Source organism: Arachis duranensis, chromosome 1 (genome assembly GCF_000817695.3).
Source record: "Arachis duranensis cultivar V14167 chromosome 1, aradu.V14167.gnm2.J7QH, whole genome shotgun sequence".
In the NCBI taxonomy this organism is placed as follows: domain Eukaryota; kingdom Viridiplantae; phylum Streptophyta; class Magnoliopsida; order Fabales; family Fabaceae; genus Arachis; species Arachis duranensis.
This window is the reverse complement of record NC_029772.3, coordinates 83,530,327-83,602,058: the sequence shown is the minus strand read 5'-3', so window position 1 is coordinate 83,602,058 and position 71,732 is coordinate 83,530,327. Positions and strand designations below refer to the sequence as shown.

The 71,732-nt window shown below is 38.7% G+C and overlaps 7 protein-coding genes across 7 annotated transcripts; 5 read left to right on the top strand and 2 right to left on the bottom strand.

Annotated features, from left to right (window-relative positions):
* The first annotated feature begins 24,631 nt into the window (after positions 1-24,631).
* On the top strand, positions 24,632-25,980 carry LOC107492876 (protein FAR1-RELATED SEQUENCE 5-like). The gene is made up of 2 exons (XM_016113934.1): positions 24,632-24,663; positions 24,726-25,980. Exons 1-2 carry the CDS (start codon positions 24,632-24,634, stop codon positions 25,978-25,980), a joined length of 1,287 nt encoding a protein of 428 aa, XP_015969420.1.
* Positions 25,981-26,004: 24 nt separating this feature from the next.
* On the top strand, positions 26,005-28,431 carry LOC107492868 (protein FAR1-RELATED SEQUENCE 5-like). The gene is made up of 4 exons (XM_016113920.1): positions 26,005-27,243; positions 27,330-27,455; positions 27,674-27,805; positions 28,369-28,431. The coding sequence occupies exons 1-4, from the start codon at positions 26,005-26,007 to the stop codon at positions 28,429-28,431; spliced, it is 1,560 nt and encodes a 519-aa protein (XP_015969406.1).
* A 13-nt stretch (positions 28,432-28,444) lies between these two features.
* Positions 28,445-29,857, bottom strand: LOC107492861 (uncharacterized). The gene is made up of 5 exons (XM_016113914.1): positions 29,795-29,857; positions 29,443-29,708; positions 29,268-29,364; positions 28,769-28,963; positions 28,445-28,666 (listed from the first exon to the last, which is right to left on the bottom strand). The coding sequence occupies exons 1-5, from the start codon at positions 29,855-29,857 to the stop codon at positions 28,445-28,447; spliced, it is 843 nt and encodes a 280-aa protein (XP_015969400.1).
* Positions 29,858-42,531: 12,674 nt separating this feature from the next.
* LOC107492851 (uncharacterized) lies at positions 42,532-43,254 on the top strand. Its single transcript, XM_016113903.1, has one exon. It carries the CDS (start codon positions 42,532-42,534, stop codon positions 43,252-43,254), a length of 723 nt encoding a protein of 240 aa, XP_015969389.1.
* A 353-nt stretch (positions 43,255-43,607) lies between these two features.
* LOC107492840 (uncharacterized) lies at positions 43,608-44,498 on the top strand. The gene is made up of 2 exons (XM_016113892.1): positions 43,608-43,669; positions 43,757-44,498. Exons 1-2 carry the CDS (start codon positions 43,608-43,610, stop codon positions 44,496-44,498), a joined length of 804 nt encoding a protein of 267 aa, XP_015969378.1.
* A 4,211-nt stretch (positions 44,499-48,709) lies between these two features.
* Positions 48,710-49,243, bottom strand: LOC107492830 (putative F-box protein At1g67623). Its single transcript, XM_016113882.1, has one exon. It carries the CDS (start codon positions 49,241-49,243, stop codon positions 48,710-48,712), a length of 534 nt encoding a protein of 177 aa, XP_015969368.1.
* Positions 49,244-62,783: 13,540 nt separating this feature from the next.
* Positions 62,784-67,576, top strand: LOC107492772 (calmodulin-binding protein 60 A). Its single transcript, XM_016113832.3, has 7 exons — positions 62,784-63,515; positions 63,876-63,954; positions 64,702-64,754; positions 64,877-65,364; positions 65,658-65,818; positions 66,305-66,511; positions 66,608-67,576. The coding sequence occupies exons 1-7, from the start codon at positions 63,424-63,426 to the stop codon at positions 67,193-67,195; spliced, it is 1,668 nt and encodes a 555-aa protein (XP_015969318.1). The 5' UTR covers positions 62,784-63,423; the 3' UTR covers positions 67,196-67,576.
* Positions 67,577-71,732: the final 4,156 nt, after the last annotated feature.

The following is a 71,732-nucleotide window of genomic DNA, read 5'->3' as shown; positions in this document are numbered from 1 at the left end:
GGTCAAATTTGAAAAATCAAGGCGCAGTAATCTCAAAGTTGGAGGCAAAAGTGGGGATTTTGTCCAAGAAAATCCCACTTTTCACACACACATTTTCCAGTGATACCATGGCTAACCCAAGAGGGGAATGCAAAGCCATAACTTTGAGAAGTGGGAAGGTTGTAGAGGAAGGAGCCCCAAGCAAAGATAATCATGAAGAGGTTACACTAAAACATGGGAGCGAGGATGAAGGGGAGATCCCAGCTTTACCTCCACCAAAACCAGTTTTGAAGCCCTGTGTGCCAAAGGCACCATACCCACAAAGACTGAGAAAAGATGGGAAGGATGGCCAGTTCTCTAAGTTCCTAGAGATCTTCAAGAGCCTCCAAATCAGCAAATATGCTGAGGCATTGGAACAAATGCCACTCTATGCCAAGTTCTTAAAGGAGCTTATAACCAAAAAGAGAAACTGGGAGGCAAAAGAAACCATAGTGTTGACTGAGGAATGCAGCGCCATCATACAGAAGAAGTTGCCTCAAAAGCTGAAAGACATAAGGAGTTTTCAAATCCCCTACATCATAGGGGACATCACTATTGAGAATGATTTATGTGATTTGGGAGCTAGCATAAATCTTATGTCCCTAACCATGATGAGAAGGATGAAGATTGAGGAAGCCAAGCCAACAAGAATGACACTCCAATTGGCTGACAGAACATTTAAGTTTCCACATGGGGTGGTGGAAGATTTGCTAGTGAAAGTAGGAGAATTCATCTTCCTTGTTGATTTCGTTGTGCTGGACATAGAAGAATAGGCCAACACGTCAATTATCCTAAAAAGACCATTTCTAGCTACTCTGGAGCCATCATTGATGTGCAGAAAGGGGAACTAGTCTTGAGATTGCATGAAGAGAAAATGGTCTTCAACGTCTTTAAAGCAATGAGTTACCCCAAGGAACCCATAGGAGAATGTATGCTGGTAGACACCATGGAATAGATAGTTCAAGAAGTCATGGGAGAAGAACAATGTGGAGAAAGCATTGAGCTGGAGCAAGCACCAGATAGAAACTACCACAAACAACCATAGAACTCAATCATGCCAACTACCACAGACAACAAAGATGCAGAGTCACCAAAACTAGAGCTGAAAGCCTTACCACCCAGCTTGAAGTATGCATATCTGGGTGCCAACAACACTCACCCAGTGATCATAAATTCAAGTCTAGGTAAGGAACAAGAAGAGGAACTTATCCAAGAGCTGAGACAACACAAGGACGCCATAGGCTGGACACTTGCAGATTTAAAGGGGATCAGTCCTTCAATGTGCATACATAAAATCTTACTTGAAGAGGATGCCAAACCCTCAAGACAGCAACAAAGGAGGCTGAACCCAACTATGAATGAAGTGGTTCAGAAAGAAGTGTTGAAATTGTGGCAAGCAGGGGTGATCTACCCCATCTCAGACAGCCTTTGGGTAAGCCCGGTACAAGTAGTTCCTAAGAAGGGAGGGATCACTGTTGTGGCAAATGAGAAGAATGAATTGATACCCACAAGGACGGTAACGGATGGCATATGAGCATTAACTATTGGAAACTTAATGAAGCCACCCGGAAATATCACTTTCCCCTGCCCTTCATGGACCAGATGCTTGAAAGATTGGCAGGACATGAGTATTATTGTTTCCTGGATGGATACTTGGGCTACAACCAAATTGTTGTAGACCCCAAGGATCAGGAAAAAACTTCATTTACTTGTCCATATGGTGTATTTGCTTATAGGAGAATGCCCTTTGGATTGTACAATGCACCTGCAACATTCCAAAGGTGCATGCTCTCCATTTTTTCAGATATGATTGAAAAGTTCATAGAAGTATTTATGGACAACTTCTCTGTGTTTGGGGACTCATATTCTGATTGCCTATACCATCTTTCTCTTGTGCTAAAAAGGTGTCAAGAAACCAACCTTGTTTAAACTGGGAGAAGTGTTATTTTATGGTGACTGAAAGGGTGCTTCTTGGTCATAAGATTTCAAAAGATGGCATAGAGTAGACAGAACAAAAGTGAAAGTAATTGAAAAATTACCGCCACCTTGCAATGTCAAAGCAATCAGAAGCTTTTGGGACACACTGGGTTCTATAGGAGGTTTATTAAAGATTTTTCAAAAATTGCAAAACCCCTTAGCAATCTACTTGTCTCAAATACTCCTTTTTGTTTTTGATAGAGAATGCATGGTAGCCTTTGATGAACTCAAAAAGAAACTCTCCTCTGCACCTATCATAGCACCACCAAGCTGGGATCTTCCCTTTGAACTAATGTGTGATGCATCTGACCTTGCTGTTGGTGCTGTCCTAGGACAGAGGAAAGACAAGCTAGTACATGTTATTTACTATGCTAGTAAGGTCCTTAATGAGAATCAAAGGAACTATACCACCACAGAGAAAGAACTTTTAACCATAGTTTTTGCTTTTGATAAGTTTAGATCATATCTCATTGGCTCAAAAGTAATTATGTTCACTGATCATGCAGCACTCAAATACTTGCTTACCAAACAAGAATCTAAGCCCATACTAATAAGGTGGATCTTGCTGCTCCAAGATTTTGATATTGAGATTAAGGATATGAGTGGAGCAGAGAACAAGGTAGCTGACCGCCTCTCAAGGATCCCACAAGAAGAAGAAATATAGCAAGTAACAGTAAATGAAAGCTTTCCTGATGAACAATTGATGATGATTCAAGTAGCCCCTTGGTTCGCAGACATAGCCAACTTCAAGGCTATTAGGGAGCTACCAACTAACATCAATAAGCACATGAAGAGGAAACTAATCAAGGATGCCAAATACTACATTTAGGATGACCCCTATTTGTTCAAAAAGTATACTGATGGTGTCCTAAGAAGGTGTATATCGCATGAAGAAGGGTAGGAAGTATTATGGCAGTGCCATGGATCAGCATATGGAGGTCACTTCAGTGGAGAAAGGACAGCAGCAATAGTGCTCCAATCTGAATTTTACTGGCTAACAGTGTTTAAGGATGCCAAGAAAATGGTGTCAAGGTGTGATGAATGTCAAAGAGCTAGTAATCTAACCAAGAGGAATGAGATGCCACAGCAATACATACTAGAGCTGGAACTATTTGACGTATGGGGGATAGATTTCATGGGACCCTTCCCAACCTCCTACTCAAATAGCTACATATTAGTGGCTGTTGATTATGTTTCAAGGTGGGTAGAGGCCATAGCTACCACAAAAAATGACAACAAGGTTGTGATAAGCTTCTTGAGAAGGAACATCTTCAGCAGATTTGGAGTTTCCAGAGCTCTCATTAGTGATGGAGGATCACACTTCTGCAACAAACAACTGGAAGCACTCCTTCTCAGATACGGAGTAAAGCACAAAGTGGCAACTCCATACCACCCACAGACCAACGGGCAAGCTGAGATCTCCAACAAAGAGCTAAAATGAATCCTTGAAAAAACTGTTGGAAGCTCAGTAAAAGACTGGTCTAAGAAGCTAGACGATACTCTATGCGCCTACAAAACAGCCTTCAAAACCCCCCATTGGGATGTCACCATACCAACTAGTATTTGGCAAGGCTTGCCACTTGCCAGTTGAACTGGAGCACAGAGCCTTCTAGGCTCTAAAACTACTGAATTTTGATGAGCAAGCTGCTGGAGAAAAGAGACTGATGCAACTCAATAAACTGGAAGAGTTTAGAAATCAAGCATATGAGAATGCAAAAATCTACAAAGAGAACACAAAAAGGTGGCATGACCAAAAGATAACAAGAAGAGAGTTCACTGAAGGATAGAAGGTGTTACTCTACAACTCAAGACTCAAGTTCTTCCCTGGAAAACTTAAGTCTCGATGGTCAGGACCTTTCACCATACTCAAAGTGTTTCCCTATGGTCATGTGGAGCTCATGGAAGACAAGACCCAGAGAACTTTTTCTGTCAATAGCCATAGACTCAAACACTACTTGGGAGGCTCCTTAGAGGAGCAGAGAGTGAGCTACAAGCTCAGCTAAAAATGAAAGAATGTCAAGCTAATGACAATAAAGAAGCACTAGTTGGGAGACACCCCAACACTTTATCCTTTTGATTTAATTGCTTTTCTTAGAAGTAGTTTAAATTCTATGATTTAGATAGTTTAATTTTCAGTAATTAGGATTAGTTTACAATTGTAGATTAGGAAGTTTGTTAGCTTTGATAACTAGATTTTCTTTACACTCTCTCATTTCTTTCTATTTGGGAGTTGCAACTTGATGAATGCATAACTAATGATGAATGAAAGGGCTAAGAACTAGCTAAAGTGCTAAGTTTGGTGTGGTCTCTCACCCACTTAATCTAGGCTTACAAACAATTAACAGTTGATTCTGAAGAGTAAGCCCAGAGATTAAGTTTGGTGTGGTCACCACCAATGATGACATAGCAGCCTAAGTCACCCAATTTGAAAGCACTTAATTCTTTAGGTAAGAACATGAACGTGATTTAATGAGTTCAAAGGAGTTGGAATAAAAAAATGAAAAGATTGATGTTATTCCACTCTTATGAACACATTAAATACAGAATGACGAAACCAATTTATTAAGATGCCAAAGAATTAAGTTTGGTGTCCCAAGGGACACCCATCAGTTGCAATCCAATTTATTCTTGATGAGAAGGAATGTGAAGGGGTTCTTTTGTCATTACTAATGGGTTCAGTTTCAATTTCAGGAGAGAAGATGAGGCCCACATGGTAAACAACTCACAAAACAAGGAAGTCAAAGTGTACTTGCACTTTGGAACTCAACACACGCAGAAGACACTGTGAGAAAAGAGTTGGCGCCTCTTCCCATGCTAGGCGCCACTTCCCAAAGTGGGAAAACATTTAATCCCTTTTATTTTCCACCTTCGAACCACATCATTCACCCATTATAAAAGCCTCACTCCCCATCTCCTCTCCCACTTCAACAATCCCTACACCACTCACCTTCGCTTCTCTTTTCATCTTCTACTATCCCCTACTTTCTTCTTTTTTTTCTTAATTGGGACAATCAAGTCCTAAGTTTGGTGTTGGAGCAAAACCTTGTTTTGCCTTCTCTTTCTTTCAACCCCCATTTTTTTTACACTTTCCCAACCTAATGGCACCACCAAAAAGCTCAGCCTCAAAGAAAAGAAAAACCAAGGAACCAACCTCTGGATCCTCAAGCTCTTTTAATGACTACAAGTTCCTCTCCGCATTCAACCAAAATCAATTTTATGGTTGGGAGAGTGAGAGGGAAATCATTACAGAAGTTGGGTTTCAACTAGGGAGGAATGAGCACATTGAAATCAACATTGAGATCGAACAGAAGAGTTGGTCACTTCTATGCAACCCACCAAGGAAAGTGGTGGAGAGCTTGGTGAGGGAGTTCTATGCCAACGCAGTACCTCAACCAGGGCAACAATATGGCTACATTAGCTATGTAAGGGGGAAATCCATTAACTACAGCCCCTCTAGCATAAAAAGAATGCTAATGGTGAAGAGGACAAGCTCCACTCGGAGCTATAAAGAGAGAATGAAGCAGCAAGACCCTGGGTTTGAGGAGATTCTGATTGAAATCTGTGTGATGAATGTGCATTGGATAAATGACAAGGATGGGATACCCAACCAATTGAGAAGAAGAGATTTAATCCCCCAAGCTAGAGGGTGGCTAGAATTTGTGAGGATGTCCCTAATCCCTACATCCAACACTTCAAAGGTGACCAAGGAGAGAGCTGTGCTTATCTACAGCATCATGAGAGGAGAAAACATCAACGTAGGGGAGATGATCGCCAACAATATCAACAAAGTGCTGAAAAGCACCAATGACAACACAAGGTTGGCATTCCCGAGCATTATATAGAGGCTATGCAATGAGGCTGGAGTTGAAAAGATCATTGATGAGGTGCTTGTGAAGGAAGACAAGTTCATAACTACCAGAAAGATGGCTAAAGTGGTGGCTGTCCACCCACTCAAGAGGGCTAGAGAACAAAGAGCTCATGCTCATGAACCACAACAACAACAACAAGAGGGAGAGGCAGAAGAGCAACCTCACTTTCTGGAACTTCAACCACCACCACACTACCAATATCAGCAATTTCCAGAGAGATTCAATTGGGAGTAATTGCAAGGAGATGTACACCAAATGAAGGGAGATCAACACCACTTGAGGGAAGATGTCAATCAATTCAAGGAGGCTCAGCAACAACAATGGAGCCAAGACAACCAAAACATTCAACAACTCCAAGAGGGCTTTGAGAACCTCAAGGAGCAACAAGATCAGATTAACTGGAGAGAGATGCAAGGCAGCCTAGGAATGATTCTAGAGCGATAATTACAACAAATGGAGAGTCTTGCTGAATTCAGACATCTTTATGAAGCAAGGACTGTAGCCAGAATGGAAATGCAGAAACAAAGTTGAGCTACCTGTGCAAATGCAATGGCTAACATGAACCCCAATTACCCCACCTATATGCAGAAATTGGAGGAACTCAGCTCAAGGCAAGAAGAAATAGCATATCAACATAAGGAGAATGTGAAATCCTACATGAGGAGGTTAAAATTTTGGAAGCCCAAGTCCAAGGATACCAAAGCTCAAGAAGGTTCCTCCAAGCCAGATGAAGGTGGCTCATCCCCTCCCAAGAAGAAGGACAAAGGGAAGGGGCCAATGAACTAAAGATGAAGCTATACAAGGTTGTTGAGTCCCATGGTTGACACTTTCCAATTTCTGAATTCTGTTTAAGCTTTTGCTGTATTTACTTCTTGAATAATCATGCTAGGATAGTTTATGTTTGATGCTTAGTTTCAATTCCTGTTTGAAGTATTTATGAGTTTTTTTTTACAAGATAGAAAATGCCATGTATTTCAAGTCTTCATTACAACTTAAATAAAAGTAAAGCTTATCTCCATAAGAGTTACTGTGAGTTGTGCAAAAACAATAAGAGAGATCAAAGCCAAGAGGGATCATCAAACAAATTAAGAAACAAGAAACTAAGTGTAGAACCTTGGATGAACTAGAAAGAAATTGAGTCATGGGGAGCAACTAGTCCTAGAAGGTATAACAAGGGAAGACTAAGGGGTGTTCCTTGAATATCCATAGAACCAAGAGGTAGTAACCAATAAAGACCCAAGGCTCTGAGCATCAACTACTGAGATAAAAAAAAAGAAGCTCAAAAAAGAATTAAGGATCTTAGTAGATGCTTGTGGTGAAGATGTGTCAAGAAGAGACCTGGGCAAGTAAATTCTTAGGGGTGTCTCAACACCCAGTACCCTAAAACCAACTGGTTTGGGAGTGCTAATTGAAAGCCTAATTAAAGGATTGTCTTGAGACAAAACACTTAGAGTCGTGGTCAAGAAAGCAAAACAACCTTTACTACTTCAAGGTGACAATCAATAGAAAGGACCCCTAAAGCCTATACCTGAGGGAACCCTCAAGGATCCAAGAGCTTTCCATGACAATTAAAACATTCATACATGTGTTAAGCATTTAGTTTTACTCTTAGTTGTATTGCAATCATTCGAAGCCAAGGCCTCAAGATATAAAGGTTTACTCACATTGATTTGCTTGGGACAAGCAAAGCTTAAGTTTGGTGTTGTGATTACTTGCATCATCTACCCTTCTTTCTTGCATAAAGAAGGCCATAAAAGAGCACAAATCTCATTTGATCAATACAATTCATGCATTATTTGATGAATATTATGGTATACTACTTTGAAATGAGTTGTGCTGAATTTCAGGTGAAAAAGGCATAAAAAATGGGAAGAAGACAAACAAGAAGCTGGGCGTGTGAAACTGGCGTGCCACTTGGGAGCAAATGCCACAAAAATGCACTGGTGTGGCACGCCAGAAGCTAAGCGTGGCACGCTAGTACTAAATTCTAGAAGGGAGATCCAAGCATGCATATGGGCGTGGCACGCTAGTACAAAATTCCATAAAGCAAAATGGAGGACACAAAAGGGGCGTGGCACGCCAGGTTGGGCATGGCATGCCTGACTCATCAGCTACTATGGGCGTGCCACTTGAGCAAATGGGTGTGGCACGCCAACTCACCATCTTAAGAAGAACTTCCACTATGGCGTGCCACTTGGTGTCGAGGGCGTGGCACGCTAGCTCCAAAAAGTCACTTTGGCGTGCCACTTGAAGACCCAGGCGTGGCACGCCAAGCTTGAAGAGTGCACAAATACATGGGCGTGCCACTTGAGCAGCATGGCGCGGCACGCTGGCACAATGATCCAAAGAAGGGGCTGAAGGCAATTGAAGACTAGGCGTGCCACTTGAAGTCGAAGGCGTGGCACGCCAACCTCTCAACCTCACTTAGGTGTGCCACTTGAGTAACCAGGCGTGGCACGCCAATGCACAAGATAACATGAGCAAGGACTGGGCGTGCCACTTGGTGTCGAAGGTGTGGCATGCCAATCCGAGCATGTCACTATGCCGTGCCACTTGAAGGCCAAGGCATGGCACGCCAACTATTGGAACAAGACAAGATCATGGGCGTGGCAAGCCAACCTTTAGGTGTGGCACGCTGGTATAAGTTTTCAGAGAGGATGGAAGAGGCCAATTACATGGGGCGTGCCACTTGGTATCGAATGCGTGGCACGCCATTCACTATTCTTCACTTAGGCGTGCCACTTGAGCAACCAGGCATGGCACGCCAGTGTCATTCAGAGGGCAAAGAAGCATTGGGGCGTGCCACTTGAGTTCGTGGCGTGGCACGCCAAATAGAGGAACCATTCACTCACAAAGGGGCGTGGCACGCCAGACCCTGGATGTGCCATGCTAGTGCAACTTTCCAGAGGAGCTTAGCCAAGCACACAACAAGGGTGTGGCATGCCAGACCCTGGGCGTGCCACGCTAGTTCAAGTATCCAGAGGCAAAAGAAAGTGGAAAAAGAAAAGGGTGTGCCACTTGAGCTTGAAGGCGTGGCACGCCAACACAAGATTTCCACCATGGCGTGCCACTTGAGCTCAAAGACGTGGCACGCCAAGGTTGATAGAGAGATGAGCGTGCCACTTGAAGGATTGAGCGTGGCACGCCAAGCTAGTTTGAAGGGCACATGACACGCCGGTAGAGCGCCAGCCACACGCCAGCTAAAAAGTCACGCTTGTTGAGTGTTTTTTTTCCCTCAAAAATGTAGTTTTCCCTTTTTCACTTTTGTAATTCTTTTATTTTTACTAGGAGTAGTATAAATACCCCCAAGGAGTACTGAAGGGGGGTTAAGCAGTTAGTTCTAGATCCACTTTTACACTCCACTTTTGAGTACTTTTCAAGCTATGAGTAGCTAACTTCCCTCTCATTGAGAGAGGGAGCTCTGTTGTACTTGATGGATTGATAATAATGAAATTCTTCTTTTCTTCATCTTCTCTTGATATGCTAGAAGGAATTTCTTTCTTAATGCTTAGTGTTCAATTATCTTGGGAAAGAGATTGAATGCAATTGGGTTTCATGGGAACCTTGGGAAAAGAAACATGAAACCATGCTTGAAATCCCTTCTCACACTTGAGTAGAATCTGGGTTTTGGTGATGGGATACGTGACATATAATCCCCCATCTACCTGGACCTATGAGGGTGTGTGGTATAATCAGGGACCAAGCATATCTCTCTTCATGAGCAATTAGACCAAGGAATTGGCTATTGTTCAAGATCTGAGAGATTGAGTCACCAAGGGATTGGGGCTCAATCAATCATGATTGCTAAGAGGTCAATGAGTTGCATGATTGAAGAAGATATAAGCTATATTTGATCCAAAGAGACAACATCTCCCAATCCTAATGAATTTTCCCATTCTTATCTATCCATTTCTTTACAACTTAATTTTACATTCAGCAATCCCCCACTCCCATTTACATTCAAGTCATTTATGATTCAGCACTTTACATTCTGCAATTTCTATTTCTGCACTTTATTGCTTTTCTTTATATTCTAGTCACATTTATGTCATCACTTACAATTATGTACTTCACAATCTTATTGATCTGCTTGACTAATTTATCAATCAATTAAAACTGCTTGGATTTGTCAATCTCTGTGGATACAATCCCATTCCACTGTTGGTTATTACTTGGCGATAATTTTGGTGCGCTTGCCAAAAGAACTAATTCACTAATTTTTGAAAGGGGTAGTGAATTCAGGTCATTAGAGAACACGTGAGGGTGCTGAAGTCTATTTTGAGGAGAGGTTCTGCCAAGTTTTTGTAAAATATACAAAAAGTGATTTTATTTTGGAAACCTGATTTACAAGCTTATTTTGAAAAAATGACTTCATGTTAGAAAAAGATTTTGTTTACATATTTACTTATAAATGAGAAAAGGGTTTTGTATTAAAAATTTGACTTATTGGAAGTGATCTTTGAGAATTGAAAATGGATTTATAATATTTAATTTGATTTGTTTGAATAATTAAGAAGGGATTTTTGAGAATTGAAGATGGTTTGGCAGGAACCCTTGAAGGTGGCAAAGCCCAAAATTTAGAAAAAAATGCTGTAAATTTTTTTATAAAACTCTGAGGCTTGTTTAAAGTGTTATTTAAAAGAAAATTTGACTTAAGAATCGTATTAATTGATTTTGATTTATTAAGAAAAGTATAATATTTTGAGTTCAATCTATTAAGAAAAGATTTTGTTTTAAGTTAGGAATTGAGTTCGGTTTATGTATTAAAGTGACTTTTATCTTGAATAAAAGTTAAAGAAGTTTGGGTATTTAAAAATTAAAGGTTTTGATGCTAAGACTGAAAGTATGCCCATGAAGTGATGTGGAGGTAAGAGTAATTGATTATTTGGTGATACGGAGGTATGTGTCATTAAGTAATGATGCGGAGGTACGTTTAATAATAGGTGATGCGAAGGTACGTGTATGTAATTGGTGATGTGAAGGCATAATAAAGAAGAAGAAAATGAGGAGCCATGTATGAAAGAGATTACTGAAACGAATAATGAATCATGAACAGTGTATGTCGAATGGGCCTTACGCCAAAGTGCTAATGCAGAAGTGCCCGCCGAACTGATAGCCTAAGATTGCTAATGTAGGAATGTCTGCCTTACTGATAGCATATTGTATGTTGAACGGGCCTTTGTGCCAAATTGTTAATGCGAAAGTGCCCGCCTAACTGATAGCCTGAGGTTGCTAATGCGGGAATGTTCGCCTAACTGATAACCTATTTCTACCGTGATTCCAAGATATCCTAACTGACATGGGTTCGCCCATGATGATAATTGTGCCTGACTGACACGGTAAAGAAACCATATTCAGAGTTCGCCCCGAGTAACGTTGGGTTGCGGGTAGACAACCGATGCGTGAGCTCATGCCCTGCTTAGGACAGACATGCATCATATTGTTTGCGCATTTGCGTTTTGGTTGTGTTTTGCTTGTTGTATTTTCTCTGTAACTATGCTGGTTGTCTTATTCTGCCTTGCTCATGTTTTAATTGAATCTCTGGTACTATTAGTTTATGTATTGAAGTAACTAAGAATTAATGTTGTAAAGGAGTTTTATTTTAAGTTCAAAAATTTTAAAGAAAGCAATTAATTGTCTAAAGTAAAATTTAAAAATATTTTCAAAGGCTTGATAAAAAAGACTAGTTTTACCGAGTAATGTCAATTATTCGCATTTTGTTCATTACTTATGGCATTCACTGTCCCTACTGAGAACATGCGAGGACAACGTTCTTATCCCCTACAGATTTTCCTTTCAGCAATAGGTTCAAGAATCCTTGGCACTGAGCCACGACTGAACATCAGAGATTTATGTAAATTATCCGTATTTTCTGTAATTAGTCTAGTCTTAGTCTTTTCCCTCACCATTTATTGTCTTTGATTTTTAAAGGAGTAGGACTTGTATTTGAGAATCCTGAGATAAGTTTATGTGTATAATGTTATGTGAATATGTATGTATCTTTGTGATTAAGTGATTAAGAGTAAACTTCTTGTTTTCTTAATTAAAATTCCAATTCGTATTTGCGAAGGCTCAATATTAAATAAAGATAGTATCAAATAGAAAGGGTTAGAGGTAAGTAACACCTAAGCCTTTAGTACGATCATGAGGTGCTAAAAGTTAGGGTGTTACATTATGGTATCAGAGCAGTTCGTTCCTGTTAGAGTCTTGGGAATGGACTGATTGTGCGTCACTGTATACTCTGAGTGTCTGTCATGCATTAGGACTTGTCATAATGACAAGAGTTTGAGTTTCAGATGCATAATTGTCTATTGATTAACGCTGTTAGTTGACCGTTGTATTTCTCATGGTATTAAGTCTGGCTAACTTAATATTAATGATTCACGTATATGGAATCATGGACAAAATAGAAGTAACAGTAATGCAAATCGTGAGTTTTGGAAGCGTTAGAAGTTGTGTTTCAGAGTTGCTCGATTACGTATGTTGTTCCTCTATACTTTGTCTTGAAGCTTTGTCTGAGGTTTCTTTCTTAGAAAAGTGAACTAATTATTCTCCAATCTTATTCCTTATTCATATGCATTTTTCCTTTGATCTTAACTGCATATGTTTACTTGAATTCTCCGAGATATCCACTTTTTCTGAGATATTAAGCCTATCTTGTAACTTCTGCTTTGTAATCACACTTCTACTCTATCATCTCTATGTCATATGAAAACCCAAGTATTTAAATTGTATATGTATGAATATAAGTTGAGACTTTTTTCTTTTTTCATAAGGTATTTCAAAAAAAATAAAGTATTGAAACTATGTAATGTTTTTTATAAATATCCTAATTTTCGAAGACGAAAATTTTTATAAGTAGAGTAGGATGTAAGACTTCGAATTTTTAAAAAAATTAAATAATTAGCTATATATAAGTTATTATATTATATTATTTTTTTTCTTGAAGCCATTAAGGAAACATGAATAAAGAAAAGCCAAACGTGGCTCATGTACAAGTATAATATATATATATTATAATGTCATTAAGGGAACTAAGAAAGAAATGAACGTGGCTTACATGTTATTATACTTAATATATACTCATGACACTTAATAATACTTTCACATCACAAACCATCATTCACATTAGCATCATTCTCTTTTATCACTTTCATTCATTATAGCCGAACTCTTTAGAAAGAAAAAAAAATAAAGGACGTGGCTTATATGTATATATATCTATGCAACCATGACACATACTTCATTCATTTGATAACCAATGACACCTAATAAGCCTTACTACCATAAATCCTTATTAATCACCATCATCACTAATCATACTTTCTTTCCTTCATGCATCACCGAACCAACCATGAAAGAAAAAGAGAGAGTAAGTCGTGAGGGAGAGGAATGAGAAATCATGGAACCTTAACCCTTTTGAGTTCGATTTTTTGTGATTTGAAACTCAAATAAAAAATTTAATTTAATAAAAATATTTATATCTTCTTTTGTTATATATTAATATCATTTTTATTCGGTAGAAGTTGATAGTAATATAGTTTTTTTCTCTTTGAGTTCGACCAATTAGAATTTTAAGAGACACAAATGATTTCTGATATTTTTCTCTTCAACAGCTCAATCAAAAAGCTTCTCTAGAATTTTCGTTGATTCTGATTTCGTACAGAGGTAGGGGAATCATTTTAAAATTATAAGTTTTTAATTCATAAATACTCAAAAGCTTAGTGAGTAATTGCGAATAATTTATAACTGTCTGAACTGGTTGAAAGATGAATTTGTGTTGAATTTGTGACTGTGAAAATAATTGAATTTGATGAATATGTGTTTGATTTCCTGAATGTTCGAGAATGCTAAAGATTCTTATTTATAGTTGGTTATAATGAGAGTTGTCGAAACTGTAGTTATGAATAAATTATGTGTATGTTTTGGTAAAATGATGTAAGAATTGAGAATAGTGTATGGATGGAGATAAGTTAAGAAATGATGAAAGTGAAAGAGCATGTGAGGGTGATGAAGTTTATTTTAAGGAGAGGTTCTGCCAAGTTTTTGTAAAATATACAAAAAAAAAGTGATTTTATTTTGGAAACCTGATTTACAAGCTTATTTTAAAAAATTGATTCTATGTTAAAAAAGATTTGGTTTACATATTTACTCATAATTGAGAAAAAGGGTTTTTTGTATTAAAAATTTGACTTATTGAAAGTAATATTTGAGAATTAAAAATGGATTTATAATATTGAATTTGATTTGTTCGAATTATCAAGAAGTGGATTTTGAGAATTGAAGATGGTTTGGCAGGAATCCTTAAAAGGTGGCAAAGACCAAATTTTAAAAGAAATGCAGTAGAAAATTTTATAAAACTCCGAGGCATGTTTAAAGCGTTATTTAAAAGAAAAATTGATTTAAGAATCGTATTAATTGATTTTGATTTATTAAGAAAAGTATAATGTTTTAAGTTCAATCTATTAAGAAAAGATTTTGTTTTAAGGTAAAAATTGAGTTCAGTTTATGTATTAAAGTGACTTTTATCTTGAATAAAAGTTAAAGAAGTTTGGGTATTTAGAAAATAAAGGTTTTGATGCTAAGACTCAAAGTATACCCATGAAGTGACATGGAGGTAAGAGTAGTTGATTATTTGGTGATGCGGAGGTATGTGTAATTAAGCGGTGATACGGAGATACGTTTAATAATATAGGTGATGCGGAGGTGTGTGTATGTAATTGGTGATGTGGAGGCATAATAAAAAAGAATAAAATGAGGAGCCATGTATGAAAGAGATAACTGAAACGGATAATGAATCTTGAACAATATTTTGTCAAATGGGCCTTGCACCAAAGTGCTAATGCGGAAATGCCCACTTGACTAATAGCCTAAGATTGCTAATGCAAGAATGTCCGCCTAACTGATAGCATATTATATGTTGAACAGGCCTTTGTGCTAAATTGCTAATGTGAAAGTTTTCGCCTAACTGATAGTCTGAGGTTGCTAATTTGGGAATATTTGCCTAACTGATAGCCTGTTTCTATCGTGGTGCCAAGATATCCTAACTAACATGGGTTCGCCCATGATGATAATTGTGCCTGACTGACACAGTAAAGAAACCATATTCGGGGTTCGCCCCGAGTAACATCGGGTTTCGGGTAGACAACCAATGCCTGAACTCATGGCCTGCTTAGAACAGACATGCATCATATTGTTTGCGCATTTGCGTTTTGGTTGTGTTTTGCTTGTTGTATTCTTTTTGTGATTATGTTGGTTGTCTTGTTCTTCCTTGATCGTGTGTTTAATTGAATCTCTAGTACTATTAGTTTATGTATTGAAGTAATTAAGAATTAATGTTGTAAATGAGTTTTATTTTAAGTTCAGAAATTAAAAAAAACAATTAATTGTTTAAAGTAAAATTTAAAAGTATTTTCAAAGGCTTGATTAAAGAATAGTTTTACCGAGTAAAGTCAATTATTTGCATTTCGTTCATTACTCTTATGGCATTCACTGTCCCTACTGAGAACATGCGAGGACAACGTTCTCACCCCCTACATATTTTCCTTTTAGCAATAGGTTCAGAAATCCTTGGCGCGGAGCCGGGATTGAACATCGAAGATTTATGTAAATATGTATCCGTATTTTCTATAGTTAGTTTAATCTTAGACTTTCCCTTCGCCATTTATTGTCTTTGATTTTTAGAGGGGTAGGACTTGTATTTGAGAATCCTGAGATAAGTCTATGTATATAATGTTATGTGAATATGTATGTATCTTTGTGATTAAGTGATTAAGAGTAAACCTCTCATTTTCTTAATTAAAATTCCGATTCGTATTCGCAAAGACTCAATATTAAATAAAGATAGTATAAAATAAAAAGGGTTAGAGGTAAGTAACGCCTAAACCTTTAGTACGATCATGAGGTGCTAAAAGTTAGGGTGTTACAGATGTCAGTTTCATCGAAAGACTGCTATTGTTATTGTTGCCAAAGAAGAAGTTACTAGATCTGGACGGCGGTGAGAGAAGAACGACGTGATGCAAGAAATGGTGAATATGGACGCCGATGCAATGATCTGCGACACAAGAGTGAGTAGAGGAGGCATTGTCAACAAAGGAGGCGACAGTGAGAAAAAAAGGACGTGACAATGAACAATGACAAAACAAGCAGAGGAAGACGATGGGCAGAATGCGACGAGGGGCAGCCAGCAATGAGGACTCAAGGAGGCGAGATGGCATTGACGAGAACTCGACAGTAAGCAACCTCTCTCTCCACTACGGTGGAGAGTGAGTGAAGCGGCGAGAGTAAAACTGTGTGAGGAAAAGGTTGAAAAATTAGCGTTGAAATGTTATCTTTTTCTTAATTGATTTTGAAATCTAATTTGTTACCATTTTAGTATTTTATTATGTTTAAAATAGATATTGATTTAGTAACTAATTAACTTATAACGTTATTTTTTGGTCGGGCGCAAATTTAGTTGCTAAGGATTAGCAACCAATTTTTAGCGACTAATTACTCAAACATTATGATTTTATAGTTCGTCGCTAAAATTGGTTGCTACATTAACTCTTAGCAACCGATTTAGCGATCATCTCCTTAGCAACTGATTTAGCGACCAATCGGCTACTTTAAAACCAACATTTTATAGTTGGTCGCTAAATCAATCGTTATCTTAACACTTGGCAATCGATTTAGCGATCACCTGCTTAGTGGCTGAATTAGCGACCAACCATTTTTCAGCCTACTTTTTATGTTGGTTGTTAAATCAGTCACTATTTGATGCTTAGCAACTGATTTAGCGACCACTTGCTTAGCGATTGAATTAGTGACCAACCATTTTTCAGTGTATTTTTGTATTGGTTGCTAAATTAAAAAGTAGCGATCGATTTTGTGACCAACAGACTCTAAAAACTAACTTTTTTTTGGTTGCTAAGTTGGTTGTTAAGTTAAAAAATAGCGACTGATTTTAGCGACTAACTTTATAAAAAAAAACTAATCAGTAGCCAAATTGGTAGCTATTAGAGACTAATTTTTTCTATTGCTATAACGATCATCTTTATTCTAGTTCATGAAGACCTATATCGGTCACTAAATCGTCACTAAAATCGGTTGCTATTTTAGTAATTTATAATAGTATACGATTTGATTTAGATTGGATGAATTTCACATAGTCTACTCAAATTCGACCCAATTTTTATTTTAACGGTTTGAATTGGATTGAGTTTTTTTTTAAATAAATAAATAAATAACATATTTCCACTTTCTAGTAACAATCCAACATTACATGAGATCATTCCTAATAATGAGTGCAAATCAAAACTAGCTAGTATTATCTCAATTAAATAACAAACAACTATAACAATGTGTTTTAAATTAAAATTAAACTTAAAATGATACGTTGCATGATAACAAACAGAGAGCAAATTCAACATAAGATTCTTTAAGTTGAGGAATGAAATCAAGGATTGATGAACTGCAAAGATGATGAAGATCGAGGACCAACGACAAACTAGAAGAAGGGTAATGAGAAAAGTAAATGGTCCATGTCAATGAAAAAAAGTGATGTTGTACGAGCGTCTGTAAAGCACAAGGAGTAATGGAAAAGTTTGAGAAGTGGCCAATATACCGAAAAGAAGCAGCAATGCAACTCAATAGGTTGATAGATTGAATATGAGAGGTCAATGTGAGAAGAGAGGAAACTAATGTTAGTGTTTTTATGGCTTTAGCGCATTTGCTTTTTTTATTATTTAGGGTTAACCCAATTATACATACTTGCGCATGCTGCATAGCACACAAAAATGCATTTCAATTTAAAAAATTGAAACCATAAATATAGCTAAATCGCAAAATACCAATTCAAAAATAGATTGCATTATGAAATTTTCAATGGCGGAAGAAACTATATCAATGGGACTTGCTGCTTTTAAATCAACTCTATGGGTTTTACATTCAATTCGATTGACATGAGGGAATGAAGATAGAGTTATGTGAAAGTTTTATATATAAAAAAAATATATTAATCTAATTCGTTGTGCAAGTGTTGTAGGAAGAGATAATATTGAATAACAAGCTATAGTTTTATTAAATTCATATAGAAGGGCCTAGTGATTTTTAGGATTGAGTTGTGTTGATTGAGTCAACACTAAGTACTAGTTGAACAAACTAGAGATTATTTACGATAGTAATAATTTATGTGTTTTGTAGGAAAAATGTTAAAAGTGTTAAATATTTTTTGTTATAGTAAATGGGATATTCACTTTGATTAAATCCTGAGAGATGCAGATAAATAAAACGACTGACTGGTTAGTTCATTATGAAGTTATAATTAATCTTAATTATATAATTTAGTCAGTTTTAACAAATAATTTTTAACAAATTATAGTAGCATAATTGTGGAATTTTCTTTTTCTTTTTTTTTTCTCTTTCTTTGAGAATGTCTAGCCAAAAAAATTCTCCATAATTTGTTTGACTAATATATTTTTTAAGGAATAGATTGAAGAAAATAACCAGATTTTGTTATTTACATTTAAATGGAAGTATAAAATTGAAGAAGTTATAAATATGATGATTACTAAGATATAGAACTAATTTTCTTCCGTAAGTGGCATAAATGTAAAAAGAAAATTATATTTTACTTGTTTGATTTTAGATATTTTATACTTACTAATTGTCAAATTAAATTACTACGACAACTATTGAGTTAATATAATCTATTTGATTAGTACAATGTCATTGCACGCTACAAATTTTTTTTTTTGGGTTGATCTTGTCGCTGTACATTTAGGGTAAGATAAAATATTAAAAATAAGATATAAAAAATAAAAATACAAAATTTTATATTTTTTATTTTATTTAGTAATAAATTAAAATAAATTATATAAATTTAAAATAAACACAAAATATATTAATTTAATATTTTTAAACATAATATTTTTATCTATATTTCATCAATTATACACAATTTTTATGTTTCGGTATTTTTATTTTAATATCCCGTTCTTATAAATAAATTCAGCCTTAAAGTGATGGAATATAATCCAGCAACAATTGTTATGAGGATTCATCAAACTATTGCAATTATATGTTAAAGTTTGGAAGTTGGCTGGTGCATTTTTTTTTAGGCCTATTAAAAAGTCTTTGATATTTATTAGCTTAAAACCAACAATTTAATCTCAAGTTTGTCTTTTTTTAATAGATAGGAGGTTGCCTACAAAATTTAATGCATACATTATCTTTTTATCGACCATATTACATATAGATAGATGAGGTAAATTACTGTTCTTATTTTTTTTTATTCAATATTATTGGATTGTCTTATTTTAACTTTTTGTTTCGAAAATATCTTTATACAAATATTTTTATACAAATGGTTTAAGCAAAAATAATTTACTAAAAAGAAACGCCATATTATACCCATTTAGTGTGAGAAATAACCTTTAGATAAATCAATTTAACCCAAAATAATTTAGTAGAAACTAGAAACTTCTCATTACACTCAATTTTTTTTTTTTTGTTAGAATTTGTGTCTCCTCTCTCTATGTTAGAAACATACCAATAAATCCCACACATTCTCTCTCTCTTTCTTGGCATTTCCCAACACTACTATTACTTCTATTCTGTTCTCTCCATATAGAAGCACTTCAATTGTGATAAATTTATACATGCACATTGATCAATAATTCTAAATGGAATCTTCTTTTTAGTAGTCTCTCTTAATAAATATATTCATTTTTTATATCACAGTCTATTGTACTCCTTAAAAAAGTTTTAATTTAATTTAATTTGATTTGTCTTGACTTATAATAGTTCAACAAATTATATTACACTTTTATTGAATTTAATTTATTTATTTAAAACAAAAATAAAAACTACTCAAATATAATCATATTATCCTCCAAGCAAAATACTTAGGCTTGGTTTGGTAAAGCTTTTTGAAGATGTGCTTGTGCTTTTTAAAAGCTCAAGCTCCTCATTTTGTGTTTGGTAAATCAAAAAGATCATGTACTTGTGCTTGCAGCTTTTAAAAGATCGGGGTACTTTTGAAAGCACCTAGGATAGAGCTTTTCAAAGTTGGCTTGTACTTTTCAAAATTTAAAAGTCTAATATAACCTCATATGTTAACTAATTTTCAAATTTAATGTTTGCATTTATGTCTATTATAGTATTTTTTAATTTTAAAAGCTATTTTACCAAATACAATTGATGTTGCTTATGTTTATTAAAAGTTGTTTTTGATTTTATTTACCAAACATAAATGCTACAACTTTTAAAAAGTCATCTTTTAAAAGTTAACTTTTATAAGCTACTTTTAAAAAGTAAAAGCTTTACCAAACTAAGCCTTAATCAAGTCTAACCAAGTTGTTATAACAACTTTTCAAATTAAACTCTTTTTTTTTTCTTCTTCTCTTTCTCCATTTTCTTCTCCTTTTTCTTCTCTGTTTCTTCCTCCTCCTCCTCCTCCTCCTCCTCCTCCTCCTTCTTCTTCTAAATTCACGCACGCAAGTTCTTCTTCTTTTTCGTTATCGTCATCACTAATAATACCAACATTTTGCGAACATCTTTATTAGTTCTAATTTTCTCTATTGCCATCATTAAATAATTTCGATTCGTTTCTTAATTTATTTTGGTTTATTTGTGTGTTAATTAAGGTTCACTTGATGCTATTGATAAGTATTGACCAAATTTTTTATTTCTTAAATAATTTCGGTTTATTTCTTAGTTTAATTGAGATTTATTTAGATCTAAAAATGAATTCGATGTGTTTTTGTTAATGATTGAGTCTTTTTTTAACAAAAAAGAATAAAATTATTTATTATCATTTTATTCAATTGTATTAGATTTCATTCCATTTCATTCAATTTGTCTTGAAAGCCATTCCAACAATCATTGGGACAAATTATTCATCGACAACACACTTGGACTGCAAATGAACCGAAAAATATTATTAAAGCGAAACTATTGTATAATACCAAATGAATCGAACATTTATCTATTATATAAATTCGAATTCAGAAACACCTGCGTCTATAATGAATCGAAAATATTATCAAAGCGAAACCATTGTATAATACTAAATGAATCGAACATTATTCATTATATAAATTCAAATCTACTTAATATACTAAAACTGGGTTTTCCCCCAACTACTAAAGGTGACGTGTCGATTTCTCATGCCTCCGTTTTCCCTCCAAAATGAATACTCAATATTTAATGCACTATTAAACTACTTATCAATTATCAATTAAAAATACTTTTAATAATTTTAATGATAATAATAATATCAATAATATTAATAATAATAATAAAAAATCTTTGTTACCCCATTCAGGTATATCAAATAATTTTTTTAAATTATTTTATAAAAAATATCTTTAATATAATTATATTGTAATTAATATTTAATGAATAATATATAATTATACTAATTTAGAAACATATCTTCATTATAATTGTATCAAATCAAAATTTAATACATTATTAAAAAATTATCTTAATAATAGGTAATTTAGATATTTATTTTTGTTTTACTAAAGTCTATATATAGTGTTTTCCTATGGTACATGAATCTAAATTTGAGAGTCAATTCATAATTTTATATTTAGTATTTTTTTTTTACTACTTCATAGAATAATAATGTATTCTTCGTTTTTTATTGAAGTTGATCCTTTTAAGGTACAATTTATAATTTTTATAATATTTTTCATATACTCATTCTATTATATTATTCTTTTGATAATTTTTTATTTGTTGTTACTCTAAGTTATTCTTATCGTCTAATGTTCCAGTTCGATTGTCTTTTGCCACAATCATTTACAATGCATCACATCCATGAAATACCTCATCGAGTTGTCTTCACTGATTCGGGTTCTAACTATATGGATGTAAGCGTTCAAAGAAGAGGCAATAGTCTCTACTTTATCGAAGGATGGTTGGATCTACTCACCTATTATGACCAACCCAATGGAATGTGGTTAAAGTTAGATTTCTTAGGAGAAGCTCGATTTTTGATTGAGCAATTGCATCCACGGAACTTTATAGGGCAAGTTCAAGTTTCATCCCCTCCATGCTTTTTACGTCTGCCTAAAAATCTTTGAAGTTGAACACATAATGAAATTGAATTCCCTCAATTTCAGTTCAGTTTTGTTAAATTCGTGACAAATTCAGATATGCAATTTTAACGATTGGTAATATATTTAAATTTTCTTAGTTTAAGTTGTTCATTATTAGAATAATTTTTTAATATATTTTGATTTTTTTTAGAAATTACCAGCTTTTTTTTGCATGCATGCAATGCCATTGAGGGGAATAAGAGTTAGTTTGGTTTCTCGGTGTGACAATTCTATATCTTGCCGCATTGTATGGATAGCGGATGATGAAGCTTATCTAACAAGAGGATGATTTGATTTTGTACGAATTCTAAATATTGAAACTTACGATGTTATTTCAGTTGGTTGTCGTTACAAGAATGATTCTATACTATACATGACTAAGGACTAGAATAAGTTCAATATTTTTTAGGTAATTTGGTTTTACTATTAGTATTTGATTAAATTATAATTATAGAATTTTAAATTATTGCCTCAATTTATATATTATGATTATTTTTTGTGGATTTGCTATTTTTAAATAATTTAATAAAATAAAGTAGTATCAGATATTATTAAGTTTATTTTTATCTTTTATTTTTTTATTTGTATTTTCATTATATTTGACAAAAAATGAACCTACACATATATTAAATCGTTGACCTAAAGAAAATTTATTTGCCAATAAAAACAGATTTTATTTATAATTGGAATAAAATTTATTTTCCAATAATCGATGGATAAAATTAAAATTACACCCGTGTCATATAATTATAATTGATTAATTGGTATAAAATGAAATTATACACGTGCCATGAGTAATAATCTAAATAATTATATCTTAACAAAAGAACTTTTAAGAAGGAGTCATGTATAGTAAATATGGTTGATGATTGTAAAACTGTATACTAACATTGATATAATATTATTTTAGGTATATATTTTGCAGGCATCAAAGAAAAGTGTTGAGTTATTTTTTAGTAGATTTAAATTATTCATTGTTTATTAGAGAATTTTGTGCATTAGAATTTTCTAATAATTTATTATTTATTTTGAGCTAATTTTGATATGTTCTTATTTGACAGTAAAACAACATATAAAAATTTGTTGGTGGGTCTAAGTATTATTAAGTTATTTATGGTCACATTGAGTATATATGGTTGATTTATTGAAGAAAGTAGATTACTAAAACCAATTACTAACTATTTAGAGTTAATATATTTAACACTAGTTTAAGAAAAAACAAATAATACATAACATGTTATATTTTTATTAATCAAATTATTATAATTTAAATTAATCTTAATAAAATAATTTAAAATTTTAATTTTAATTTTATCATGTGCATGGCACGGGTTAATACACTTGGAAATTACTGCACAATGAATGTGATATATAGAGAAGTTTTTGAGAGCCTATAATAAAAAGGTAATAACAAAATGTCTTACTAAATCTATTTATTTATTAAAATTTATTACTATCACTTAAAAAAATTTAGAAATTCTAGGAGCTAATAGATGAATTCTTATTGTACATTAATAGTTTGAGAATATTAAAATTATCATAAAAATTCGTATAATTTTATTCTCTTGACAAATAATTTTATAATTACGTTAATCATATAATTTTATATACAAACATTGATACAGTGTTGTTTCATGTATATATTTGCAGGTATCAAAGGATAGCATTGAATTGTTATTCAGTAGGTTTAAATTATTTATTGTTTATTACAAAACTTTCTTCATTAGGATTCTCTATTAATTTATTCTTCATTTTGAGCTAATTAAGAAAAGAAAAACAACGCATACAAGTTATTTTTTTATTAATTAAATTATTATAATTAAAATAAAATTTAACATAACAATTTAAAATTATAATTTCAATCTTATCACGTGCATAGCACGGGTGATTAAACTTGTTCAATTCAAAATGTTGGTTTTTGTTAGCAAAATATTAATATTATTGGTGATTACAATAATGAAAGAGAAAAAAAGAAGAAGAAAAATATGCGTGTGCGAAGAAGAACCTACGTGTACAAATTTAAAAGAAGAAGAAAAAGAAGGAGGAGTAAAAAAAAACAAAAAAATAGAAAAAGAAGACAAAGACAAAGAAGTTATGTTATTGAAATGCGTATGTAATGCACGGGGGCGGATTCGGTACGCGCTCCGTGTTAGCGCATCGAAATGCCAAAATCGTGTTTGGCGCACCGGTTAGCCAGTTAGTGCAAGAATATATATACTTGTTTTTGTTGGGTGTTTTTTATAATTTCGTATAAAATGGAGGGGTCAATTTTTCAATTTTTAAAATAAATACATCTAAGTTAATTCTACAATTAGTTGGATACTCGAGGTTAGTTAACAACTATTACTACGGCTAACTCCTCCTACAGCCCAGGTTCTCTTCCTCCCCTTCTCCTCCGTTGCAATTGCGCCGTCCCTCCCTATCTCCACCATCAAGAACGACTCAGTTAACTTCTTCTTTTCCCCTCACTCACCGACGGTGGCATCGGCGGCGTGTTGTTCCAGCAACTCATCCGACAAGATTCGGAGATTTTGAACCACGAAATGCTATTTTTCTTTGGGATTGAGAAATTATTCAGTGTTAACGATTCTGTTTAGGCGGATCGAAGCACACAATCAGCCTCACCACCTCTGACGACCACGGTACCTGATCTGCATTGTTGGTTGGCTTCGACAGTAGATGGCTTCACCGTCTCCATCAATGGAAAGAAGGTACCCGCTGCATTATGACCCTTGACTTGATTTACAAATTTCCCCCTTTTTCTTCGTCATAGGTCTGAAATTGTCTTTGAAGTACATCCCACAATTTTGCGTGTTTCGCTAAATTACCGCGTTGTTACTGTTTGGCACAGGGTTGCCGGTGATGAAGATACCACTTGGGGCGAAGCAGACCATGGAGTTGGATCGGTTGAGGGCGAAGGCTTTGCAGGGTTGGAATCATACGAGTACGATTTACAGGAAGATGAAACAAAAAATGACCATCCGGTTGAGGGCGAACGCTATGCAGGGATGGAGTCAGACGAGAACGACTTTCAGGAAGACGATACAGAACACGACCGTCATGCAGAGGCCGATGTCGACAATGGGGATGCGGTTGAATTGGAAGACGGTTTAGACGGCGCCAGAGGAATGTCTGAGAATTATGCGGAAGACGAGTTTTACGCCGTTGATTCCGCCGAGTCCATAGGTTGGATTGATTTTTTGAACCTGAGCGCGGAGGATGTTCTCCGGTTTAATTTCGCAGATGTTGACATTGCATTTGAGTTCTATCAGCAATATGCAAAGCACCATGGATTCGGCGCGAGACGTTCCAGAAGCGGAAAACGCGGCGAATTAAGGATACGGCAGGAGTTCGTGTGCCACCGACAAGGGTTCCAATCCCCGAAGTTCTACTCGATGCCTAACCGGCAAAAGAGGCCGAGGGCCGAGACACGGTGTGGATGCTCTGCAAGGATGTTACTCCGCATGGACGATGAATCAGGACGTTGGCACGTTGCGTTCTTTTCAGATGCGCATAACCACCACGTTCTTGAGTTGCGATTTTCTTCCATGCTCCCGGGCCATCGGAGGATGAGCGAAGCGGACATCCAGCAGATGAACGACATGCGCAAAGGGGGCATTGGCGTCTCCCGAATCCATGGTTTTATGGCGAGCCTGGCCGGCGGGTATCATAATGTCCCGTACACAACAAGGGACATGCACAATGTAAATGCGAAGCAACGAAGGGAGGGTGGCCTAGATGCGGAATCGTGCTTGAGGTATCTCCGAGAGTGCAAGGCAAATGATCCAGCACTGTACTACAAGGAAGTCGTTGACGGTGAGGGCGTGTTGCAACACTTGTTTTGTTGTGACGGCACCAGCCAAATTGATTACCAGGTGTTTGGAGACGTGGTTGCGTTTGATGCAACGTACAAGAAAAACGTTTACCTTTCACCTCTCGTAGTATTCTCCGGTGTGAATCACCATAACCAAACGGTTGTCTTTGCCACTGCACTGGTGGCAGACGAGAAAGAAGAGACCTATGTCTAGCTGCTTCAGCAGTTGCAAACTTCAATGAAAGGGAAGGCTCCCGTGTCCATAATAACCGATGGTGACAGGCAAATGAAGTCTGCGATCGAGCAAGTTTTTCCAGAGGCTCACCATCGACTCTGCGCTTGGCATCTACTCCGAAACGCCACGAGCAACATTGGAAAGCCAAAATTCACCAGGATGTTTAGGGATTGCATGCTCGGCGACTACGAGGTTGGAACATTTCAGAGAAAGTGGTTTGAGATGCTTGAGAAATTTGGAGTGGCCGATAAAAGATGGGTACAGGACATGTACGAGAGAAGGCACAGCTGGGCCACAGCACACATACGGGGAAAGTTCTTTACCGGATTTCGAACAACATCAAGGTGCGAGGGCTTGCACGCTGTGATATCACGGTATGTTAAGTCTCGATACAGCTACACTGAGTTTTTACGTCATTTCCGTCGATGCTTGATGTTCGTCCGCGCAAAGGAGGTGGAGGCCGATTTCGAGTGCGCAAAGGGTGACCCTGTTATGACCACCAACCTGAAACAGCTGGAGCGGAGTGCAGCCGACAACTACACTCGTGCGATATTCTATTTGTTTGTTCCCATTCTTGACAGGGCCTGTGTAATGAGGGTGGTTGACTCTGAAGACAACGGTTCCTATTTTATTCACACCGTCTCTCGATACGGCACTCCGGGGAAGGAGTGGCGTGTTGTTGCGACGTCTGATACGAGGGAGGTCCGATGCACGTGCATGAGAATGGAATGTTTCGGGGTCCCCTGCGAACATATAATTGCGGTGCTTGTTCTTAACAATGTTCATGAGATCCCGAGGTCTCTGATATTACCGAGATGGACCAAGGATGCAAAACTTGTGGCGGTGGAGTCGATGGGCGTGATTTGGGATTCTGTACAACTGACGCAACACTGGTGCCTGATGGATTGGTACCGGAAAGTGTGCAAGATTGCATGTCACAGCACCGAAAAGTTCCAGTTTGCAAGAGACATAGCTGTGCTGATGCTGAAGCACTTCGAGAACGAAGATGCAGGGAACAGCAGTTTTCAACAGGAGGGGCCACCTACGGAGGGTGGCAGACCCCCGGCGCGAAATCCACCCAGGCGCAATACAAAGGGTAACTGTGCTCATGGTGGAAAGAAGACCCAGCGATGTCGTTTGTGCCGGGAGGTGGGACACAACAGGACGACGTGTCCGGAGTGTCACACCATGGAACCATCCAGCTCAGTTGCAGAAGACATGGATTCGATGGACACTGACATGGTGGGTTGGTCGCTCTATAGACGATGTAGTTAAGTTTTCTGCTCTGTTAAATGGATCTAATAATCTGTTTTTTACATTGGTGTCAGGTCTATAATAACCTATCCGGCGATCTGTATGCGACCGCGGAGATTCCTTCGTTCAAATGCTCCGATAGTGACACGCATGCCGGGTTTGCTAATAGCGACTTCGCTGGGACCAAGACGTCCGGGCCAGTCATGTCTCTCGCCGATTGAGCAAAGGGGGCCGACAGTCGTCACCACCGTGTGTTGCAACGGCAGGTTGGTCGAACCCTTTGACGTTCTCCGGTAGGTTGTATCCGCACACCTAGTGTTGTCTGCATGTCAAATAGGTACAGAACCGTCTACATGTCGTCCACGTTAAAACAGTTTTTTGGTATGTTGGCTTTCCGTGGTATGTAAATGTTCTACAGATATCACCGTTTTTAACCGGGATTCAGGATGTGTATGGTTTAAGTGGTGTCATGCGAATAGCTGCAAATCGACTGTCAAAGCTGATGTATTATTATTCGGTTGTTGTCCACCGTTTTGTTGAACCGGACATGGTAGTTAGGGGCATTTTTACAGCCATTCTATGATCAGTGGATATTTTGTATGTATGGTAAGTAGATATTTTGTATGTAGTTGGTAGTAACGTTCAGTACATATTCAATCGCGACCTAGAAGTTCTTTGTAAGGGATCGTTGCTTGTGGATGTAATTTAAAACAGACGCTTAAAACAGCTGAAGTAAGGAGTACTAAATGAAGCACGGCAACAACTTCGAATCAATAAACAACCACGCACACTACTGATTAGCATTCTGAGGGTATTAACGCCTCAGTGGGATGTTTCAAAATTAAAAAATGCAAAGATACAAAATGCAGGTGAAGTGAATCGAATTACATTCAAGGTTCACAGCTTAAAATAACATTCAAACTTCAAAGGCACAAATTGACATACATTTCTAATATTGGCAGATCAGTCCGTTTGCAATGCTACGTGCACGTTAACGACAGAAACGATAATCGTGTTTATCATCCAAAACATAAGCTAATGAGGGGAAGGTAGAATTGTATTCCTGCGCCCCAATAACATATAGATTCAAGATACATGTGTATGGACATGCAGGTAGCACCACCGTACTTGACCGAGTTACTTGGATGGGGTTGGGGACGGTGGCTTGGGGTTTAGGGGACCGGAGTTCTCAATATACATGCAGCCGGTATTCTTGCGGTGCAAGCCGTTCGAAGACACAAACATGGCCGTGTCTTAGTTGGCATGCAGTTGCTAAGGCAGACCAGCCAATTCCAAAGCATCCGTTCGTCCTCCCGACGTAGTGCGTAAACCGAACGGTCCACGCGCCCCTGTCGTTGGTAATCGTAATTGGGCTATCCTCGCATACTCCCGGCAGAGGGGGGACATTCGGCTGGAAGTGAAGACATTTCTTTGGGTTAGATCAATAAAATAGTTGAGTAGAACAATAGGATATGAAATAGTTGCCCTTAAAAACAATTGTCGGCACACTTACGAGAAAATGGTTTGCCAGGCGGTGCATGATTGGAATTACAAAGAACGGATTGGTCGATCTGAACCCATCGCCTATGTGCCTTGACCTGGGGGCCGACGGATCGGTTATACAAGTGGAGTCCGTCCCGGGGCCGGCATGGGCCAAATAGTTGATTTCCATTGTGTGACCGTTGAAGAACATGACGTACATTGTGTTCTGAAGGGCGTGGTAACAGAACAGCACAAGCCACTGATCCCTTAGGCCATAGCGTGCCCGGACACCGTCCCATCATCCATGAAGCACGATCCTCCCATTAGGTTGCATATTCCACCCCACGCGATGACGATGTCCTGTAGGCGTGGTTAGGGTCAGTGGTCGCGGTAGGGACCGGCCATATTTCCGGGAGAACCGTAGCGGGAGCTTCTGTAGTGGATGGTGGAAAAAAAAAGGGTTAGAATGTGCCACAGATTGATGGATTGATGATTGCAGGTGGTAAAGGAATTGAAATTGGGTTCTATACCAGTGTATCAGGGTCGTTCACCGGGATTATCGCGAAGAACTGGACTGCATAGTTGCCATGTGCGGGTATTGCCGGAAGACTTCCGTTTCTCAAGTTTCTGGTGGAACATAAAACAGCATAAAACAAACGAGTTAGCCGAGTGCATACCAATAACCCGCTAGAATGATATTGTTACCTTCCGTAGTTGATCTCGAAGTATGTTGTGTCGTGGATGGCCGCACAGAAAAACTTGGGTTGGTGATACGATAGCAGCATTGAGTCACCGATTTGTAGGTGGTAGTGTTCGTAAAAGGCTCGCCAGCCTCCGGTGAAAACGACTTGATGCGGATGCTCCTCCTCCACAAACCACGAGATGCTCCACGACTGACCGTTTGTTGTGATTACCTGGACGGGGTTGCTCATGTTATCCCGTACAACGTTGGAGAAGGCCACCGGCAATCTCTGCAGGAGCAAAAAATCGATAATGATGTGGGCTTGCATGCGGGCCTTTGGGTTATGTGAGTAGAACAGAAAAAGTGAAAACTTACAAATTGATTCTCCATGTTGGGGATTATGAATCTGAAGAAGCGACAATCAGCGAGCGGCGGCATGGTGACACCTCGTGTGCGATTTATTTGATGGTTTTGGGTTCTTTACTGGCGGAAGCTGTTGAGTATCCAACAATGGCTTCCCTTCTTCGAAAAGTATGCGATTCTTTATTTTTTGGGTAACGTACAAACCTGCACGCGTTAAACAGGCGAAACAACTCCCGCCGATTAAAGATTTTTTTTTAATAAATAACTGTTAAACCTGATTAGAGTGGACTTTAATGGGTCATTAATATAGTTGCACTTACCAATGGCAATTACCGGATTTCAAAAAAAAATCGATAACCACCGAATGAGCACAGTATTTAAATTTAGGCCTAATGTAGTGTTATCATTCATTCCATTGCGTGGGTCAGTGAGTAATGACTTCGTATTGTCAGCCTGGACTTGGTGATGGATGGATGGATTGATGTATTAGAACAACGCAGATAATTACGATATTTTTTTCTTTTTGTATATTTAGCGTTTCTAATTTTAACATTTGCTTCTGTGTTGGTGTTGGTCCGGAGAAACCGAGTCGGGTCAAAACCCAGATCCCGTACTCGTCCAACGACCCGACATCAAATAACATAAAGGGCCCAACATAAGTATACAATAACAGTAGAGGCTCATAAAATTAAAAAGAAGTATGGCCCATGATATAAACAGTCCACGAAGACTGTCCGTCAATTGCAGAATGCCGAACAATGTCACATAACATAACCGTTTTCAATGCATCCAAGAACCAAAAAAAGTTGTGGTGCATGAGTTAACCAAAAAAAAAATGTTGTATTCCGCCACTTCAGTCGTTTCTTACTCACGCACTCCCTTCTTGGCGGCCGACTTAGCAAGCAATGCACCACTTTTCTCGTTGCATCTTCCCGTTAGCAGTGCAATTGCCATTTTTATCCTGATCTTCTCTTCGTCCAGCTACAATGGTCAATACCGCGTTTATTAGAGACACACAGTGCGATTGCATTTTACCTGTTTGCATGCGTTTACTTACAATTGGCAACACCGCGTACGTGAACCTGCGTCCCATTGCCATCCACTGCATGACCCAAATGCCAGAGTCTGTACTGCTGCTGTTTTTGGGCACTCCCGGTGCGGACATGATTTCCATACTGGCAAACTCTGGGGCGGCCTTAGAGCGTAAGTTTTTATACCCGTCAGTTGCAACAATTCCATCCAGGGCAGTCAGCTGGCACACATTCAAAAACATAAAACAGATTAGCGTATTCGGATAGGACGATGATCTTACTTATGTTCGTCGCGTACCATGCATTGTATGACACGTCTCCTTCTTGCCTTTGATTCTTTAGTCGCATTAGTGTCAAATTGATAGACTTGCTTGTCCGACAGGTCAACCACGGCCAAGAACCAGTGCTTCTCATAGTCTTCTTCTACTGCTGGCATATAGACCTGCGATGGATAGAAAAAGCCGAAAACCATCAGAGACTCAAAATTCAGTCTGACCATGACCAGAACTTGCGTACAAGAATCTTATTGGTCGGTAGCTTACAATGCGCAGGTCTTCCGTCGGGTGCATGTGTTCTTCCCCGTATCGCTGTGCCAAAATTCCAGGGTGGACGCCCTCCATTACATCGGACTGGTTACTCAGGGAGTATTCAGAGGTTGAAACAAGTCATCGTCATATGTTAACGGTACAAGGTTCGTGTAATAACAGTTAACGTTAAATCATAGTTATGCATTAAAATAAAGTGCGGAAGTTTGTTTTGGTCGTACCGCAAAATTCGGGTGCAAGCACCACACGGATCGAGGGTGATCTCCATCGGTTTGTCCCTCCGATGCAACCATGATCGTGATCATCTCCATTATCTGCAAGTCAAATCCGACAAAATAAAAAATCGGACTTCAGATGGAAGTAATAAACCCGGGTCAGTGGAAATAAATCCATTAATTCGAAGAGGGTACGATCGATTGCTACGTGCCTTCTGGGTTGGTTGCCGTCCGTCTAACAGGGATCCCATGTCAGAACGAGTTGCATGCTGCGACCCGATGCGTACAACGATCTTCCTGCGGTCAACAAATGGAAGATGTTACACCGTGAGGGCAATTTTAACTGCCTTCCGGCACTAACGACGCCGCACGGCATATTCAGCCGGTGATGTTCAGATACAACACCCACGTTGGGTCAGAGTCATGGTCGTAGACGTAGCTACAGATGTCCATCGCGTGCTGAGAGATGGGCCATGCGTTGGTGGTGTTTGTTCCCTTCTTGGTCAGGTTTGAGGGGGTCGTCGCGGAATATGCTTGTAGGTGTCGGCTGTCCGTCTGTGGCTGCTTTCAGGCTTCGATGAGCTCTCGTCGGACGACGTCATTGTGTTAAAGGGAAAACTGCCTTTTATGTTTTGTGTTGGCTGCAGTCCATTGCGTCCTGTCGGGTTGTCTGCATTGTTGGTCCGTTTGGAGGATATAGTCCGTCGGTTACCCCCGTATAGCTTTTCCTTAAATCGATTGAAGAAGTTTGTAGCCATGCCACCCTTCGTGTTATTTTCGTCGAGGTGAGTATTTGACCTGCACATCTTTGGGTACATGGCCCGTTTCGGATCCTCGTCTTCATCGTAAACAGACATTTGGACGTCTCCGCCGCTGCTTATTATCGACGACTGATGATGTCTCTTCTTCATCGTTCCTGGAAACATCACCTGTCTACGGTTGGGAATGGAGGTGCGTGACATCGGGTTCTGCACGTGTACCCTTTTGGCCACAGGTTGTCTCTGCTTCTCGATCTGGTTTCCATCCGACGTTGCCTTGACTTTATCCGCATGTTCCTTTGGCCTCTGGGCGTCAGGCTCTCTGAGACCGCCCACCAACAACCGAATCGACACCAATTCCGATTCGACCCTGTCTATTCGGCGTTGCGCGCTCTTCATTTGAAAATCGTAACAGATCTGTCAGTTGGTTGGATTTACATATTCAGTTAGAGCAGAAAGTGAGACGAGTGTTACCAACCTTTGTGTTCTCCAGCACCTCCGTCATTATTTCCAGCAACGCGTCGTTCAGAGTGGCGTCGTTGGGGCCCGGTGTTTTGTGCTCCTCCTAGCATTGGGTGCTTGTTAGTTCGTTCGGGTATACTACTAAGTCATGAAGAATCGGGAGTAGAATAATCATAACTACCAGAAATAAATAAATAAATAAACAAAAAATGGTTGATGCACCGCAACCGTACCTGGGCCGTCTCATGGTTGAAGTTGTTGGATGCAGCGGGTGTCCCATTCTCTGCCATTGTTGGTTGCAGTATCGGTCGTCGGCGTCCGATGAGTTGGTTCGCGTTGGTTGTGCGTGGATATGGTTGTGTTTTGAGACCGTTTGATTTGTGAAGATATTTGACTAGGGTAGGTGTTGGCCGGTCAAAAAAGTTGGGTCTGCAAACACCTTTCTTGGAGTCTGAAGAAGGTCAGCTCCATCCAGGCAGGATGCATCACATGCGTTTAGAATTGCACCGGTTTGGCAACCACGGGTGCCGTCCAATATTCAATCCCTTGCAAAATCCTTCCTAAGATAGCAAAAGGTGACCTGCCATAGCATGAGGGGGCATGAGGTCAGTTTTGCTATACACTTCTTTAGTTTTGCTACAGCGTAGCGCTCAGACGCGCAGTTGTGCATCATGATGGGTACGTCAATCACGTCATATCGAACAACGTAAATGCCCCTTAAATACGGAAACATATAAAACAACTTATTAATCAATATCCTTTAACTACAACGAATAGCAAGAGATTACTTGACAGTAAGATAATTACATATCAATTAGTATTTTCGAAGTTTTTCATGTACAAAGATTATGACATGCAAAGAAAACGGGTCACATATTTAATGTTGATGGTTTGGATCGTCAGCTAACAACTACATGGTTTAAGATGTATCGGGCCCGCGGTTGGGGGCTATAATCGACCGTTCCGTGCCAAGTTGGCGTCACATGTGTCAGTGAACAAGAAGGCCGTTGGGATGCGAACACATTATGGCATCAGCAGAGAGGTGAGTATGAAACCTCGTTGCGCAAGGCTATTTCAAACGCCAGTGTTTTACTCCCCTCGTGAACTATTGAACACACAATGCAGGGATCCTCTTCCATAAGCTCGTCCTCCGTCGATGCACCGACGCCTCGATGTCACTGTGGCGTGAGATCGCCAATCAGAACCGCTTGGAAATGTGACTATCCGGGCAGAAGATTTTATGGATGTTCTGGGTACGGAACCAGCAGGAAATGCTCGTTCTTTCAGTGGTACGATCCAGAGCCCCCACCTCGTTACTCCGACGTCATTCGCAGGTTTCTAGAAGCGAACGAGGGCATTAGAAGCGAGAACACGGAGTTGAAGAAGACAAGACAGGAACTCCTAGACGAGCTGCGTTCTTTGCAACATACTTTGGACGAAACAAGGGCAGATCTGGAGGCCGCCATTTCAGCATCCACGGCCATGGAAGACAACATGCTTGCGAGTGTCGCGACGACGAGGAGGCGAGGTGTTCTGATCACCGTGCTGATATCCGTGATCATTTTGTTGGTTTTTTACCGGTGAATATCGCTTGATGAGAATTTTTATCTGTTATTTAATTTTTTTTTCTTGGTATTCACGACTGGAAAACATGAGTAGTTCAATGGATTTGCCTAGACGTAATTGGTGCGTGGATTTGACTGCACTGGTACTATCTTTTCAATCTAATAAGATAATTTTCATTTCGCATATTCATTCTACCAAGTATAATAAAACATGATACACATAAATCCATTTGAAAAACATATTTTAAGCATGGCCGGAATACAAAGAACGATACAAGTGGTCCACATTTATTCGCGACGGATTTACGCACCAAGTGCCTACCGCTTATGTGATCGAATCACAATAGCGGCCGCTCTACTAGGGAACTAGACAACCCACTCCCACAGTTATAACGCGGTGAAGGTTCATGTCACTCGGCCACTCACCATTGAATGCGTTGACTCTGTGTCGGTTAAGTAAATTAATCTGAACCAACGAAATCTCCGTCAGAAAATCGCCGCTAGCACCTCTTGCCCGTTTGTGGTTGTTTTCGCGCACTGTGATCATGCGATCACCGATGATCGTCATAGGATTCCATGGAACGCCGTATTGACCGGCAACTCTTCGCTTCATGAACGGGACGACGCACATGGATTCCAAGTCAATCTTGCACCATATGGTCGATAGTCCTCGGTGCGGGGATCGTTCATAGCCGACGAGGTGTGGGATGCCGTCGAGCACACGCAGTGCCTGCACGTGCTGAGTTAAGTTACGGTTTATCCTTATCTTGCTCAGAATAAATGTGTCCGCATCCAGCACTACCACATGCGTTGCAGTCGTCAAACCACGTCCACCCCAGTTTACCCACACGGCCTTACCAAGGTGAAAAGCTGAGCCCTCGTCAAGGTGAGTTAGACGTTGATCATTTATGTACGCATGTTTCCACCTTCCTTCTGCCGAATTGAAAACATTGCAGTGCAAAAACCTGTCTAGGACGTGCCTCTTTGACATATGGACGACGCAGTAATTGTCAGTTCTAGCCCGGTATCCAAACGCGTATCCGATGACGGCTTGTTTAAGCAGTTTGTCGGCCGGATCGTCGAGTTGACGAGCGATTCGCATCAGCGGGTTCCATAACAGGAGCCTCAAATCAGGACCATTCGTGCTATACAAGACGCAGATCACACTGCAATCGGAGCCGATAACATTCCACCATCCGCGTGGACCCAGTTGTTCTGGCATTGGCGCGGCTACTCTTCCTCCGCCTACACAGTCCACAATGCAAAAAGCCTGGGTTGAACCGTACCTCTCCGGGTCACCAATCTGGAGCAACACATTACGGTATTTTCCAACGTTTGTGAGCGTGTTGTCTTTCATAAATCTCTCGGAAGACAGTCGGACACGCTAGGTTGTGCTTGCGGTTCTGCATCTCGCCGCCGTCTTCGGATCAGTTCGAGTGAAAATCTCCATCAAGAGATCGTCTGGAAGGATCTGCTCCCCCATATCAGCCATCGTTTCCGGAAATTGATTTTCCATATTCAAGTTGCTTTTCTTTTCCTACTTATTTTTTTTTCTTTCAAATCCGTGTGTTACACTAGCGACAACAATGGCCATCGAGTAGATGGAAGCGTATATTATACAGTTTCCACATTTGTTGTATTATATAGTTGTTGAGCGCGTTGCGTTGGGCAACGTGGTTATTCTGACTATCTTGTTCCGCGGGCCGTCTGGAGCAGTCACTCGCATCACATCAAGAGACGTCAAATCCCGTTACATAAAATAAAAAATTAAACATCGTTTTTCAAGAAATATCGTGATATTATGTGACAGTAAATTAGGTTTATTCGAATTTCAAAGAAGAGGAAATGGAAGAGTCTTGCCACAATACCGAGGTAAGCTTTTTTAAATTTTTTGTCCCGCGGATCTGGGTCAGCACACCGCCCCGAACCAACTCAATATCAGTGGTCCGGCTGAATCCATTAAAGTTCCCGCACCCGCTCCAGATGAGGCCCGGCTGTGAACCATATGTTTGCTCGTCGTCCTCCTACACGCTGCTGTCGCTCCTTCGGCTCACCTTGGTTTGATGCATCATAAGAGGAGGATTTGGGAGTTGATGGGTGGGGCTGTCTGATCTGGATAGTATTAACGGCTTATCCAATGAAGGAAATAATGAACACATGCAGGAATTTTGTTGGTTTTGTTGTTATACTGCCATGTGTTCAATCGAAGAGACACTTCTTGCAGCTTTTAATGCAAAAATTACGAGGGTGTAATTAAAGTATGTAATTAAAGTCTACTACGTGAGTTATTATTTCAAAAATGTAGGCTTATTAATGAACATTAGATGCGGTTCTAGTTTTGGATTAGATTATGCTTTGTATTTTATTTATCTTAATTTAATTTTTAAAAAATATTTACTGTACTTAATAATTTGACAATAACGACAAACTTAAATTTATATATAACAAGCATATTTATATATAATTTACAAATTTCATACAGGATTAATTTCTTCTCATTATATATATGTTTTTAAAATTTTTTCAGTTAAAATTTATAGTCTTTAATTAACAAATCTAAATATTTGATAATTTAACTAATTTTATATTGATTAGTTGTTCTTGCTTACATCACTAACATTTACTATTGTTATTATTACATGTCATTTTAATATGTCATTCAATATAAATAGTGTATCAAGTTAATAAGCCAATGTAAAATTACTTAGGGTTTAGGGTTTATGGTTTAGGGTTCAGGGTTCAGGTGTAGGGTTTATGGTTTATGGTTGAGGGTTTAGGTTTTAGGGTGCAGGGCTTAGGGTTTAGGTTTTGGGGTTATGGGATTTAGGATTTATGGATTAGGGTTTAGTATTTAGGGTTTAGGGTTTAGGGTTTAGGGTTTAGGCTTTCTGGTGTATGGTTTAGGGTTTATGGTTTAGGGTGTAGGGTTTAGGGTTTAGGGTTTAGGGTTTACGTTTTAGGGTTTACGGTTTAGGGTTTAGGGTTTATGGTTGATGGTTTATGGTTTAGGGTTTAGGGTGTTGGGTTTAGGATAAAGGGTTTAGGGTTTATGGTTTATAGTTTAGGGTTTAGGGTGCATGGTGCAGGGTTTAGGGTTTAGGGTTCAGGGTTCAGGGTTCAGGGTTTAGTGTTTATGGTTTAGGGCTGAGGGTTTAGGGTTTAGGGTTTAGGGTTTAGGGTGCAGGGTTTAGGGTTTATGGTTTATTGGTTATGGTTTATTGGTTATGGTTTATGGTTTAGGATGTTGGGTTTAGGGTTTATGGTTTAGGGTTTACAGTTTATGGTTTATAGTTTAGGGTTTAGGGTTTAGGGTTTATGGTTTATAGGCTAGGGGCTTAGGGTTTAGGATTTATGGAGTAGGGTTTAGTATTGAGGGTTTATGGTTTAGGGTTTAGGGTTGAGGGTTTAGGGTTTAGGGTTTATAGTGTTTAGGGTTTATGGTTTAGGGTTTACGGGGTTAGGGTTCAGGGTTCAGTGTTTAGGGTTTATGGTTTAGGGATGAAGGGTTTAGGGTTTAGGGTTTAGGGTTTATGGTTTATGGTTTAGGGTTCAGGGTTTATAGTTTAGGGTTTAGGGTTTAGGGTGTAGGGTTTAGGGTTTAGGGTTCAGGATTCAGGGTTTAGGGTTTAGGGTTAAGGGTTTATGGTTTAGGGTTTAGGTTTTAGGGTGCAGGGTTTAGGGTTTAGGGTTTACGGGGTTATGGTTCAGTGTTCAGGGTTTAGGGTTTATGGTTTAGGGCTGATGGTTTAGGGTTTAGGGTTTAGGGTTTAGGGCTTAGGGTTTAGGTTTTAGGGTTATGGGATTTAGGATTTATGGATTAGGGTTTAGTATTGAGGGTTTAGGGTTTAGGGTTTAGGGTTTATGGTTTAGGGTTTAGGGTTTAGGGATTAGGGTTTAGGGTTTAGGGTTCAGGGTTTAGGGTTTAGGGTTCAGGGTTTAGGGGTTAGGGTTTAGGGTTTAGGGTTTACGGTTTAGGGTTTAGGGTTTAGGGTTTAGGGGTTAGGATTTATGGATTAGGGTTTAGTATTGAGGGTTTATGGTTTAGGGTTTATGGCTTATGGTTTAGGGTTTATTGTGTTTAGGGTTAAGGGTTAGGGTTTAGGGTTTAGGGTTTAGGGTTTAGGGTTTAGGGTTTAGGGTTTACATCTCATGTTTTAGGGTTTAGGGTTTAGGTTTTAGGGCTGAGGGTTTAGGGTTTAGAGTTTATGTTGCACCGACTTTAACTTTTTCGTCTACTAAAAAGGACACATATTCATCAAATCTTCAATCGAAAATTATATCCAACGGTCGGTTTCCAAGACTTCGCTGGAAAGTCCACCTAAACGTAAACCCTGTGCTTCATGCTTAAAAAATAACGTAACCAGATTGGTTGGCAATGGTGGTCATAACCGGGAGAGAACTAAATGCTACTAATCCGCGCACGATACTGGAAAGCAACCTCCGCCACTCATTTCGTCGTGATGCCCCCGAGGCGAAACTTTATGACGCGCTGACCTACAGCATGGGTAGCTGCAGACGAGCAGGTGTATATGTCAATTCGGGGTATGGGACAATACGCTTTCTGTAGATATTTATGCTTTAAACAACAATGGTACAACTTTGGACAAAAGGTTAATACGTACGCTGGGAAGGGAACCGGAAGGAAGCGAATGTATTAGCCATTTTGGCTTTGTCCCATCTCCCAACGAATGCCTTTTGACGGTTTACTTATGTAGGAAATTCAGCATTACGCCCATCGCATATATAGCGCGCAGTCCCATGCCTCTACGAAATAATGAATTAAAATAATGATGGTGAGGGGGGTCGGGAAGGCATGGTGTGACTTAGCGCCTGATTGAAGGCCAGTCGATAGTTTTGGATTGATTTGACCGCGGTGGTCACAGCATAAGTGATTGCATAAGGAAGTTTTATAGTATAGTGTCACTCAAAACTTTCACTTTTGGATACGGAACACACCATAAAACGAGCCCAAATAACAACGTACCATATGAGTGAAAGATTTGTCGCGAGTTTGACAATTACAACAGATAGCCGTGACTCCATCCACAACACCCGAGTACCGTTAACATAGAGGCATCACATTCCGTAAACGGAGGATAAAGCCGTAGGCATTTGCAAGTTCCTTCGCATTTAAAATAAACCCACCTCCCGTGCTAAACGATCAGTATTCGAAACACCAAAAAAATAAAAAACAAAAAAAAAACAAACACAATGGGCGACGGTGAAGCACGCTCCGACGGTGACACAAACAGCAGGTTAGACAGGTTTCATTTATGACTTTTAGAATACAACAAAACGCACTACGTTGCATATGCATGGTAGACGAATATTCGCATTAACAACCACGTACGGGGTACATGCAGGGACGTATGCGAAGAGGTCCACGACGCAAATACAATTGAGCAGTCGCAGCCCCGGCAAGCGTGTGAGGTAAATCTTCTGATCAGGTGTACTTCACACATTCTTTAAACAAATAACTGATTTGATATTGTCTTTTTTTTTTTTAATCTGTAGGTCCCCGGTGGACCGAAAGCTGCCTTGGAAAACACAGCCGAAGCTCTCCAGCCGGATGATGTTAATGCAGTCAAAGGTGACCAGATCCAGTCGGAAGAGGACTGGTCGTTTCCGAAGATCGGTCTCATCGTCAGAGACTTGATGAGGGGCTTCGTGGAAAAGGTTCTGGTTAGGTTTCACTCATAGGCCATGTATGTAACGTGTCATGTAGGTGTCCCTCATACTAAACCGGTTTTGCTTATTCTCCGATAGAAGGATCTTGAGAAGGAGACCGACAACGCAGCTGCGGCAATCTCCGACAAAACCATCGTGTTGTTGGATTCCGACGGGAAGACGGATGAACAGTCAACCCCGCAGTCCATGAAAGTTGCATCTGGCATCGCTAGTAGAACGCCTATTGTCCCAGATCCGCCTGAGAATAGTACTCCACCCCTTTCAGGAACGGACAGCATCATGAGAAAGCTGTTTCGCACACCACCATCGGCAACAAGGAACGCCAAACGGCGACGTTCCGGTGATGGAACTGACAGTTCTATGCGACCTGGTTCCAGCAGGGAAAAGTCTGCCCATTCAACGAGCAAGAAGGTAACTAATCGGTAGGTTTGTTTATCGAAAACTGCGCTAACCTACTGACGTTTGACAAACATGTGTCGTAGATGAGGTTCAAGATCACACCCGCCATGGACTTTAACAACCGACAGTCGGCCTTATTCGCGTACGTCTTCGACGAAAACCTTGATCCATGGTAAAACCCGACTAACGTTTTCTTTAAACCTGCTTATCGCGGTTATATTAAATCGTTAACACTTTCCTCTGACTATAGCGAGGAACTTGTCCGTATTGGAGTCAAGTCCGCGGACAGGGTTGATTTACACAGCTTACTACCGGGAAATGACGTTGATGACAAGGTATGGCACCTGTTTATGCTTGTTTTGAGTAGGAAAAACACATATATGGTGTTGCGACACATCGTCGGGGTTTTTTGTTTATTTTATATTTTTGGCTATTCTTCGTTGCCAGATCATCCACCTGGTTGCCATGACTATGACCGGTGCTGAGATACTTGCCACGTCACCCGCGTACTGGTGCTTACCACCGTCTGTCTCGGTAAGTATGTCCTGATCTGGCGTTGGTACACGTATAGAACATAACTTATTTAATACGTCAGCGTTGTCTGTGTAGGATGATATATTGCACGGGGAGACGACAGAATTAATGCTCAACCGTTACATGGAGAACTGGATGCGGCCATCCAGATTCCTAGAACTTGTCTGTTAAAGGACAACTTTTGGTTCATCGTAAACTAAACCAGGAACAAGTGTCTTCAGTGGATTAACTATACGTGTTTATCCTGTGCAGATTTATGTCCCCATGCAGGACGCGCTGGGCCACTGGTTTTTGATGCTCGTGTCTCTGAAAGACAAGGCAATTTACAACCTTGATTCATCACCGAACCAGTTCGAGACGCCTCACCGGGAAGACCGGATTCGGAAAACGGTTAAGTACAACTTTGATTGTAGTCTTTACTTTTAATTTGCCATACTAGCATAGCATGCAACACGGCGTGCATAAAAGCGTTCTGATTAATATTCCGCGGTCCGTGCAGGCAAGGGTGTTGTACAACGTCACACAAGCTGTTTACGAGAAGCAATTTATGCCCTCACCAAGCAACTTCGGAGATTTCCCGATAAGGAGCCCCATAGGGATACCTAATTGTGGTCAGAGGTACGTTAACCGCAAATAAAACATGCATGTATCATAGTGATGATTTTCACATGTTTTCCATAATACGTACTGACGGTTACTGTCTATTCGTCGGATCAACATTCAGCATGAACTCAGGGATATGGGTCATTGGGTGGCTCAACATGGGGGACAAATTCAACCCGATCATGGACGGGATTGTAAGTACGCTCAAATAAAAATGGTAGATTACGGAATTTAAATTATAGGGTCACAATAAAACCGATCGTTAACCATGTTGCAGTTACGGGAGAACGAGATCAGGGCAACAACAGCGGTGAACCTGACCAGCACACCATTCAACAAACTCCGGGACCGTGTATTGGGCAAGGCAGAGTTATGGAGGATGAAAACAAAGTAGAGCACTTAAGTGGACCGGCTGGTATTGCATTGTCGACATGGATCAACCAGCTGTGACGCTTATGCCCCCATGCCACAGGTAGTATTACGTTGCTTTCTTCTTTAGTCTTGTATTAGGGTACGCTGCGACCAGCTGTGGCGATTCAAGGTTATGTTACTCGCAAATTAAGACTTTATGTGTTTACGGAATTTCAAGGTTGTGTTTACACCTATTGCAATTTCAACGAATGATTTTCTTTAATTATATTTTTACATATGAATGCGATGATGATTAGCTAGCGTATATTTTACTTACATTTAATTTTAACGCTCCAAGCCGGCTACTAAATACGCACCAGCGCGTAACGACAAATCTAATAAATGCCATCAATTAACAATGTTATTTGTATTTACAATGCAAGTTCGTAGAATCCATTTTCCTTTTTATTTTTTTGGAAAACTTATGTGGATTTTTGCCAACGAAATGATGCGTCGGTTAAGTCGACTGTCCGAGCGAATTGGATTACATCCTGTGAAGTATATACACTAGCAAGCCCCAGTCCAAGCGAGAGTTTTAATGGAGCGTTTCTGTAACGTCTCTGAACTACCCCGCGACGTTTGGGTAGCCATAGCCATTAAAGTCGCGACCACATCGATTGAGGACCTGTGCAGGTTCCGTATGACGTGCTGCGTTGCGCGTGATGTAGGCGACGACGATAATGTCCTCAGGATGGTTGCCATACCACCTCCGCATCAACTGAATTGGGTGTGGATACGGGACCCTATTAGGCGAAGATTTTTTGAGAGGTGCATTGAGATTGGTCACCCGGAACTTCTGTTTCGGAAGGCGCTGCGGGAGCTCTACATAAGACGTAACCACGCTGTAGGATGGCAAATGCTGCAAAATGCAGCAAGGAATGGGCTGGACGCAGCCAAGTACGCACTTTCAATGGAGTTGCTCCTCCGAAGGGACGACAGAGACGCCAAAAAAGAAGGTTTGGAACTTTTTCGTGCGCTCGAAGCAGGTAACTTACTCCCGGCATGTTACTCGAGTTGCTTCGCAGTCCTCACAATTTCTTGGCCAGATGAAGTCCAAATGCCAGCTAAGGGAGAGAAACATACAATATGTGACTCGACCAGATGCATGACCCGAGGCCACATGGGTCTTCTCTATGACTACCGCCGAAGGGCGGCAGAGCGGGGCTCCATCCACGGAGTCAGAGGCGTCAACCATATTCGGTGCATTCGTTGTCGCGCCGACTATGAGGTGGAACGTTTCGTTGACATAGCTAGGGTTTAGGATTGTTATGCATATTAGGTTTGTTATTGACATATTATGTATCGGTTTAGTATGGACGTATAATATTAACGGTTATCTTCTTTATTATCATGTTAATGTTATTTAGGTAAACAGATACTTATTACATATAAATATCTTATAATTAAAATTAAACAACAGGAATTTGGAACAACGTCTAAATAATGTTATTTAATATTATTAAAATATTAGACTTTACTAATATCAAATAATGATATAAGAAAACATAAAGAGAAATTTAAGGAATGTGTTGGCTAAGGAACCCTTCTGTGAGCCGACTGGAAACTCAATCGGCAGGCTCCCTAGACGACGTGATTGTAGCTGATTAGGTGTCGATGTACGGTACACAACCGATGGGATACCATCGCACACGGCACCGGGTGACTATATATACACCGTAAACAACAGCCATTGAGATAGCTGATTGGAGCCTTTCATTTATCCAGTATTTACAAATAACCGACCATTTATCTATCGTGTGAAGGTGCTCAGTACAAGGGGAGGAGATGTATCGTCCGACAGGCCCGGCCAACCTTCCCCACGATGTATGGACCTTAATTGCTGGAAGGACCGCAGCACAGTCCGTCAGGGACTTGTGCAGTCTCAGGATGTCGTGCACCGCTGCATGTAATGCAGGGGATGAGGATTTCGTTTACAGATGCGTCAACATTCCAATTTGGGACCAGCGATGGTGGAGTGTGAGTCCCATGCACCATCCGGGAAGAAACTTCTTAGCGCGATGCAGGCAGAGTGGCCACGTGGAAGTTCTATTTCGGTATACGGTGTCTGACCTTTTCCTAGGCGGGTGTCGTTTTGCGGGGATGGAAACCATGCACGTTGTCGCAGCCCAGGGCCATTCGGCAGCCCAGTACATAGTGGCGATGATGCTGATGCTACGCGACGACGCTGAGTCAAAGAACAAGGGCTTACAAACATTTCGTTGGCTTGAGGTGGCTGGTGCCCTGACAAAATGCAAACTGGTGTTCCGCGGCGTTGTCCAAGGGACGTGGAGACACCTGCGTCGCGTGCCGAGGCTAAACGAAGAGAATCAAGTCTGTTCTTCGCATGCATGTCCAACCCGTGGGAACATGGGTGCCATTTACCGCCATCAACGCTATGGAAGAGGGTGGGACGTAAACGACGGTGACGGAGGTGCTGGTCATATTCCGTGCATGCATTGTAGGGCTGATTATGAATTGATCCTGTTTGTCCACCTCTTTGACTGATTGGATAGGAATGGGTTCTCAATATTTTTTTCGTTATCCAATGTAATATATCTATTATCACTATTATGTAATAATTTTTCCAACTATTTTGCCGTTTTGGTACTGTTTTATTTTGCCATATTTTTTATTTTTGTGTTTTCTGCGTAGTCCCTAAAAAGTTAAGTTATGGAAAATACAATTGTTTCGCTAATTATTTTTTATATGTTCATTACAGTTGTGTAATACGTATACATGAATTTTTGGGTGTGTAATACTTAATTATGGGATTTATAATTGGTTTTAAAGAAATCGTTAGTGTCGATTTGTTTAAAATTGTTACCAACGATTTGAGTGAAGAGGAACAATAATTAGAAAGTTTTGGATCAACAATCAATGGCTAGAATCAACTTAGAAAATGAAAGTAACGATTTCATGGTTGTAGAAATTTTGAAAAAAATTTGTCTTATTTGAAATCGTTAATCTCATTTTCACAATTTTTTTGTCTCTTTCTAAAATCGTAAGTCACGATTTCTTATAACATTGAAAATTCCCATATAAGTGCATTACATCAAATTAGTGTAATATTAATGTATTACACTCTTTATATTGTAATATCCAAAAAAATTAGCCCCAATTGTTTCCACTCACTGGCCTCTCATTCAGTTACACTTGGTTGCATAGCCAAGTAACAAAGTTTTTTTTTTATCAACGCAAGTCCTGTCTGCCACGTTATTCATAGCAGTCCATAGACCTTCAGCCCTTCCTGTCTACTCTAACGTCACATTGCAAAGATTTGCAATGATATCGGATTTTGCGTAATCGATGCAGCCTTAGTTTTCCCAAGCTTTCTCTTCGTTTATCGATAAAACCACCAGGTGCATTATTATCTTCGTTTTCTGATGGAATACCATACGCACATTAATTAACCTCAATAAAATGTATTAATTTATCTATTATTAACTTAAATTTTGTTTTTCACTAATGCATATCATTCCACACGTCCGTCACAATTCATAACCATTCCTTATATTTATCCATAACCACTTCCGGGAGAAGAGTCATAGCTTCAAGGGCCGTTATCGTCTACCAAACCTCCCGGTCTTCATCCGACAAAATGTTGCACGAATCCCTCGACGACCACGCCATTAGTCCGGGCGACCTCCAGGAACACCCGACTGCAGACCTAATCAACACCCTCCAACAGAGGATGAGGTTTCTGAGTGATAGTCTTCGTAGGACACAGGACGAAGCAAGGACGGCCAGGATCGAGGCAATCACCGCCAAAGTCAGGGCTAGTATCAGGAAGCATCAACTGGAACAAGGCCGCCGGTTGGAAAAGAAGTTGCGCACGGAGATGGAACAGCATCAAACCACCGTTCGCGAACTGGAAGCCAAAGCAAACGCTTTGAAAGCGGAAATTGCCGATCTTCGTCGAAGGGAACAGCAACAGATGGCACCGTGGCGTGAAATGGAAGGCAGGCTTGAGGTTGTGGAGATCAAGGTAGGTTTATTGGTCCGCCAACTGTATGGTCAACCTGCGGCAACGGCAGACGGCTCTGACTATCAGGATCCCACCGGGCAGAATGGAGACGATGTCGGGGCTATATGAACCACGGCATCTACTGTCCGAGTCTTTATTTGCTCTGTTTCCGTATTTCGTTAGCTGTTCTTTTCATGTTCTATAACCCCTGAGTAAAACTGGGTTTTCTTAATTATATATAATATATAATTTCCGAGTCGTTTGAGTTATTTTTCTTTCTTTCTTTCTATTTTCGGATGAAGCCATCTACACAGGCGGCCAAACCGGAAACACTCCGTCAACCCCTGTCGGAGTATAGGATCTTTAATGCCTGCTTCAACACAGCGACCGATACTATCCGGCCGGTCAAGGAAAAATAAAAAGGACAATAACGGTATAACACGTAAATCGTTTCGTTGCCCAACAGTAGAATATACACTGATATTGGTTAATTTTTACGGCTTAGCGCGTAACTCGTTTCGTTTCACAAACTTATGGTTAATACCGGATATTTAGTACAATTAATTTATGTACTTAGACCCATAGTTACCTATACGTACAATTAGAAGTGGCATTTTTGTTGTTTGCAAATTTAATGGAGCTCGTCGATAATCGTTATTATTGGAGACCATCAGATAAAACAATTAAATACATGTCGTATTCTGTACATTATGGAATATTAAACCGAATAAAAATCGACATTGATCACATCAGATTAAGTTATCGAATAATATGGTAATTTTTTTTTTGGTAAATTGCAATAATAATTTTTTTATGTTTGATTTGACAAAACAAAACTCTTTTCTTCATATCTCTGTACACCACACCCCTACACCTGACCCTGGCATCCCTGCACACCTGCTTATGAACCTAATTTGGCTTGAAGTACACGTTAACTCCTGAGCGTGGGGTCCGCGCGACAGAAAGACGAATGTGCTTTCCAATTCTCTACGGATGGTTCTGGAAAGGATAAGATAATTAATTAATATCGGACGAACGAAATACTAATGTGCTTTCCAATTCCAACTGATTTGGTTTTACGACGCACAAATTTAATGTTGACTATTCGATTCTTGTGTTATATTCATGACAAGCTTAATTGCGTTCCTTAATTGCTCATTGAAGAAATGTTTAATGTTATCGTTAACTTTTTTTTTTCAACCGAAATAGCTTAAATTAATGTCTTATTTTCGTGAATAAACCCCGTTATTGACACGTTATTTTTATGAAAAACCCATCCAAACAACTTTATACTATATATATTTATACGTGCCTGTTATACAGAACCCCCAAACCCTACTAACCACTAACCCTTATTCACGTCTTCCTTGCCGTAACTCCTTCTCTCAACTCTCAGTCTAGCCTTCTCCATAACTGCCACTATGTCGTCGTCGTCTTATCCCGAGAAAATGTCGGAGCAATCAATCACAGAACACGCCATTAGTCCAGAGGACCTCGTGGAACTCTCCATCGATGCACTTATCGACATCATCCGCGTAGATGATAGGTCCGCAGATTGTGATCTCGTTGCGGCGGTATTGGTTAGGAGGGAGGAGAACTTAAAGGCTACCCTTGTAACCACCAATGCAGAACTGAGCCAGGCAAAGGTGGAGCTGATGGCCTCCAAGTTCGTCTTCGAGGCAAGGAAGTATGAACTGGAGAAAGAGGTGCAGGAAAAGCGACGGCTTGAAAAAGAATTGAAAACAGAGAAGCGAAAAAATGACGCGCTCCTTCAACAGTTGGTTCTCACTGAGAAGGAATTACAGGCTGAAATTGCCAAGCGCCATGAACGACAAGAGGTTGAGTCTCTTCCGTGGTCTGAGCTGGAACGCCGGCTGGACGTTGTGGAGGAAAGGCAAAAGTTCTTGCTCCGTCGTCGTCCTCGTCGTCATCCGGCCGGGCAGAATGAAGACGGGGCCGGAGGTAGTTGATGGGCTGCACATGCAAGATATCTGAATGTCATGTTTTCCGCCGAGGCTTGTGTGATCCTTTTATTTCCTATGTTTGTTCCGTCGCCCTTTTGATATTCTGCAATGGAACTTAAACACGGATAACATAATTATGCATACTTTTCTCTGTGTTCTTAGCTTGTTGAAACACAATTAGGGATTTACGTTACGACGAAGACAAACGCTAATACCTAATAAAAAAAAAATTAATACAGACATGGTGTCCTTTTTTTTAAATCATACGAAATTCGTCTTTTAAAAGCCCTAAACAAACATTTACTGTATTAACATAATAAATTATATATTATTTAAAACAGAAGAAGTTAAACAATCCTATAGTCTATAAGTCTCTAAATTTTAGAACTTTACACTAACATTGTCCCCAACCCGAAGTAACGAGTGAAGAGATATCAGATCAAGATTAATCATTATATTCGACAATTAATCAAGATTAATCATTTTTGTATATATTTACTAGCCCTGTTATATTATGCGATTATAAAAATAAGGTAAAATACACCATCAGTACGCATAGCAATTACCATGATCGGCATCTCCATCGCCGGGGTTTACAAAAACTACTTAAACACAGTAAGTCCCAAGAACTTCCGCACCTCGTATTCGGCCAGGCATTGCACACACGCGACACTGGACAGATCGCTGTCGTCACCAATGGTCCCACGGGTACGGCAACTACCGGAACGGCATGACACGGACTCTTTTGGGTTCGCTGGGGGTATATCGGACCACGGGCCGGTGAACACCTACGTGAAGACCTCCCTGCACCTTTCGACTGTGCCGGAGTCACGAACGACGCAAAAAAATTCGAATCCACGGCGGACCTCATCATCTGTTTTGTCACCGAGCGACAGAAGCAGCATCGCAGCGATGTAGTAGGCCTCCACATCGCCCAAGTCTGCTGCCTCGGTCAGGGTCCGCATACCACCTCTGCGGTGGCCACACCAGAATAAATGGGACATCCCGACGCGGAGCATAGCGGCCGGGTTCCGCGCTCTGGCGCATCGACGCAGAAATGTCATTGCAGGCGTACCGGAGTAGTCGAGGAAGCAGGCGATCGGCAACACCGAGACCAACGCGTGCCTGTACACGGCGTCAGAATTGCATGCTGCTGCAAATAACCTGCAACTCGCCTGCATGTTGAACAGATCCTCAATCGAATTCGATGCAACCATCGTCGCAATACCCGACCACAATTCGAGAGGAAGAATACTCGGCAGACACTCGTGCTGAATGGATACCTCCAGTTTCGTTTTGTCCTCTTGGGAACTTCCGGCCATTTGGGGGGACTTCGAGGACGGATTATTGGAGATTACAAAGGGGGGATGGACGAATTTGTAGATGCCCTTGTGGCATTTTGCTTTTAATATAATATATTGCCGTTCGAGGGGTAGGAGTAGGGGGTTGCCCGTGGTTCAGTACCGCATACGTTTTTCTAGATGTTTTCGTTTACCGATGCATTCATATATTATAATACTTATATTCATTAAAGAAGCATTTATCGTAATTAAATCATACGGCAGATGGCGGACGTTTTGCTGGACAGGTAAAGTCCCAGGTCTTACGGTTCAGTGCAACAATGGCATGGAGACACCAAAAACCGACGCCTCCCCTCCCCGGCAATGTATTTTAGGATTACTATTGTACTGTTTAGTCCCAACGTTAATATTGAACTTTTATGGCCCGTTTTTTATTTTTATTTTTTTAATTTATACGGCTTGGCCTGTTAGCTAATGAAGTTATGAAATAGTGCTTCTATCGAAGGTTATGCGTGTGACCATCTAAATGTTTGAATACGGTGATATGCATCGGTTCGAATATGTCGTTCATCTGGTCCACCAAAGAGGGGATTTACAAGGCCACCCAACCCAAACACCTGACTCATTAACAATGAAATACATTCACTTTTGTTTACAGCGAAACTTCATCTGAAAATAAATAGACTAAAGAAATGCAACACCTCGAACTCGGCAAGGCAGTGGACGCAGGACACAGTCGTGGAATCGTTGGTGGCACCCATGGTCCCGCGGGTCGGGCAGACGCTTGACATGCAGACGACGGGCTTCCCTGGATCCGACGGGTGCACCCCAATCAGCGGATTTGCGAACAACTGCCCGAAGAATTCTCTGCACATTTCGATTTTTCCAGTAGCCAGCACGTTCTCAAACATTTCAACCCCCCTTCCAGCGTCCGCCCCGTCCCCAACACCTGGCGTCAGCAGCAGCATCGCACACATGTAGCGGGCTTGGACATCACCCGCATCGGCGGCCTCAAGCAGGGTGTCGACCCCGGCGACGTGTCGGCCCATCCAGCAGAATTCTCTCATCCCTATACGGAATATAGCGCCCGGATTACCTGCGCGCGCGCTTACATAAAGGAACCCATCCTTAGGACGGTCCTCCAAGTCATAACCGAACACGACGGGTATCTCCGCCATGGAGGCCACCTTGTACACCGCAGACGAGCGGCCTGTGTCCAAAAATAGCTTGCAGGTCGCCTGCATGTTAAACAGATCCTGGATCGAGGACGACGCAACCCTTGATGCAACTCTCTCCCATATTTCGCAAGGCAGAAGAGTCAGCGGACAGACGCCTGATAGGACCCCTTTCCCTTTCCCTTTCCCTTTCCTTCTCTCGTATCCGGCCTTCTCTCCCATTCTGCCTTTCTCGGTGGTTGCACTAGATCTCATCCTATTTGATCTAAATTTATTGAATAGGTTGTGGAAGGGGAAGTTTACAGGAGGACCGTCGTTACTATGGATCACCAGATGCGATGAAGGAAAACTGGGAAGCGAACTTATAAACTGCAAAACGGCTCACCAGATAAGTCAGGAACCGTGCCACACACGCCTTCATTTACGCCCGCTGTAACCGATGCTTCGTTTTTTGGGTTTGGCACAGGAATCGAAGACATCTTAAACGTAGGTTTAAAACCTGAACGCTGAAAAATAACTTTAAATTTAAATTTAAAACTACATTAAATTTGTTATCCCTTCTTTTTCGTTAAATATAAATATTTTCTTTTTCCAAAAAAAAAACGAAGTACATTAATTACACATTTTCTATGGAAAAAAAAGTATTCGAAGCACCTTCTCACTTTACAGTATAGGGCCTACACTATAGAGCTATACGTGCACGTTAATGACAAACCCTATCCCTCTCAGTGCTTCTTTCCCAGGTCTTCTCTTCCGCATCTCCTTCTGTCACCTCTCCGTCTATCCTTACCCACCTCTTTATTTCTGCCACCCTCCACTGCTCTCTCCGTTGTGCACTACCGAGAAAATGTCGAAGCAGACCGTCGACGACAACGGCGCCAGGCCCGTCTACCTCAAGGAACGGCCCATGTCCAAACTGATCGACGTCGTCTGTACAGATGAAAAGTCCCTGGTATGTGACTTCGTTCAAGCCGAACTTCTCAGGAGGGAGGAAATTTGGGAGGCTAGCGTTGAGACAATATCACAGCAACTCTTCAGGGTCAGGTCCGAGAACTTGAAGTTAATGGTCAAGTTGAAGAACATGGAGGATCAACTGGCTCAAGACGAGAAGGCAAGGCGTCTTGAGGAAAAGTTTCTGCGCATGGAGCAGAAACAGTGTGATGCGACCGTTCGCCGAATGTATGACAGAGCAAACGAAATGATGGCCGAAAGCTCAAAGTGGCGTGACCTGGCACAAAGGGTCGTCGATGTTTTGGAGGTCGAGGACAAATCTTTGTCCCCTCCATTACGCGTTCAACCGGAGCAGGGTGAACACAGGGACGGAGGAATTTGACCTGGTGCACATGTGTGACATCTCTATGTTGTGTTGGTTTCTGTCGAAGCCTGAAGCCCTGAACTTTCTATTTAGTTTGTTTCTTAGGTCGCCCTTGTTTTCGGTAGATTAATATTCTATGCTTCTAGTCATTATAATTCCGTTTAATCCAGATGCGGTTAACTATCAACATCTTCTCATCCCCTGTATTGTTAGTAATAATTTGAGTATATTTAAATTGAAATAATTTCCCATAAATACGCAAAACACGCCCTTCGGCGACTCGCCATTCAGTTAACGATTTTTTCGGCTGTTCTGTATCAATTAAAGGATTACACCAATTTTTTCCAATATCCAAAAAAAGGGCTAATTTTTTTTATATTGGATTTTTATTGGTGTTTTTCATTAATATTATAATATTTTGGTGTAATACAGTATTATGGGATAAGAAGAAATCGTGAGTAACGATTTCAAGTAAGATAAAAAAATTAAAAAAAGTTAATAGAAATCGTTAATTACGATTTTAAGTAAATATAAATCGTTTATTTTCCCAAAAATAAACCAAGTACATCAATTACTTGTTTATTCGACGAAGCTTCCCAATTGACACGGTATATGTATACGTGCCCCTTAACGACAAACCCTACCTCCCAATGCTTCTTTCCCAGTTCTTCTCTGCCGTAACTCCTTCTCTCACCTCTGCGTCTATCCTTATCCTCTTCCTTATTTCTGCCACCTTCCACTGCTCTCTCCACTGTGTAGTTCTGAGAAAATGTCGAAGGAGACCGTCACCGACCCCACACTTAGTCCCCTCGACCTCACGGAAGAACCGATGTCTAATCTGATCAACATCTTCCGTACAAATGAACAGTCCGCGGATTTGACCTCCTTGAGGCCGAACTTCTCAAGAGGGAGGGGTTATGGGAGGCTAGGAGTGAAAAGGCGGCAGAGGAACTCTTCCAGCTCCATGCCAAGAACGTAGACTTAATGGTCAAATTGAAGCAAATGGAGGATCAACTAGAGGAAGAGAAGAAGGCACGGCGACGGGATGAAAAGTTGCTTCGCAGGACCTTGCGACACTATGACGTGGCCGGTCGACGATTGTATAACAAAGCAACCGAAATGATGGCAGAAAGCTCAAATTGGCGACTCCTGGCAAACAGTGTCGTCGATGTTTTGACAGCCAAAGAGAAATCTTTGTCCCACCAGGCAGGCGTTCGACCGGAGCAGGGTGAAGACAGTGACGGAGGTATTTGAACTGGTTCACATGGGTGACATCTTTATGTTGTTTTGGTTTTTTGTCGATTCCCTTATTTGAAAAGTAAGCGCTTTTTTGTTTGGGGGGTAGTGAAAAACGTAAACGTACGCGCGTTAATCTGCCGAAACACCTCTCGCCTTTGAAAATTTTTTTTTCTTCTTTAATAAATAACCCTTAAACCTGATTAGACTGGAATTAATTGGAAATTAATGTGGGTGCAGTTACCAAGGGCAATAATCGGATTTCTAAAAAAAGCTATGACCGCCGAATGAATTCAAAATTTAAATTATAGCCTTAACCTAATCTTATCAATCATTCCATTTGAGTGGGTCAGTGAAAAATCCCTTCATGTTGTCAGCCTTGGCCCGTTGATGGGTGCACGGATTGATGTAGTCGATCGAAGCAGGTAAGTTGTTCATAATTACACTTACTATTTTGTATATTTATGGTTTTTAAATTTTTTTTTTTGGTTTGGTCATCCTGGAAAATAACATTTTTTTATCTGGTATTGGGCCAGAGAAACTGACTCGACACAAAAACGAAAACCCGAACTCGCCAGAAACCCAACCCCTAATACCCGACCCCACTCGAAGCTCCTCTCCTCTTCAGGGACGAAACTTTTTGGGGGGCCCAACTTTTTGGCTTCTCCGGGAAGACTTCATGGAAGGGTGATGGGATGGCGCACAGTGCTAAGGGGTGGAACTCTGACTAAATTAATTAATTAAATAGGATTCACCCTTCATATCCGTTCCATTCACACGCTGTCCACTCTCTTGGTGTTCTCCTAACTAGGAATATCTCCTTCTTCTCTGTTGGTGCCTGGACGAGAAAATGGTACGAGAACTCGCGAAAGGTGACGTCGTTAGGGTTATCAAAGCGGCAGGAGATCCGTCGCGACCGATGGTAGGTTAAAGCTTGCTCTTCTGTTCTTTCCATTATTTCTGACTCTCCTCTCCGCATTTTGTTCTATCTCTTACGCCGACTCCTCATGTGCCCTTATATGCAGCGTCTACCGTTACCGATTGAGCTCCTGCCCAAAGATAGCAACCATCTCTACGTCACGGTCGCCGATGGATCAAACCATACCTACAAGATTGAATTCAGACCCAAGGGGTGGAAAGAGATCACTCTCGGCAGGGGATGGCAAAGGTTCTATCGTGAATACAAGCTACAACCATCTAACATTCTGCTGTTCAAGCACAAGGGCAGAGACGACTTCAGCGTTCGCATCTTTCAGTCACCGAGTGTCGAGAGGTCGTATGCTACGTCCGGTGATGAAGCCGTCGACGTCACGCCCCCGAAGGTTCGACGGAACCGTAGACGCGCTTCTGAAGCGCTCCGGCGTCGAACGGGGTGCATCAATGTCCCCAGGAGCGCAGCTGCAGCTGAGGTGGAGCAGACGTTTCGGTCCCAGCACCCCTTCTTCATCATGCACATCACAAAAAGGCTCTTGGGCACCCACTTCCTGGTAACGGCTTTCCTTCTCCACTATATATACACGTGTTACGTTCTTCAACTTTGGGGACCGCATTATCTGTTTTCTTACCCTGCTGTGCCCTCTATTAAAAGTAATGTGGCGGCCTACCTGGTCTACATAAAGTGTTGTTCTTTCGCTGGTCCTTACTTTGTTGGCATGTGTGCCCTCCTACGTTTTCCACATCTTCTGTCCTCTGCTGTTGCTTAATTGTTAATGGTTGGCTATCTGGTGGGTCGGTTGTTGACTTCAGATTCATTACAGAAATTTGTTCGTAATGTATGTTGTTGTTAAATACTTAAATTCCATTGTTTAGGGAAATAAGCACCCAATTGCATGCTAATTGTTCATAATGCCATCGTCAGTAGTTGTCGTTTCATTCTGTTTGACTGCATGCACATTGCATTCATGTTACACATGTCCTTAACTTCATCTCCTTCTCCATTTTGGTTTGCCCAGCCAAATATGCCGCACTTTGGAGACGACGTCAGGGATGGTGTCATGGTCACTCTCAGATCGGGGAAGATTTCCGTCCGGGCCGTCTACAGCAAATACGGGGGCAAGAGAAGGCGCAATTGTGGCGCCATTAGCCAAGGCTGGGTGGGTTTCTTGTGCAAGTGTAACATAAGTGTGCCCAAGCTGGCCGTCTTTGAGATCTCCAGTACCCACCCAGAAGTGGAGTTGTTGGTCCAATTTCTTGATTTTGAATGAATCCAACTGGGTTGATGAACTAGCTGAGCATGTTATTTTGGATTGCCTTTTCTGATTTCGCAACAACTTTTTCTGTTCTGATTGTTCATGTGTTGCAACTGCTAGACTTAACTCTTTTTGTACATGGTAGAATCTTATGACCGGTGTAACTAAGAATATCAGTGTTCAGAACTTTTCAAAATATCAGTGTTCCTTAGATTACTTTACAATTCCAATTCACACAGCAGCATGGATGCTATCTACACTAATTTGCAATTTCAATTCATACAGCACCATGGATGCTCTACAATAATTTCCACTTTAAATATAGCGCGTTACAAAATAAAGTCATATGGGGGCCTGGATATGGTCAAATTGGAACTATAACACTCCAAAACAGTTTTCTATAGCTACCTATTGTTTGTCCAAACATAGAACATCACGCATGATCTTCTAAGAAGCTAAAACACCTGCTGCATCACCAAACCTTTGCCTAATTTGAAGACCCACGTCCCCACTGGAATTAGCTGTGACCGCACTAAAAATAATGACTGGTTACCAAATTGTGCCCTGTGAATCATAATCCTCGTCCAAGGCAACGTCCGATGCATCGTCCCATGCCAGCTACAACGATACTTTCAGTTAGCCATGAACTAGGAATCGATGAACAGCAATAGATTAATTGAAAAAGACGACTAAACAAATTTCTTGGCAAAGTCTTACCTCATCCTCCGCAAACGAGTCCTCCCTTCTGCCAGTTTCACCTTCGCCCTCACCAATAAAGTACGTTGCACCCTCTTCTGTGTTCATTCTGCTGTTGGGATTTAAGTGGCAGGAAACTCGATCATGCCCTGTCTGGCGACAAACACCGCACCTCTGCACCCCCTTTCATCGTTTCCTTTCTTTGCCTCTTTCGACACCGGACCAGCACCGGACCAGCTCGTGCGGTGAAAAGGACCACCATACTAGACCATTTATCTACTTTTAACAACACTTTTAATAGCCCAACACTTGAGCCCAGCATTGGTTTCAGAAGAAATGTGCATATCAGGGAAAAAAACTCCAGAGGCCCATCACGATCGACCCAAATTCAACCAACTGTGTTCTAACCTAACCCGCCCGACCCGTAACACCAGGGGCTTCTCCTTCGTCGTCCTGTCGCCCACCATTCCCGCGCCGCTTCGATCCTTCCTTGTTGGGCGTCTCCGGCAAATCCAGGCATCTAGCCGAAACATCACTCATTGTTATCCGACGGTGACCGTTTCCAGCTCCGGCGAGGACGCTATGCAGATCTTCATCCTCCGAACCAACGACTCACGACAGAGGCCGCATTTCGGAGAGCAGGCAGCTTTCCAGTGTGACTCCGCGAGAGAAAGCTTCCTGCAACTCCGTTACTCCATTGACGGGTCAGTGACGGATCGCAGCTTATATTGTATGCGTCAAACGACGTCCACGGCGCCTTTGCTTCCCTTTCAGCCCTCCTCTATCATGTCTGATTTGGCGTTAAACAGAATCACTAAACACCCATTAATTTAGTTCTTAAAACATGATAAACTAATTCTACATAAACCCAACTAATTTTTTATTGTAACAAAAATAACCACCTACAAAGTTAAATTTGCAAACTAACCCCTCTGACACACCTACACCACTAATCAATCATAGGAGGAGAGAGAAAGAGTAATCTGTACCATTGGATTAAAAAAACAGAGAGATTCGACGGCCATCCTCAAATAGCGCATCAATCAGCCAAACATAAACATCATGTGCACTGGTGTGCCAAAGCGGTTCGGCACACCGAATCCGTCCCCGAGAAAAAGAATGTGTGGAGTTCGTTGGTATGTTTTTAATATAAAATATTATTATCATCATACAGTTAAAAAAGGTCATTATTCTATTGCCACATGTTTAATTATTTATTAGGTCAAGTTTAATTATTTTAGTAGTTTATTATTTTATTGAAAAATATATTAAAAATATAATATTTTTATAATAAATTTTGTAAAAAAATAATTGATTTGGTGAATATTTTTTTTCGTATTTATAGAGTATTTTTGCTTTTGAATATTTATAAATAAATCTAATTTTATTACTCTAATAATGTAAAAAAGTTTTATACGTATATTTAATTATGTATAATCATATTAGTAAAAATAATTAGTGATATAATTAATATGTAAATAATTATCTAAAAAGATAAATATGAATTAGATGACTATATAAATTGATTTATATTATTAGAATTTTAAAATGAAATTTTTAAAATAAACTACTAAAATTGATCCTAAAAATATTTAACAGAGACGAAAATATTTTGAATGATCAAAATAGCAAAACATTCTCAAAAGATTTAAAAGAAAGTGACAAAATAATCAAATATTAAATGTATTATAGTTTTAGAGATTAAATTTTGATGTAATTTTTTATAAGTATGATTAAAAAAATAATGTATTTTTTCATATTTTTAGAATATTTTTTTATATTTTTAATCTTTTAAAAATAGTTTTTATCAACCCTTAAACCTTTCGATTTTTTTTCGTTTGTTTTAACAAACTCTTTATAAATTATTATACATATGGATATGTATGTAACGATTATAGCAGATAAAAATGTTTCTCTTCGTTTTTCGTCTTTTAATGAACGGACGGAGAAAAAAAAATATGAAAATATTATGTACAAAAAAGTNNTTCCAAGAATGTTTTATGTCCAAACAATGCAAAGCTTGAAGTTAGATAGATGTATACGATACAGCGATATAACTTTGGATCTATCCATTTTAATAAATTCATTTCATTTTATGATTCCCTTACTATAGGTAGTAAGGAAGAAATATAAGTGGGAAAAAAAATAGAGAATTTTGAACTCTCATCTTTTCTGAATGCGAAAAAAGGAAGATAGAAAATTAAAGAAAAAAGAAAAAAGAAGAAAGAATACCAAAATATATTCTCACCATTTTTTAAATTAAGAGGGGTATGATTTAAAACTAATATTTTTTTCTTTAATAAAGTTCTCCACTCTTCACTTTTAATAAAGATTACAGTATCATTCTGTGATATTTATATTTTGCAATTTTTCTCTCCAATTAAGCGAGAAAAAAAAAGTGAGAAAAGAAATATTTCAATTTTTTTTTCACTGAAACAATAAAATGAAAAAATATATCATTTTAAAATAGGAATGTTAAAGTATTTCTGTAAGTTGAATAATTTGACGAATGAAGAATATCTTTGGTTATTTATTTATTTTTTATATGTCTTTATAAAATGTTCTGCATAATCAAGTTGGATTGATTTAATGGTTAGTTTATCAATCTTGCTTAGGACTTAGGAAGTGTAAGATTTAGAAAATTCGAATTTCGTCTTATGCATGTAATAACTTATTAGCCAACAATAAATCTTTAAATAGAACTTTTGATCTGCAATAAATTAGATTTTAGCTTCTTGTAGAATTAAAAAATACTATTAGAAACCAAAAAAAATAAAATGTTATGCATATTTTTCAATTCAAAATTGATATATTATGTTCCTAATATGAAACAAACAATGATGCATTTTTTGTTAAACAAATAACATACAAATTTAATAAGGTAAATTCTATACTAACTATGGTTATAATATATGTAGATTTTGACAACACTTAAAATGTTAGTTAACATTTAGGTTATATTTTTTTTAGGATTTGACAATATTTTTTAATTTAATTATATTCTTAAATAAAAAATATAATATTAATTTTAGCTATATTTTAAAATATTATCAAAATTTTATACCACAAAACTAGACTAATTTAATAAATGACTCCAATAATTTGTACCTAAATTTTTATTTCTTAAACGAGTCAGTTTAATTGATTTAACCGTTCAACAATAATGTATATTGTTAGCTAAGCGAGTGAAGTCTATTATCTAAAAAAAAAAGATAAATAATTAAAATGATTCTTAGGATTGAAAAAATTTATGGAATGCATCTCATGACTAGGGATGATAAATTGGTTGAAATTTGTTAAGTTGGTTCGTATAGTTTGCCAAAAAAATAAATTAGGTTAAAAATTTGATACTGTTATAATAGAAAAGGTCCATCTAATCTATGAATTTTGTCGGATTTTGACGAGGCGAAACAGATTTATTCGATGAACTTTTGATTTTAAGATGATAATTGAATTTGAATGTTATTTTTGTGCTTGTATTTAAAATGTTTATTCATTTTACTTTAAGTTATAGTTTGGACTATGTTTGATTAATTAAAAATTTGGATAATGTTCAGTTATATATTTTAGACAATATTTATTTTATTTTGGACAATGTTGATTTCAATATTTTGTTTTAATTTATTGAAATATTTATAAAATTATATATTTTTAAATATTTAATGGTTTAATATTAAAAAAAGAGAATTGACAGTCCGCCAACCCACTAATCTATTATTAGACAAAGGCGAGTAGAAATTTAGAACTGCCTCAATAGACAGAGCAGACAAATAATGGATTTTTGTGAAGATAGAATGGATGTGTCCGCTTGCTACTCTTACTCATGACCAACCATCAAATAATAATATTGTTTTTGCGTACTGCTATACATACAAGTCTTTTGGGCATACAAGTCATACAAGTTAACTCTAACCCAACAAAATTCACTTACATAATACGCGCATGAAAATCATGTTGTTCCTCTTTGTATTACGTGTTCTTCCTTCTCCTCCTCATTTTCCTCCTTCTTCTTCTTCTTTGCGTTTCTCCTTTTTTTTCTTTGTGTATTTCATCTTCATTGTTATTTTTTTAATTAGGTTTAATTACTCTATTGGTCCCTATAGTTTCGTGAAATTTTTAATTAGGTCCTTATACTTTTTTTCCTTTAATTGGGTCTCTGCACCAATTTTATTTTTCAATTGAGTCCCTATATTTTATTTTTATTTTTATTTGAGTTCCTGGACCAATTTTTTTTAGTTGGGTCCCTATACAATTAAGCCAATTACTACCAAGAGGGAGCTAATTGAAAAAAAATTTGGTGTAGGAACCCAATTAAAAGGAAAAAGAGTATAGGGACCTAATTAAAAATTTCACGAAACTATAGGGACCAACAGAATAATTAAACCTTTTTATTACTGTTGTTGTTGCTGTAATTTTTTTCTCCTCCTCTTTCTATTGATTTTGCAACATTATGTATTTTTTTTCTTTGTTTCATTTTTTCCTCCCAAGAAGAATTATGACAATATGAAATAAGAAGATGAAAAAGAAGAAGCAGCAGAAGACGAGGAGAAGGAAGATGAAGAGTTTTGAATTATGCAGAATTTATCAGCACACATATACGAAAAATTCTTAAACAATACACTCAAATATCTTGGTGTTACATCCAAATTTGTTGTAAATACAGAAAAATGTTTCGTCTAATACTGCATTTTTTCTTCTTTTTTTTTATTTATTTCTTTCTTTTAGTTGAATGAATTTAAGTTCATCATCTTCTAAGTAATTTTGCAGCATTATATGTTTCTTCTTCTTCTTTATTTAATTTTTCTGTTTTTATTCTTGTTAAGAGAGTAAAACAAGAAAAAACTTTAGAAGGTAAGACCAAAAGAAAAAGATGAACAAGAAAAAAAGAAGAAGGTGGTGATGATGATGGAAAAAAGAAGAAGCAGTAGCAGCAGTAGATGAGGAGGAGGAAGATGAAGAGTTTTGAATTATGTAGAACTTATCAACAAACATACACCGAAAATTTTTAAACAATACACTCAAATATCTTCGTGTTACACCAAAATATGCTGCAAATACAGAAAAATGTTTTCTTTAATACTGCATTTTTTCTTCTTTTTTTCCTTATTTCTTTCTTTTTTTAGTTGAATGAATGTAAGTTTATCATCTTTCAAATAATTTTATACCATTATTTGTTTCTTCTTCTTCTTTATTTGATTATTTTGTTTTTATTCTTGTTAAGAGAATAGATCAAGAAGAAACTTGAGAAGATAAAATAAAAAAAGACGAATAAAAAAAAAGATGATAATAATGATGATGAAAAAGAAGAAGAAGAAGAAGTAGTAGAAGATGATGAGGAAGGAGAAGAAGAGTTTTGAATTATGCAGAACTTATCAGCACATATACACCGAAAATTCTTAAACAATACACACAAATATATTTCTGTTACACTCAAATTTGTTGCAAATACAGAAAAATATTTTTTTTTTAATGTAGAACTTTTACATTACATTCACTTCAAACCATCAATGATGAACAATAATTTTCACAAACAAAAACATCATTTACCTACAGAATCATAAACTACTAACAAAAATATTAACTAAAATCCAACCACATCTCAGTCACCTGATTGGATTTAAAAGAATAATTAATTTCGTTCTGATTCAATTGACAGTATGAACTTAAATTATTCATTATCTTTAACAACGAGATAACTAATGATGGAGGAGAAGGAGAAAAAGGAAGGAGGAAAAAAAATTACAATGAAGAAAGAAGGAGGAAGAGGAAGTGGTGTTGGTGACGACGATAACGAAAGAGAAAAATAACGATGACGACGAAGAAGGCAAACAAAACAGAAAGAGAAAGCAAGAAGGTGTCGCACCAAAAACCGAAATAAGGTGTGTAATAGAGTTTTTAAATGATTTTAGTTCGTGGAATATGAGGGGTTTAGGGGGTGGTGGAAAGTGAAAAATGGTAAAAAATTTAAGCGTAAAATAATGTGAATATGTTAGGATTGATAGAGACAAAGAAGGAGGTGATTTCTAAGTTTGATGTAGTGCAATGTTAGGGTAATAATGCGGTGAGTTTGGAATTTGTGGGATCGAAAGGTGCTTTTGGAGCTTTATTAATAATGTGGGATATTATGATGTTTAGGTTGAGTAATTGTTACAAAAGGGAGAGATGGTTGTGTATAGAAGGAGAATTGACAAACAATAATTTTTATTTGTGCTGGTTGCTTGGTGTATGGTGCGCATACAATGAAAAAGAAGTTTATTGTGTGGGAAGAGTTGAGATTTTTATCGAAAATATGTCAGGTTCCTTTTTGCTACATGGGTGTTTTCAATGAGGTTGTGCAGTTGGAAGAAAGAAAAGGCGCTAGTGTGTTAACAGCATTATCGAATTGGTGGATATAGAGATGAATGACCGTAAGTTTACGTGGTTTAGGAGATCAATCGTACAGTTAAATTAATAAAATATTGGTGAGTTTGGTTTCATTGTTATCTTCTGGAGCACTTGGTTGAAAAGGAATGGCAAAATTTTTAGGAATCAAGAATCAGGTGTTGCAGTCTTGCAGAAGTAGTTAACAGATTGAGTAAGAGTTACAAAGAGTAAAATGAGTGAGATTTAATCTTTTAAGTTATTTGATAAAAAAAGAACATACAGTAACAACATGAAAAAATGTACGTGCGTGAATATAAATAACTTGTATATAGAGAATGATACATTAATTTTTTAACAAAAAAGATTAATTTTTTTTTACTATGCCACATCTTTTTTCTATTTTTTAATTTGACAAGTTAAGATTTAATTTAGTATAGATTTAAGAATTTTATAATTATAAACAATATTCAAATCTCCAACCCCGACTAAGTGGTGAACTTACCGCTAGAGCTAGACAACATAAGGAATTTAGCTCAATAAATTGTATCTACCCCTATCTCCTGTATAAATAACCAAAGCGTCCCAATTTGGGGCATTTCAAAAATGTTGAGGATAATGAGAATATTAATCTCATTTTATGAACCTCGTGGCCTTGGTTCATGGTTGATCCGCGCTAAGATAGACAGAGATGAGGGCGTTGAAAGTTGAAAAGAAGAAAGAAAGGAAGAGGATTGGGGTGGGTTTGGCGGGGTCCACTTGATAGTTTTACCTGGTCGCAATACGCGGTTTGAGTGGACCCCACACTTGCTCTCCTCTTCCTCCTTCCTCAGCACCTCTGCTGTGAGCAAGGCAGCCCTGTATCTAATAGTTTGTTGTTATTGTTATTATTGCGTGAATGCAAAGGGTTAAGCAGAGGAGGAAGAGAGAAACATCCCAGACGCAAACAAATTGAGATAATGGGTTAGAAAGAAACATCCCATACCAACCTTCACCCTCTAAACAAATACCACTTTTCTTTTCATTCCACCCGCCCTCTCTTGGACTCTACCCGGCTTTTCCTTTCTCTTGTCGTTTACCTTAATTGCTGCATCTTTTTATTGCTCTCTGCTGCTTATAAATACTTCCTCTCTTTCTCTCTCTCCGCATCTTTTCTATTTTGCCGCCGTTTAATGAAACACCACCACCTCGCCTCTGCCGCCGTTTCCTAGCTGTTCCACCGCCGTCGCCATGTCGCTCAAGCGGCGCCCCGAAGATGCTAAGCACAAATCTGACACTTCCACTCCCGACGATAAGCGGCCGAGGCATCCACCCTTTGCCAAGTACTGCTCTTCGTTTTTTACTTTTAGGTTTTTTGTTTGTTACGGTTGGATATGGTAGTATAGGGAGGGGAATTGAATTGCCAAATGAATGCGCATTGCGGCGATTGAATTGTATAGGATTATGACTCCAATGCAAATAATGAGTGAATGAGCCCGATCAAATTTGCTATGTGTTTAGGGGAGTTGAATTGTTCTAATGCATGAAATAAGTAGGTGTAATTTCATCTTAGAGAGGGCCAATGCCAATTGTTTTTCAGGCTGCTGGTTATTCTGTTAGATTTCCCTATGCATATAGAGCATTTGATTTGATTAGCAGAACACTTTTTAACTTGGTTATTGTTGTGAATGGATGATGTTCAGTGTGGTGTGCGAGTTGATGAGGATACAGTCAGTCAAGCATTTGCTGGAGCCGATTTTAGAGCCCTTGATTCGTCGAGTGGTATGAACTCTTTTTCTCCTGTTTCACTAATATCTATATGGTAACTGTTACATTTGTTTTTTGGTATTCAATCCGTTTTCTATGTTTGTCCGGCTGTTTCGTATTCATGGGTATGTGGTCATTTTGCTTTTAGTATTTCCTTCTGTTTTCTGGGCAATGGCATCCTTCATTTGATTAACCCTTTATGCCTTAGAAAAAAACAACCATGGATATGTACCCTTTCCCGTCCAGCTGCAGATACTACTTCCGTGTTGGTTTCAAGCATGTAATGATAAAAATGTGGCACACTGCTAGTCTACTACCTCATGCAATTTGTCTATAGTTACACTGAAAAATAAGGAAAAACAAAGAGAAACATAAAACTTGAAGGTCTTCTTGGTTCAGTTAGCTCATTATTGGTCCCCTAAGACACTCACCATGTTTGTTGGGCTCCAACTAAGACAACTACTGCATCAATTTGACCAAGAGAAGTATTTTGCCAAATAGAAATACAAACTCTGTTCTTAATTTCTAATTTATGGAAGGCACACATGCTGAGTACATGAATAATACTTGAGATTTTAGGTTAGTTTTGCCTCTTGTAATCTTCTGATAATGTGATAAAGGAACCAATGAGGGGATGCGTTGTTAATTTATTATGTTCGGTATGGGTATGGGTATGGAGTTAAGTAGTGCTGCAGATATGTATTTTCCTGTCTTGCTGATAGTTGATGTCAGATGCAAATCATATATGTTACATCTTTTCAGGTTAAGGAGGAAGTAGAATTGGCCTTAAGGAAGCATTTAACCAGCCTGAAACAGTAAGAAATAGTCTTCTGTTTACAATTTATATTTCAGTTCTTGGAACTGTTGGCTGCTTATGAAGCAAAGTTGTCTAGCTTAATGCTAGCTGTTTCTCATCCGTCTTTTTGTTTCTTTTTAGGACTGGTGGAAAGGAGATGCATACTTCTGAATTGAGAAGCTTGCAGCTGCAGTTTGAAAACAATATTTCTCTTCCAGTGTTTACTGGAGCTCGGATTGAAGGAGAGGATGGCTCCAACTTAAGAGTAGTATTAGTTGATGTGTCAACAGGGAAAGTTGTTAGTTCAGGACCTGAATCCTTAGCTAAGGTGGAAATTGTGGTCCTTGAGGGTGATTTTGAAGATGAAAGTGAAATTTGGATGCCTGAAGAGTTTAAGAGCAACATTGTGAGGGAGAGAGAAGGAAAAAAACCCCTCCTTACTGGAGATGTAGCTGTATATCTTAAAGATGGGACTGGTATGGTTGGTGAAATTTCATTTACAGATAACTCAAGCTGGACAAGGAGCCGTAGGTTTAGGCTTGGTGCAAAAGTTGTGGACAACTTTGATGGTGTTAGAATAAGAGAAGCAAAGACAGAGTCATTCATTGTTAGGGATCACCGAGGAGAATGTGAGTTTCTCTATATAAACTAGTTCTACTTAATAGATGCTATGAGGTCGGGTTTTCGACAGACATATTTGGACCAGGAGTGTCTAATAAACAAATAAATGAAAAGCAACAATATAGTTGTTATTTATTTGAAATGTTGGATTTGATTATCTAAACCTCGTTAACTGGAAAATATAGTTTTAAACTTAAGGATGCTTACTAGTCTTGGACTTGCTCACCTATATCAATAAGTGATGGTATAAATGAATGAACTTTCTATCATGTATCTGTAAATTTATTATTTTCCCATGCAGTGTACAAGAAGCACCACCCTCCTAATCTGTTTGATGAAGTTTGGAGACTGGAGAAGATAGGCAAGGATGGAGCTTTCCACAAACGTCTGAGTCGGGAAAAGATCTACAGCGTGAAAGATTTTCTTACACTTCTGAATCTGGATCCTGCAAAGCTACGCAGTGTAAGAATTACTCGAGCAGTATTTTAATCTCTCTTTATATATACATTTTCTGCAACTTCTAGTCAGTGAACCTTACCCGTGTGTTGTTGAGCTTCTTCTACATTTGTTCGTGTTTGATTTTTATTTATTTTATTTTTTTCATTTAAAGGATTTGAGGGGATAGCCGACCCCACTTAGTGGGACAAGGCTTTGTTGTTGTTGAGGGGAAAAAAAACGTCCATGGCTTTTTTTTTTGGTATGCATCTATTTTATTATGTTAGACACCATTACACCACCATGGTGACGAGGATGTCCCATGCTTGTTACTGGCATATTTGCACTAAATGGGAAAAAAACATTGTCAAAGACATCTGATCTTAATAACTTTACATCACATCTTCGGTCATCCATTGTTCTGAATTAATGAGCATTTTCATCATTTCTGGCAATACTTTATGTCTTGGTTTATTTAGGAAACTGAATAAATTCATTGCTTGGAATGTGCAGATACTGGGCACTGGAATGTCTGCAAAGATGTGGGAAATAACTGTGGAGCATGCTCGAACTTGTACAATTGATACCACGAGGCATGTTTACTTCCCTCCCCCCTCTCAACAGAAAGCTGGTGTGGTCTTCAATGCTGTGGGACAAGTCACGGGACTACTCTCTGAGTGTGAGTATGTCCCGGTACATAAGTTGTCGGAAACTGAAAAGGCATTCTCCTCTGCTAACTTCTTTACTTCCTTTATTCTCTCCCCTTTCCTTTTTCGTTTCTTTATAATACTTACTTTAGATGCATTTCATTATCAGGCTGATGCTCAAGAATTGGTCATTTCCGCAATTAAACAAGGCGAAAAAATTTCCTCTTATGAAGATGAAGCATCTCTTTTGGAGGGTTCTTCACATCTAACCAATGTTCTTTACTCCGAGAGCTCACCAAATACCGAGGGATCCAGTGCCAACAAACTTTTGGCTCCTCAAAAGACTGAAGGTCCCACTTACACACCAGCAAGTGCCTCTTCTCCGGATATCATGTCATCCATTTATTCTGTTGGAGGCACCAGTGCCTTGGATGACTTCTGCTTGCCGAACTTCGACAGCATGGGCTTAAGATATGATCCTACTAGTCTTGGTTTTCCGGTCCACCAGGTTGCCAGCACTCTGATCTGCGACCCAGATCCAATGGCCCATGCATTTGGAGACGAAGATCATCTGCGTTTTTTCGATACCGATCAAGATTTGCAGAGCGCTGTGGATAGCTTCATGCTGACGCGCTCATCCGTTGCCATCGGTAAAGCTCAGAGGAGATGGAGAAAGGTAACCAACGTCCTAAAATGGTTCATGGTGAGGAAACGAAAAAGCGATACTAATCAGCAGCGGCAGTTGCGAAGAACATGAAGTATCCAGTTGCTTTTGTACATCTGTTGTTCAGTTTTACAGAGGAAAGAGAGTAAACGTGGCTTCTCTTTAGATGTAAATACATGTTGATGTGCTTAGGCTCTAATAGCTAGCCAGAAGCCATGTAATTGCTCTTCCTTCCTCCCTTTTGGTTGTCTTCAAAGATTAAAGCTGTAAATAAGTATTTTACAGTCACGAGAGGATTTCTGGTTGTTGGCAGATGCTTATTATTAGTCAGGTAGTACTAGTAGTAGCAGCAGTAGTATTAATTATTATATTGGTAGGATGTTCTTCATGAATCATGATCCAAGCCATTGTTATGGATCATAATTTTTGTAAGCACGTTTTGTCCAATAATATCAGCTGTGGATATTATTTGCCCGGGTTTGAGTTTTTAGGTGTTCGCGCATATGTTTACGTAATTAATGAATGTCCCATCTGTTGTAGTTGATACTTGATAAATAGGATGGATCTTTATATTTTGCTGTGTTTACTGTTACGGAAGTACGGTATAAAGAAATCAAGTGAATTGTTAAATACGGTTAACCACTTTCCAGGAAATTAGAAATTGAGAGGATTTTGTCTGACTCTGGAAGTGGACATTCTTTAACCATGTCTTGATTAAAAGAACAAAAAAGATTTAGCTAAAATGTTTTAAGAGGTTGCTTTTGGTCTTAATGATCACTCACTTCACTTAACAAAGATTTATTATTGTATCATGGAGCTCTGAAATTGTCCAAGATCAAGATGAAAAGAAATCGTTGCATTCTTTTTGCATAAAACAAGCATTGCTTCCCATTTTCGATCTTATTATCTATTTGGTGTTCATCAATAGCAATGATCTTTGTTTTACTTTCCAATTTTTGGCTTTTTAATCAACATATGGTGGTTGTGTCTCTTGATTGTTTTACTTGTGCCAAAATACCCTTTTGAGAAAACAAGGATTTTGCAGGGGAAAAAAAGAAAACAATAAAAACAATATTTGTTACTTTTTTATTTTCACATTTTACTTAAACCGTAAAAACAAAATAAACTACGAATAAGAGCAAAATTAAAAGGGTGAATACTCATCTCTTTTAAATTTGCATTTTTAATTTAAAAATTATATTCGTGAAAATGCTCTAGACTTTAGATTTGGTTTTATTTTATGAAATCCAAATAAATTGGTGCTTCTGGACCATAGATCATATGATATCTGTGCCAGCAATTAGTTGGATTTAGAATTGATTAAACACCTTTTGTCAGGAAATATTTAAAAAATACAACTAATCAAATTGTGTAATGAGATTATTACCCCTTCTCCAGGAAATTATTTGATTAGCTAGGAACACTCTCAAATCCATTAGAACCTTGTTTGAGATTCATAATCCTTGTGAACATCACACATTATTCAATAAAACTGCATGTTGTTTTGCATCTCTTGGCAGAAGATCCATCTCTGAAACATTTAAATCTTTGACACTTCTAATAATTGGCATTGTTTATATTTTTAGTATCTTTGTTATTCATATGGAAAAGACGTTTCATTAGTTATTACCTATAAGTCTATTACTTTATCTGCACATGAAAAAATCACATGTTTCTGACTTAAAAAGATTTTGAGGTCCACATGATTTCTTCATTTTGTCATTTTTAGTAAACTAGATAGCTTTTCCTTTTGTTGAATTTCATTGACTATACATTTCATTAAACATTTTTGTTAACTCTTTCTATATTGATCTATTTACTAAGGTTAGCATCTTACAACATGTGTGAATTATATGATGATCGCATAGATTGGAAATTAAATGATTGATAGAATGGCGCTGGCAAATTGGCAAAGATCTTGATGGCAGATTTGGCAGTTTCTTTGTCTAATAATTAATTAAGGATGCAATGTAACAAAGTAGTTAGGGTGATTAAGATGGCCTTTATTTTTCCATAAGATGGACGGTGATGCATGTATTGACTAAAATCCAATTAAGCTCCTATTATTATTAGGTCACACTGACGTGCCTCGGTAGAATATGATCTGTTTACTTTTAACAACACACACTTTATTAGGATTGCATATGAATAGGATAAGATCTGTAAATTTATGGTAATTATCCAAATTCGATCCATATTTTACAAATATGATCCGATCTGCATTCTAATAAGATCGGATAGCAGATGCTGCATTTATATATGCAGATTAATACAATTAAATAAATAAATATATAATTCAATAATATAAATACCTAAAACTGGAAAGATGAAATTTCTCGTAATCCGACAAAATTTTCAAAGTGATCCCTCATATTCACAATTTTCACCATTTTAGTCTATCAAATTTAAAATTACCTATATTGGTCTCCGAGATTCAGTTTTGGGCACCATATTAGTCTCTGGACCTTTTCTAATACTGAATTAGCAAACTAAGTGCTGAATTGGGTCTGACTTGCCATGCTGGATATATGGCTAAACAACGTTGTTTCGTTTTGGCATTTAAACAAGGCAAAAACGAGAAAAGGAAGAAGAGTTTATATGATATACGAATCATTATATCTCCCTTCACTCTCCAAAACGACATTTGTTTGCCTTCTTTAAGAGCTAAAACGAAAAGACACTATTTAGCCATGTGTCTAGCATGACAAGTCAGAGCTAGCTCAACATTTCATTCGTTGATTCAACATAAAGCGTTTAGGGACCAATGTGGTGCCTAGAATTGGATCACGAGGACCAGTATAATGAGTTTTGAATATGAGGGAATAAAATGGTAAAAGTCGTGAATCTGAGGGACCACTATGGGAATTTAGTCCCTTAAATCCCTAAATGTAAACGGCGCTGCTCTCTTCCCTGGCTCACCCACGAGTCCATGATGTGGACTCACCCTCGCGGCCTCACCAGTTGCTACTCCTGCTCTCCTCTCTGGCTCTCCCATCGACGACCCACCCAGACTCGCCCTTGCCAATCGCCCTTCTTCTTCTCTCGGGTTGTCGTCGCCTTCATCATCACATACGTCGTCTCCTCCATCGTAATGTTCGTTGTCTCTTCCATCATCTCTTTCATTGTCTCGTGTCGTCGTCTTCTCCTTATTGTCGTCCGTCGCCTCCTTCATCACTGTTGTGCCTTGTGCCCTTGTCTTCAGGTAAGTTTTTTTGTAATGTAAATAATTATTTTCTGTTAATAGTTTGAAAATGTGAAAAAATAATAGTTAGAAATTGGAATAATTTTCTGTTAATATGTTAAAATTTTATGAAAATAATAGTAATAAAATTCTATAAGATTGTTTGGAATAGCAATAAAACCATCTTAGGTATTTACAAGTGCTACTGTAGGCATATAATAATTTACATTGCTTCTTTCAATTTATTCTAACATGTCTCACTTGCTATTTTTTAATAGGAATGAATGGTTGCTGAAATTTGAAGTTCTCAATTAGAGTTGGTGTTTTAGTATGCTGATCTAGTGTGTTAGTTTATGAATTTTCAGTTTAAGTGTGTTGTATTTAGCTTGCTATTTTATGAATTTTAGTGGGATGTTAAAAGTTATATTGGGTTATTTTATATTTTTTCTCCAAAGTTAGGAGTGAGACTCAGACCTGAGACCTCTAGGTGAGGATGGAGAGACTATGCTATTTAAGCTATATCTCGTTGGTATATTGGGTTATTTTATGTTGTACTTTAACTAATAAGTATTATTATTAGATCTTGTATTATATTTTTTCTGTTATTCAAGTATTAAGAGAATTTTGATTGACAACATTGTAGGAGTAAATAAGTTTAAAAATGTGAAAAATGGATTTTGGTGATGTAACACCCTACCACACAGGGCTTTACACCTAGGATGTAAAATAGATGTGGCTAGGTGCTACGACTTCTAAAATTAAAAAACATACATATAATAACAGAAAGAATATAATAAACTAGGAGTCTTGAAAAAATGGATAAAACAAAATCGCGAAATAAAAAGTACAACGTTCCGGAAACGGAATAACTTGCGTGTGAAGAAAAACTATAACTATCAAATATACAATAATAAAAGTAGGAATAGAGTGGCAAAGATACAAAACTACGAGCTCCTGACTCAGCCCGCGAAGTCAAGACTGGCTGGAGAATATTTACACATATATATACATATCCAAAACCCAAATGTACATAAACAAAATCATGTCTCTCCATGAACCTCTAAGAGGATAAAAAAGAATAAGTTATGCGAAGAGAAAGCTAAGTCACACACACACACACACACACACACACACACACACACACACACACACACACACACACATATATATATATATATATATATATCACTGTACAACAAAATAACCCAGTAACCACTTCGCTTCAAGTGTCTAGACACCTAACGAGATGCCTCTCGACCTGCATCTGTAAAACAACAACATAGTATGGAATGAGAACCGGAGGTTCTCAGTATGGTAAAGGTGCCACACACATAATATATAAGGTTTTGGGAATCCCAGAGGCAATCTTAGAACGCCGACACTCAGATTATAGAGCTTAAAGTATTAAACAGAAGCCATAGAAGGTGGTTATCTAAGAGTATCTAAGCC

Coding starts and splice junctions, on each gene's coding strand:
- LOC107492876 (XM_016113934.1), top strand. CDS start 24,632: ATGGCTTCACCGTCTCCATCAATGGAAAGAAG. Junction 24,664..24,725: donor TCTCCATCAATGGAAAGAAG/GTACCCGCTGCA, acceptor TCTTCGTCATAG/GTCTGAAATTGTCTTTGAAG.
- LOC107492868 (XM_016113920.1), top strand. CDS start 26,005: ATGAAAGGGAAGGCTCCCGTGTCCATAATAACCGATGGTGACAGGCAA. Junction 27,244..27,329: donor ATTCGATGGACACTGACATG/GTGGGTTGGTCG, acceptor CATTGGTGTCAG/GTCTATAATAACCTATCCGG. Junction 27,806..28,368: donor GTTTTGTTGAACCGGACATG/GTAGTTAGGGGC, acceptor ATGGACATGCAG/GTAGCACCACCGTACTTGAC.
- LOC107492861 (XM_016113914.1), bottom strand. CDS start 29,857: ATGCCGCCGCTCGCTGATTGTCGCTTCTTCAGATTCATAATCCCCAAC. Junction 29,365..29,442: donor TTCGAGATCAACTACGGAAG/GTAACAATATCA, acceptor ATGTTCCACCAG/AAACTTGAGAAACGGAAGTC. Junction 28,964..29,267: donor TGAACGACCCTGATACACTG/GTATAGAACCCA, acceptor CACGCCCTTCAG/AACACAATGTACGTCATGTT.
- LOC107492851 (XM_016113903.1), top strand. CDS start 42,532: ATGGAGCGTTTCTGTAACGTCTCTGAACTACCCCGCGACGTTTGGGTA.
- LOC107492840 (XM_016113892.1), top strand. CDS start 43,608: ATGTACGGTACACAACCGATGGGATACCATCGCACACGGCACCGGGTG. Junction 43,670..43,756: donor CGGGTGACTATATATACACC/GTAAACAACAGC, acceptor TATCGTGTGAAG/GTGCTCAGTACAAGGGGAGG.
- LOC107492830 (XM_016113882.1), bottom strand. CDS start 49,243: ATGGCCGGAAGTTCCCAAGAGGACAAAACGAAACTGGAGGTATCCATT.
- LOC107492772 (XM_016113832.3), top strand. CDS start 63,424: ATGTCGCTCAAGCGGCGCCCCGAAGATGCTAAGCACAAATCTGACACT. Junction 65,819..66,304: donor ATCCTGCAAAGCTACGCAGT/GTAAGAATTACT, acceptor TGGAATGTGCAG/ATACTGGGCACTGGAATGTC. Junction 66,512..66,607: donor AGTTGTCGGAAACTGAAAAG/GCATTCTCCTCT, acceptor TTTCATTATCAG/GCTGATGCTCAAGAATTGGT.